Source organism: Choloepus didactylus, chromosome 9 (assembly GCF_015220235.1).
Source record: "Choloepus didactylus isolate mChoDid1 chromosome 9, mChoDid1.pri, whole genome shotgun sequence".
In the NCBI taxonomy this organism is placed as follows: Eukaryota; Metazoa; Chordata; class Mammalia; order Pilosa; family Megalonychidae; genus Choloepus; species Choloepus didactylus.
This window is the reverse complement of record NC_051315.1, coordinates 15,426,360-15,498,448: the sequence shown is the minus strand read 5'-3', so window position 1 is coordinate 15,498,448 and position 72,089 is coordinate 15,426,360.

Below are 72,089 nucleotides of genomic sequence, written 5' to 3'. Positions count from 1 at the left end.
CTGTGTACAAATATATCAGGCTGCCTGAAGCATTCACAGTTGAATACGTTGGGGTTCATTTTGAGATAAGTTTATTAGATTTGTACTTTGTATGAAAAGAATTGGTGAGGTACTAACATAACGTAATTGGTTAGGGTGACAAGGGCAGTTTCTGAGCACTGAGCCCTAAAATGCCATTCAGTGTTGATATAATACTTCCCAAACGGACCCCAAAAGAGGTCCACAGATTTCTGCTTTGAGCTACAGGACTCTACGAGGTTGGAGACTAGAAACCAGTTTTGCAAAGCACGCATTTAATTGTGCATTTGTTCCCCCACCACAGCCATCTTGGTTCCGGAGCTCTTTTGTTCCACCCACCAAAGGGAATGAAATAAATGGATTAAGGGATGAAAGAGAAAACGGGTCTGCAAAGGGAAAAGAGAGAGGGAGGTTGCGTAGGGCTGGCATGCCCTGCAGGAGCTGCCCATGGGAAAGGGTAGAGAGGAAGGGAGACAGGCACTGCTGGTCATGGGGGCCTTACTCTCCTCCTGCCTTCATTTATCAGGGAGATCCAGATGCTCCCCAGAATGGAAGAATCAAACTCTATAGCTTTTGCCTTGCCTACTGCTGGTCCCAAGAGTGCATGTGAGGTGCTCCCAGACCCCTTTAATGCTCATGTACAGGATTTGCTTTTCCTTGTCCTATTTAAAAAAAAAAAAAAATGCCACCTTTGTCTGTGACTGGGCAAGGGCTCTCACCGAGTTCAAACCCACTCATGAAATTGTGGGAGTGTTGGGCTGGCCGCAACACTGCCTTCTTAAACAGGGAGCTTTTTTTTTTTTCAATGAAAAAGCAAGATACATTGCCATAGAATTTGATTTGATTTAATTATTTTTATTTTATTTTTTATTTAATTTATTTTTTACTTTGCCTACTAGGGTTGAACACTTGGGTTAGGTTATCAAAGTGTTTTTTCATTATTGTTTTATAATGACTCAAGTCTCTGTTATGGGATGCTCTTAATCTGTGACAATGGTGCAAATGTGTCTAACCGTCTCCTAGTCAAAATATTCTTATATCTCACCAGTGCTTTTATTCCTCTCAGCCAGTCAAACCCTTTGCTGTTCTTAACTTACAAAATATTTAGCACTATGTCCTCTAGGTCTTAGAGGGGAGGAGTGGGAAGGTTTCATTTCACCCCAGTCTTGGAGAAGCAGATGAATAATTCATGGTGCCAACAGAGGTCTTCTCCGAGACTTCCTGAAACACGTCTGAGCGGGGCCGACAGACCAGGGAACTTACAGTCACAGGGTGCCGTGTCAAAGAACAGTCAATCAATCTCCGAAGCAATGTGAAGAGAACAGGTTTTTCATGCCTGTGCGTTGGGAAGAAGCCAAATGTGTGTTGCCGTTGGATGGTAAAATCAGTGTACACCTGTTCCCACCAGCTGTCAACTCAACCTGTGTCAGAGACACGTGTCACGCCCGCCGGATGCTCGCAGCGGGCCGTGTCTGCGTGACAGTCGGGACAGACAGCGCTAGGAACTTGGGGACTGGGGGAGGAGGGGCCTGCAGAGCCATTTCAGGGACACAGATGTGTGAGGAGTGTGATAAAAGAAGGAAACATCTAAGGGAATAAGCTCAAACAAAACAGCAAATGTCATTTGCATTATATAATTATGCCCAACCATCGAGCCCTTTGTAATAATGCTGGATAGGCCAATGTTAAATCTACAGTGGGTGATAAAAAGGCCTCAGCTTGAAAAAAGGTCAGCGTGAATTAGTATATATTTGCTGATTAATTCAGAGTGTGCCTTCATAAATTTTATAGTCCAGAGCCCCAGCCTAGCTTTGAGGCAGCCTTCTCTGAAATTCAAATGTGCTTCATTCAGCACAGATGAACACTCCAACCTGGCACTGCACTTTGTGGAAAAGTTTTATCAGGCAAATGTGTACCCACAAAGGTATGTGGCAGAGTATATAAATGCCTGGATTTGTGTATACACCGATTCTGAAGAACCCAATGCCGACAGCAGTGGCAAAGAGTACACTGTGCTTAGTCTCTGGTTACACAAAAAACAAGCCTTTGGAAGTTTATGCCACCTGACTGTGCAGGGCAGTGGGAAGATTCCTGGCTCCTTACAAAAACTCTGCAATCAGGGCTCCCGATTCCAAAGTTCATCTCCTATGGCACTGTTCAGTTGACGTTCAAAGGGAAAAATTACTGCGGGTGAAGATTTGGATAAGAATGCCTATAAGGAAGATGTTTGGCTTAAGAAAGTGTTGGCCTAAAACTGCCTTTAAGATCATAAACACAGATTCTGCTCTTAGGCAGAACTCCTATTTTAATGAGCAAGTTGATTTGTCAGCTTGAATTCTCACAACTGCTCTATGAGATACCATTTTATTATTATCTCCATTCAACAACACTCACAGGCTGGCGCTGTTAGCCAACGAAGCAGCCAGGATTTGACCACAAGTCTGTGTACCTCCCCAAACCCTTGTTTCCCACTTCACCTCATTGTCTCTCTTTGCAATTACTTGTTATGCATTTTTTATACCTATTTGCGAAATCTCTTGCCACATGCTCTGAGAAGCAGGGGAACTGCAGCCGGCAGCTCCACTCCCTCTGCATTGCTCCAGTTCTAGAATCTTCCCTCCTACCTCCAGACCCAGGATATCAATGAACTGCTCCCATCTTCTCTCTGGTCCTCAAACCTAAAAAGCACCAAGATCTTCTCCATCTCTTTCCTCCGCTCCCTGACTTTCACCAGCTCCCACAAGCCGGCTGTCTTTCACTCCTCTTTCAGGTCCCAGCTTTAATAATGAGTCCTCAGCACAGATGCCCGAAATCCCTGGGATGGGTAAAGTGCCCAGTTTGGATTCTCGTAGCTCCCTGTGGTTTTCCATTATGGCACTTAAGAGTAGTTTAATGTATTACCTGTGTGGTTATTTGATCAATGTCCACTTTATCCAAAAAGCCATATGGCAGAACTGCCTCTGGCTTGCCCACTGTATCTCCCAGCACCTGGCAGAGTCCCAGAATAAACTAAGTGCCCCATAGATGTTGGAGCTGAGCTGACTGAACTCAGGAGTGCCTGGAAGTGTGGGCACCTGTCTCCTCCTGCACAGTTCCCACACTTGGAACTGGTTTAGACACCAGTAGGTGCTTAAAAGTCCCTGTGGGTTGATCTTTTGGGAAGTGAGTGAAGACAGGGAGGTGGCAGAAAGAGGTGACTCTCAGCCATACCACAGTGTTCTGCAAGGTCAGTGCCAGCTGCAGAGGAGCTGAGCCCCAGGAGCCTGTGCTCTCTGGCATAGCATTTCCTGTGCGAGCTCTCTCAGCTACGGCCCATTCAGAGGCGGAGACCAAAATCAAAGCAGGGGTTCAGATCAGTTCCTTAAAAGCAAACCAATGGTCAAATAGTTTTGCCATTTACATTTTAGTTTCCAAGCAATCAGGGATTTTTCTAGAGTGTCATCTGAGCTGGTTTGTGCAAGATGGAACATAAAAGATTGCCTGAACTATTCCCATTTGTCATCCTGGTTGACCAGCAGTCCTGGTTTGCCCAGGACTGAGGAGTCACCCAAAATGCAGGATTTTCAGTGTTGAAATTGTGTGACTCCCAGGCCTACCTGTGAGAGACACCATGGGAAAACCTAAGACACAAACTAGATGGAGTAGCAGGTTTACCTTTGATCTTAGTTTGAAGCCCTCCAACAGCAAACTCCAAGAAAAGGACTTGGGTGCAGGCAGTTTGTTTGAGAGGTGATTATAGGGAATCACAAGTGGGGAAAACCAGGAACCCAGCTTTCCACTGTGGGCAACAGGAGCTGAGTCTCACTGAAGGCCCTCTGAGGAACCATGAGAGCCTTGGAAATGTCCTACAGGGTGATAGGGTTGGCTGGGAGCGCATTATCCACTAACTCCAAGACCTCATGGCTAAGCGTTTCTCCCTGAGGTGTTTGCTCCTTCACCCTCTGGATTACTTCCCAGTAAGCTTGCTGGGAGCCCCCTATTGCAGCTGCCAGGGAATTTAGGCAGGCTGAGGGGATATGGGGTGGGGTATCAACAGCACTTGCTATACATTAAGAAACTAGAAATAGATGAGCCTATGGGGTGAATTTGAGTTATGGTCAAAGCGGGAGCTGGGTGTCAGAGAAGCAGAATCAGGGGTAGATTCCAAGGGGAAGATTGAAGTCAAACTCTTTGGGACATAGGTCTTAATCAAGGGGAAGGGTGGCCGTGCATACCTGTCAGGATTCAGTGCAGAAAACGGGTACCCCTCAGGGTGTCTAGGGCAGAAAAGATTTAATACCTTGAAGTCGTTGCTTGCAAGATGTTGGGAAGGACTGGAAGATCAGATATCAACAGGCATCAGGAAACTACTGGTCTCAAGTCATGTCACCATCACTGGGGTCCAGATGTCAGAGAGTCAATGCTCTGTGGCTGCCACAGCTGCCACCACATCTGGCTTTCACTTCTATGGCACTTCAGGTGAGGCCCTGGGATACAGGACCAGACCACAGCACGTTCTTACCTCTGCCCAGCCTTCCCCACCAGCAACCATGGTGGCTACTGCCTCACTTCTTCCAAAGCTCCCACAAATGCATTCAATTAGAAGCTCCTAATTTGCATCCAGAATTCTGGCTGCAAAGGGCCTCTGGACAATATAGATTTTCATTTTCTAGCTTTTCCAAATAAAATGGAAGAGAAATAGAAGTTGAGAGAGCATTTAGTAGACTGTCTATGACCTGGGTGTGTGCTGCTGTCTTGAAGTAATTATGCTGTGCTTTGAGTGGAACTGAGAGAATTCCAAGAGAAACAGAATAAGGCCAAGTCTTCTTTCATCATTTTCTTCTAACTTGTGTTCTTGTATAGTCCAAAGGAAAAAAAAAAAAAAAAATGAACCATCAAGATGAATGAATGCTTGGTGACTGCAGAATCACATTTCATAAGGACCCCAACCCTCTCTCCCTCCAAACTGAGATTGACTCTGCCTTCAAGCTGTTTACAAACAATTAATAGTGGTCCCCCCCTGTGCTCCCAGGGAGCTCTGAGCTCACCTCATTCACTATTCATATTTTGACTTCACCCAGATGAGATCTCCTTGATGGCAGAGACTATTTCTAACTTGTCTTTGAATGCCTCGCACAAGCACTGGGTTCCTGGAACATACCAGCCATTCAGCAAGTGGGTGTGGAGTGAATGGATTTCCTGCCTTCACAGGTGTGCTGGTGGTTTTGTGGGAGTGCCATCATTCACCACCCCATCCTCACCTGATGCCAGCTGCACCCTCACTCCAGGCAGGGCTCAGGCCAGCCACAAAAAAGGGCTGTGGCACCTGATATAGGATGGCAACACCTGGAATCATGGCCTCTTAGTAGGCTCTATCCCACTGAGCTGACATGCCTCCAAATCCATGACCAGGCAGGTTTCCAAGGAAGCTTGCTCTGAAGCCATCCATCTCAGCTAGGAATCAGGGTACTCAAAGCATAGAATGTGGTTTTCTTTGGTACAAATCCAGTGCATTTGGGAACCAGGACTATCTATCATATCTGGAGAAACACCCAAATCCCTACCAGTTACTCCCTCTCCATCCTAACCGACTGTGATGTCTACCCACAAAACCCATGGAAGGATTCCCTTACCAACTTCATCCCTGTCTTTTTAGGAAGCTGACATTAGAAAAATAGAATTGTGCTTTTGTAGAGTTTCTTTCCAAATTACTGATCCAGTTTCATATCCATCAGTTTTAGCCAGAGAAAATAGAGCTACTGATTTAAAAGAATAGTAAAAAATAAAGTAAAAAATTTTACCTGGTTCCAAGCCACCATGCCCACTAACATGGGAAAATTCTCTTTCAACTTTACTTTCTTCTTCTCTTTCTCCTCCTCCTTCATCCTCTTCTCCCTCCTCCTCTTTTACCACCTCTTCCTCCACTTTCTTTTCAGAAAAATGAAAAATTAAAGGAGAATGATAAGAAATAGTGGGTGTTAAGTCATGTCTACACTGTGTATAAAGCTGAGCTATTAGCCTGTGATACTGACAAATCTGGAAAATACCATTTCACCATGCAAGGCAAGCCCCTGTTAATTATTTTTTGGCTTGGGTTGGGTCTGACTTTTTATGTAAAGGGCCTCTCCACTTCTGCAGAAGCCAAGAGCAGCACATATAAAGTTCTAACCAAACCACACAAAGTCCAGCCCTCAGTGATTTTCCTATCTGGCCTCATTCCTTGGCCTGGTTTCTGCCACTTTGAAAATGGCCATGACACCCAAAAAGTGGAGGCTGGTCAATCGGTGTCAAGAATCCAGGAGAGAGGAATTTTACCTATTTTGTGGACCCTACAAAAAAAGCCAACAGAAGATTCAGAAAATAAAACATCAGAAAGCCTGCATTGCCTTCTTGGGATACCTGGAATTGCACCATTCAAATTTATTCCTTAGGATCTCAAGATCTTCTTGGTCATTCTAATAAAGAAACCTTTATTAGAATGGGATTTTCCATTGAAAAGCAACCACTCTGAGTCCTTCTTAACAATTGATTAAAGAATAAGTTCTGGTACCTAGACAGGTAAGTTGTCCAGTAAACTAAAGGACAGGAAGGCAAAGATGGAAATCTCTAGAGGTGAGCTTTGCCCGCTTTACATCTTTGTTGAAAATCAGCACTGCCAGAAGAGAGTCCGCCTTGGGTCCACTGCATATGGTTGCTCAGGTTGTTCACTGCTCAAGGAAGCCCGGCCAAGGGCATAACTAGGACTAAAGTCCAACCCTGCACTTTTCTTGCCAAAGTCAATGTTTTGGTGGGAGGCTGCAACTGCACAGAGGAAAGTAATCTTTTTCCAGTTCTCTCAGAGGTGTCACGGGGGCAGTGGCACCCTGCACCCAGCCCAGGCTAAGATGTAAGAAACTCCTTTGGATGCTCTGGTTGACTATTGGTCCTTAACACTAATCCTCACTAAATGGCACCTGTGGGTTGGGAGTGAAGATTGGGAACAGTCATCAGAAATAGGTTCAAATATGTTTTGGCATGTGTGTGTAATAGAGAGAAAGAAAGAGAAAATTTTGCTTGGTTCTAGGGATGGTGGATTGTGGAATGGAATATGGAGCCAGTTTTGTGCAATGGGCAGAAGGAGATGAAGACAATGAAGACGGAGGAGTTGGTGAAGAGTAGACAGGACACCCACGTGTTGATGCAAAGGGATAGACAATATTACCTCAGCAGTACCTCCCAGAGGTGGGGTTCTGGTCTCCCCAGGGAGTACGCTGAGTCCACTTTCAATTGTTCTTGATGCCTGGTGGGGGCTTCACATCTTCTAAAATGTGCTGAAAGATCTATCCAAGTCTTCACACCCAGCTAAGGAAGAAACCAAGCTCTGGCCCACGAGTGGGCTTTCTTTAGAAGCACTGAAGTTTAAAAAAAAGGAAAACAAAAACACAGTTTTTCTATTAGAAATGGCTTCTTTAGCCTGAATGAGAAGAGATCCAGATAATAAAATATAATAATGATTTAATAGCCTTGAAGTCAATCAGCTGAATACAATAACATTAATTAGCCTTTTATGCCCAACTCACAGCTAATTCTGTTGTCGACTTATGTTTGTTCCATAAGGATTCCTAATGAAATATTTAATATTTCACCAGGTTTGGGATTCATTTCCACACTGGCTGGTAATTTTCCCTTATATAGCTTGAAATTGTGCTCTAGATAATTTCACCCCCAGAGTGTATCTACAACACAGGATCACTAACTGCAGGAGGAAAACCTGCCTGGTCTCTGACAACTGGATAATAGCTTCACTTTTAGCCAGTAGAGGAAGTCAAGAGCAAGAGAGTACAGATAATGTGAGCATAATTCATTATTCAAATCTGCAAGTGATGCACTGAAAACAAAGAGAGAAGAGGAATAATGGTGTCATTATTTTTATTACTCTTGTTTGGCAAACCTAGCGTGAACCATTAAAGGAGACCCGGGTGAGCTTCTGACTGTACGGTGACAAATTGACTTTCGGGGCAATATTGATAAGGGGAAAGTAGAGTAGACGGCTTTTCTGAAGAAGGTTTGCTTTCTTATTAGTGGCCCCATTAACTATGTTCTTGTTGCTGGATGCTTCTTAAAATTCCCATCGTTTCTTATCTTTTGGTGTCCACATAAGGAGGAGGGAGTGGAGGAGCGTGGATTCCTGGGCTCTTTTGAGTCAAGGCAGCCTTCAGAGTCCTGATTCTCAAAGACCAGGGGAGAGGGTGTGATGCACTTTCTTTCACACACAAAGGGACCTCAAATCCTAGAAGAGCATCCATACGGGAACAAGGCTTTTTGGAGACTCTAATGGACCTGGAGCATCATGGATTTGTTTTATCTCAGCCACACAACCATTCTTCTGGATATTTTGCTGTAATTATTTCTCTTTCTGGAGTTATATTCACATAGAAACACACTCAACAACAGCTGGGGCAGTCTTTACAAGTTTTGTAAGAAAGCTGGATGCCTGGATGAGCATTGGGGATCATCTTATGGGAAAGGATGACAGAGCCAGGAAAGGATGATGGAGCCAGGAAAGAGGAGAGCGCTTGGTAGGGGCTGCCATAAGCAGGACTGGACTTTTGTAAAAAGAGTGTGAGTTACCTGATGGCTGTGATTCCAGGGTCACTAGGAAGTCTTCCCAATCTCCTTCCCCCAAAATAGCTCATACACCAAGGTGCATGATGCCTGGAATTCAAGCATGACAGATTTATTCATTTGGGTCCTTCTCTACAGCGTGTGCCTTGAAAAGCAAATAACTCAGAAAATTTTGTGCTAAACTATTGCTCTCGTTAGCGGTCAGTCAAAACAATGTTTCGTCTCAACTATAAGAGCAAACAGATAAAGATCTCTATGATAGTGGTACTCCAGGGAACTGGAGGGAAAGAAAAATGCACAGAAAAGGGAGGAGAGGTGAGGAATGGAGATGCGGAAATGTGGAAAGATGTGTTCTGATACCCTTGACCATGAGAAAGATGGCAATTCTGAGGTTCATCCAGCCCCTCTAAGTTTGACCATCCAGATGATGCAGGGTCACAATAGCAGCAGAGACACAAATTAGCTTAATACCTGTCACATGAGATGACCGGATTTATTGTAGAGAGCCGACATCATTAAACCCTTGAGGAAACCAGCAGACTCTGGGTTCAAGCTAGCTTAATAGCTTATGTAAACTTGGGAAACCAACTTATATGTCTGATCCTCAGTTTTTCTCATCTACAAAATAGGCTTACAACATCAGTCCTCACATGAGCTCTTTCATTCATTCATTCATTCATTCATTTATCCAGCCAATATTCTTTTTTTATTGCCTTTGTTACATTTAATGGAAGCGTTTTACAATGTTATTGTTGACCATAGACTCCAGTTTGCTTTGATTATGTTTTTTCCCAAATACCATCCCTTTTTCAACACTCTGCATGGTTGACATTCATTTGCTCTCCCACATGCAAAAACATTTTTATATTTGTACATTTAGTAACAGTCATTGACCACCCCAGTTTTTGCCAAGTTATACAGTCCCAGTCTTTATCATCTGTCTTTACCTCTGGTATCATACATTCTCTTATCCCACCTCTTTCAGCTTTACTCACAGACTTCTTTGTTTGGTATACTTACAATACTGTGCTACCATCACACAGTATTATGCTATCCATTTCTGGATCTATACAGTCAATCCTGCTAAACATTCTGTAGTCCTTCATCATCAAATGCCCAATCTCTACCCTCTTTCTATCTCCTGGTAGCCTGTGTTGTCAGCTTTTAACTCTCAAAGTTTGTTTAATGTTTGTTCATATTAGTGAGACTATACAGTATCTGTCCATTTGTTTCTGGCTAACTTCACTCAACATAATGTCCTCAAGGTTCATCCACGTTATTATATGTTCCATGTCTTTGTTCCCAGCCAATATTCTTTAAGCATTTATTCTGTGACAAGCACTGTTATGGGAGCTGCAGATGCTAAATGAAAAACAAAATTCGGTTAAAATCCCTTGTCCTCATGACTTACTTTCTAGTGACAATGTATTTGAAAGGACCTTTTGAGTAGTTAGGCACCACTTTTATTTTATGGAGTCAAAAATCTTCTATCTTTAGATCCTAGTTTTGTGTTCTTGAACATGACAGAGCAAGTGTCAACTTCCTGCATCAAATCTTTCCCTTCAAATATCTGAAAATAACTCTTGGTTCTGCTCTGGCCATCCCCTCTTCATACTAAATCCTTCCGGTCTCTTCACCTGCTCTTCCTTTGGCTCCTTGCAGATTGTCCCTTCTGGTTACACTTGCCATGTCCCTTTGAGGGTGGGGCCCTGGTCAAAGCTCAGGTCCCCAGACCAGACCTTGGATGAGAGTGTGAATGTGACTGCCTCTAATCCAGATCCCAGAGGGGACTAAATGGGCTTATTTAGCAACCACTGTTTTCCCTCAACACAAGTACCCACAGGCACACAGATCATGCAGGCCAATTGAGAGAGGTGTCAGGTTTGAAAATGAGACTCCAAACACCTCTTTGAGCACAGAGGAGCAGAGCTGGCACATCAGCATGTATTGTGCAGTCTATGGCCTCCGTAATTTAATAGAGAAATAACATTTCCCTTCTCATCATCAGAAAATAACAACCATATGAATGCACTTTAGCTATTAATACTTATTCCTCGATGCATAAATAATCTCATTTAAAAATTCTAGCTCCCAAAGAGGCTTATCTTCTGCTGGGGGAGGCACGTAGGTAGAGGGAAGGTAAAGCAGGCATGATACTTCATGTGTAGCTGAAATCCCAGCCAAACTGATAGCCTTAAGAATAAAAAACAGTTAATGAGTATCATCATAGTCAGCGCCCCAAATAGTGAGATACAGAATTCCATGTACTCTATCACGCCATGACTGACATTTAATTACTCTCTCTTTTTTTTCTTTTTTTGGTGCTTATAATTTCATTCTTATCATTCATTGTAAATCTTTTGGAACTCCTAGGAAAAAAAAAGCGAGATAGAGTGACAAAACAGAGATAATGAAATCAGAGGCAGTAGAATAAAATTATAGCTTGTAGGTAAAGTGATGAGTCAGTATAGCAAGTTATTTCATAAGGTTGCAGAAGCTGGGACAGGGAATCAGAATTAAGGTAGCAGACTCTCAGGAGAGATGAGAAAGAATCCATGAGTAGGGGCACACAATATACAGGAGCGTAGGATATTGTGGAAAGAATGTTTGAGTAACCATTAAGACAACTGTACTTCAGTCTAGTCTAGTTGTGTGACCTTAAACATATCACTTACCCCTCTCTGGGTTTTTCACTTTCTTGCCTGTGAAGTGCCATCACTTACATCTTAGCGTTGCATAAAATCCAAAAAAGATGCACAATTGCTATAACAAATGTAAGAATTGACGTGATCTCATAATATTAGAGGTGAAGCTGGAAGATCTTGGGCAACATCAAATAGTTCAGTCAACTTTAGCCCAGGAGGGAGAGGAATTGTGGAGTGTCCTGCTCTCTTCCAGCATTACCCGGGGGACTCCAAGTGTCCTGGCCACAACACCGTCCCCACTCTTCCGGATGCGCCGGTAACCCTGGGGAGTGAAGTCAAGCTTCTGGCTTACCAGGTGGGCCAAGTAAAGTTGGAAGTAAAGTTGAGTCTGGTTGGAAGAGTTGCCACGGCGTCAAGTTGGAAGAAAAACTGATTCCCACATGTATGCAGCTCAAGCAAGCATGACAAGTTGAAAACTCACTCGTGTGGAGGTGCCAAGGCTGCTAAACCAAAGAGAGGAGTGTGAATGGGTTGTCGGCCAAGAAGGAGGGCCCCAGGCAAGTGGGGGGAGTTAAAGAATGAATGAAGATGCAAGAGTCAAGGGCAGAAAATGATGGGTCGATTAACCTGGGCAAGGATAGTTATTCGGATCTTGTGCTAGACTGGTTTGTAGGGACTCCAGTCAATGGGGTACATCATTAGGATTGCACCACTCAACAGTCCATGGCATCAGATGCCTGGCAGGAAAGGCTACCTTTCTTTCTCTTTGCTAAACTTCTCCCCCTTTAATCCACGTGCCTCTGCTCATCACGACAGGTTATAGCTCTCTGCTCACAGGTTTTACTCCTTGGAGATAGGTTATGATCCAGGCTCACCCTTCTAGAAGACTGCTCTTAACTCTGCTTGTGTGGAGGCCAGAAGAAGGCTCCTCTTCAATCTTTGACTTCAAAAAGCATAACTGACCCACAGCCCAGCTGCTGTGCTCCAAAATCCACCATCAGGTTTCTGCTGAGGCCACTCTTCCCCCGGCTCCTCCCAGACAATGACTGAATGTGGCAGGAACATTGAGGCAGGCTCATTCCTGGTGACTGTGGCTCAAGGTCTCCCTGACAGCCTTGCCAAACCTCCTCAGGGCTGCACTGGAGTTGGCAATGCTGCTTTCTTAGAGTTGTACTGCTGGCTACGATGCTTCAATCCTTCCTTCCTTCCTTCCCCCAGAGTCAGACTTGCAGCACAGTCTGATGGCTCCTCCAACCTCCCCTTCCCACTTCCTCTCACAGCCATTTCCCCTAAAACGTTTCTTGCATGTCTAATCCAGTCTCGATGTCTGCTTCTCAAAGGACAAATGAGCACAAGTCACTCCCAAAAAAGAAAGCTCCAAGAAAGAGTTTTGGCCTCATTCACAGCCTCAGAAACCTGCCCACATGAGCACCCTTGCCCATGTCCAGAGCCCCCCACCTGGCATCTCTTGTATGTCAAGGAAAAATCCCAGGGTCCCTTGAATCAGCGAACTCCCTACGATGATGCATTATCAAGTTCAAGATCGGGAAACAACGGAGGATCATTTTGCTCAAAGGAATTTACAAGAATATTGAAATGCTAGCTGATCTCTTCCTCTTCCTCCTTCTTCCCCTTCCACTTCTATTACCTCCTTCCCCTTCCTGAACAATTCAGCATCATAGCTTTAGATGGGGCCGAGCAAGTTAGGTGTCCTGGGAGGCAGGGGGCCAGGAGAGATGCAGTGGCTCAGAGAGGGAAGCAGGGCCTGAGCGGTGGCGTGAGGAGGGCACCAGCTGGGGACAGGCCTGGCATGGCCTTACGGAGCTGGGGGAGGCATGGCGGGTGAGTGTGGGGTGGGACAGCCCCATCTGGACAGCCCGCCCAGGGCCAGGAAACCCAAATGGGATTTGGAGGGCATCAGCAAGGGTGAAGGGGTGGTGGAGAAAATGGGAGCTTGGTTATATATAGGAAGATTGAACAAGTAAGTAAATATATTCAGGATAATGGGATCAAAAGTTCTGGGTGTCAGAAACGGAGTTAAAAAATATGGCAAAGGAGAAAGCCAAGCTGCCCTTGTTGTGTTGGATTGGAATTGGAGGTGTCATTGGGAATGCATTGTCTTCAACATGGATGGACAGATACAGAAATAAATCTAAAGGCAAATGTGTGCACGTATGTGAATGTGTGTGTGTAAATTTCGTTCTTCACTACAGGAAACCAGAGCTCCTTGGAAAAGTGGCTGAATCCAGGACTGAGACAGGGAAAGTATCAGATGAGCTAGAAACATCTCACTGGGCCAGAAAGCAAGACAGGGCTCAAAGAATGATGAAGACAGATCAAAGAGACACGGAAGTCAGTTTGGGCCACATCAGGGTAATCTGAGCACCAAAATAAATAATGATGGTAATCGAATATAACCTGTTGAGTAAAAAGAAAAACATTCTAAGAAATACAAATAAATGAATAAATTGAAAGTTATGTGGAACGGAGTATTTACATAGTTCCAAAATTCCTTCTGAAAAAAATTCTAATTAGCTACAGAGAGGAAAAGAGTAACTCTACAGGGAAGTAGCAGAGCAGAATGATCAAAGGGAATATCAGCAAAAATGGGACAAACTGAAGTGGTGTGCTGCCTGCTGGCAGAAAAGGAGGAGGACCCAACATCACAACGTGGTATTTTTGCCAGAGATGCATAATCTGAATTTAATCATGAGGAAATATTAGACAAACCTGAATTATAGGACATTCCACAAAATAAATGGCCTGTAATCCTCAGTCAAGGGAAACAAAATAGAAGACCAAAGAGACATGGCAGCTAAAACAGTTGACTCCAAATTGAATCCTTTTGCTATAACGAACATAGTTGGGACAATTGGCAAAAGTTGAAGAGGGTGTGGGAATCAGATATGGGTTCCATATCAATGTTACTTACCTGATTTTGAAAGTTGTGTTGTGGTTACATAGGAAAATATCCTTATTTGTAGGAAATGAACACTAATTATGCAGAGGTGATAAACTATTGGGTTGGTAAGTTAGTCTCAAATGATTTGGGAAAAAAACCAGTTCTTTGTACAGTAGTGCACTGACAACATTTCTGCATGTGATTATTTCAAAATAAAAAGATATTTTTTAATGTACTAGTTGGTGTAGTGTAGGTGGGAGTGAAAATTGACACAACCTCTTGGGAAGACAATTGGACGTTAACCATCAAAATTTTAAATGCACATCACCTTTGACTTTTTATTCTACTGAAATCCTTGCACTTGAGAACAAAGACATGCATTCAGGGATTTTTGTGTGTGTGTGTGTGTGGCTTTATTTGTAGTCATAAAAAGAGCAGAGACAATTGAAAAGTCCATTTTTGGAGGACTTCTAGATAAATTATGGTACATTCAAATAATGGAATACTAGTAAGCTTGGAACATAATGGTTCAATCTGTACTTCCTAGAATGGACCAAACTTCAAATAAATTGTTCAGTGAAAGTAGTGTATATGTTAGTGTGCATGTGTACTTAAAAAATCTCTCTGGAAGGATATTATGGCAACTATTAAGAATGGTTGCCTGTGGAGAGAGGAGAGGCTATATACCTTTTGTGCTATTTGTATTTTTTACCATTTTCATTATCTTTTTAAAAGGGAAGGTATGTTTTAACAAAGAAAGTAGGAGAGATTTTTTTTAGGAGAGATTTTTTTTTAATTTGCCTTTTTAAGATAGCCTTGACCTATTACCCAGGTGCTTATAGGCTTTGATTGACAAGTTCAGAAAATACTTCCCAGGTAGGAAAAGGAGTGATTATTGGATGTGTGATTAGGGCAATCCCTGAATTCCTAAACTACAGACAGACACTGAAAGAGAGATGGAATCTTAGTGTTTTATTTTATATATATCTTATTTCCAGCCATAGTTGCTCTCTTGGTTCAGAAGTTTGGACAAGCTTAGTCAAGGAGAAATAGGAGAGTATGCCTCTAAACTCTGCAGAGAGAAAAATGTGTCCATGTTTAAGAATTAATGTGTCCACCAAATTGACAGTTGTCCTGATCTGCTCAAACCTCTCCTTCCTCTGCCCCTTCCACCTTCCTGTATCACATGTGCCACCATTGCCCTCTCCTATACTCCCAGCAGACATGACTAATTGATCCCAGCACTTATCCCCCATTGAGTCCAGACACAGCGGGAGAATCCTCGGCACAGAGAGCCTGGCTACTACTACACCTTGGTCAGAGAGGAGAAAGCCTTCTCAATCAAGGCCTTCTTCTAGGGAGATATTCACAAAAGGTAATTCTTCAGAGGATGCTTCTCTCCTCCAGATACCTGTCTCAGTTTCTAGCCTCCAGCAAACAAAGCATTAAAGAACTGGACTGACCTGGCCATTCTCAGTCTAGCCCAGCCCTGCTCAAGGCTGCAACTCAGCTCATGGACTACAACATGGACTCAGAAATACCTCAGACCACCAAAGCCCTCTCCTCCCCCCACAACTAGACAAGCCAATGCCTTAGTTGTACTTTTCAACTTTGAAGTGCACCCTGTTAAAATGCATGTTCAGATGCAGATTCTAGGGCAGGGCTAGGATGTTGCATGTCTAACAAGCTCCCTAGTGATGCAGTGCTGTGTCTGGGACTGTGCTTTGAGCAGCATGGCCTTCAGTGGTTCTGAAATGTTTGCTGCAATCAGAATCCCCTGGAGGGTTTCTTAAAACACAGAAGGCAGGGCCCCAACCCCAGAGTTTTGGTAGGTTTGGGGCAGGGCCTGAGAATTTGCATTTCTAACAAGTTCTCAGGTGATGCTGATGCTGCCCCTGCTGGTCCTGGGGCCTTAGCAATCTGTCCTCATACAAATCCTCTAGCTGAGCTTACCATTTCTGCCCTCTCTGTAAGTTTGTAGCGCAAAATAAGTGACTTGGGGCTGTCATGGCCAAGTGGTTAAGGCTTGGACTCAAAATCAAAGGGGGTTTCCCTGCACAGGTTTGTATCCTGCTCACAGAGCCTAATAATAATAATAATAATAATAATAATGATAATAAGTGACTTGGCCTTGGACACATCTGATTTGAAGCCCACATCTATCTCACTTGGGAGGTTTCCTCAGGAAAGCCCTTAACCATTCTGAGCCTCAGTGTGATGGTCTGTAAAATGGGTCTAGGAAAACCTTACCTTGTGGAGTTGTGGTCTGGATTCAGGGAGGAAAAGCAGGTAAAGAACTTGGCACCATGCCTGGCACATTTTAGGTTCCTTTGCCTGGGGGCAAGCATCTGCCATTCCAAGGGTCTGGGAGAATGTGGGTAAGTCTTCTAAGTTACTGCAAAATCCCCAGGCAGTTACCAGATTTACTCACGCCCTGGGTGTTAAAGAAGGAACATCAGTCGAAGTTTTCACTGAAGAGTCTGCCCATAGCTTCAGCCCAGGGCTCATCTGTGAAGCAGTCTCCTGGCTTCCTTCCGGGCACTTTCCAAGAACGCTTCCTTGCTCTGACAGGTGGTTGGTTGTCTGTCCTGGAACCCAAACCAGTATTTCCTTGGCCTATTCAGAAGGCTTTCGGGCTCAGGCTCTGCTCCCTCCCCACCTTCACCACGGTCATGCCACCCTCAATCAAATCCACAACTTTTGTTGCAAGTTACTGACTGCAGCAAGGTGGTGGGGAAGAGAAGCAAGGAGATACTATTGTCTGGCATGAGGCTTCTGGGGTTTTCAGTAATGCTCTCTCTCTGTGCATCTTCCCAAATAGAGGTGGATGGAGAGCTTGGTAGCCTAGAAACCTCTGTCAAGATGGCTGGTCAATCTGGGCACGGTGTCCACCAAGGCTGAAAGGGAACTCTCACCCCCAGAGGTGTACCCCTAGAAGGAGAGCCATCCTCAGAGGGTCTACCATTTGGGGGGGGGGGGGTATTTAGATAAGAAGACTTCCCAGATAACTGAGTGTTAACCCTCTCAGAACTAAAGCTTGAGCCCCCCTCACCCCAAAAAGTCACCCTTTTTGTTTGAAAGCTCCCTGGAAAGATTACATACTTCCCTGCTTCCCTCAATAGAAGCTACGTAAGATAATTAACTTTTATCCTAATGGCTGAGGGTCATTACTTGACCATCAGTTAGTGTGTCTAACTGACACACTCGAACAATCTTCTCTCTGTTGGACCCCTGGGCTCCTGGTGAGCTTTTTACTTCAGGCTTTTCTTAGGTCAACTTTTCCTTTGGAGCCTTTGGATTTGAGAACTTGGCTTTTGGAAACAAATATTTGGCTTCTCCCTTGTTCTTCTTCCATTTTTGAACTGTCTTGGATTCCTCCAAATTTCATATGAGTTTACCTCCTGCTGGAGAAAAAGGTGGTTATAACCAGTGTGTATAAATGTTTGCCCCTATGCTCAACGATCCCTATCTTCAAGTGCTTTTAAGATTTTTGTACCAGCTCTTTCATGTGCTTCACCTTTGCTGCTTCTACTGGTTTAGTGTCACTTAGTGTTGCATCATGGGTGCCTGCCCCCAGCTGTCTCCTTCCTGCTGCAGGGTTTCCTGCTGCTATAACACCAAATCCCCAAGCATGTTTAGAACTGTGTCGAAACTAAGAATCTGTAAGCTCTGAGCAAGAGGTTGAGCAGCATCTTACGAGTAAAGTGTGTGTCTTTTGGTTTTGGTCTCTGCCTGACTTGGTCCCGAGGTCTGACACCTTGTAACTGGTCACAATCTGAAGGGCTGACATGATACAGGGCCTCGCTTTCTAAGTTATGAAGAATTTTCACAATGCATTTTATTTATATTCCTATAATCCCCATGTAATGGAGAAATAGAGACTAGTCACGGAAGGGACCCAGGTGTGCTGGTTTGAATGTATTATGTCCCCCAGAAAAAGCCATATTCTTTGATACAATCTTGTGGCGCAGACATATTAGTGGGCATTAAGTTGGAACGTTTGGATTAGGTTGTTTGCATGGAAATGCGCCCCACCCAACTGTAGGTGATAACTCTGATGAGACATTTCCATGGAGGCATGGCCCCACCCATTCAGGGTGGGCCTGGTTCAGTGGAGCCATATAAATGAGCTGACAAACAGTAGGAACTCAGTGCAGCTGCAGCTGTGAGTGAGGTTTTGAAGAGGAGCTACAGCCAAGAGGGACACTTTGAAGAAAGCACAGGAGCTGCAGATGAGAGACAGTTTGAAGACAGCTGTTGAAAGCAGACTCTTGCTCCAGAGAAGCTGAGAGGACAAAAACCCCAAGTGCAAACTAAGAGTGACATTTTTGAGGAACTGTAGCCTAGAGAGGAATGTCCTGGAAGAAAGCCATTTTGAAACCAGAACTTTGGAGCAGATGCCAGCCACATGCCTTCCCAGCTAACAGAGGTTTCCCAGATACCATTGGCCATCCTCCAGTGAAGGTACCCTATTGTTGACACCTTATCTTGGACACTTTATGGCCTTAAGACTGTAACTGTGTAACCAAATAAACCCTCTTTTATAAAAGCCAATCCGTTTCTGGTGTTTTGCATTCCGGCAGCATTAGCAAACTAGAACACCAGGTCATGTCTTCAAAACCACCATGTGACAAATGGAGAAGCAGAGGCTCAGTGAGGATAGCTTGCCAAAGATGTTACAAGTCAGGAAAGATCCTGGCATCTCTCGTACATCTCCTGATTCCCAATTTTTTATGCATCACAAGTAGCTTTTAGTCATTGTCTCATTCATTCAGTCCTTGTATATTTGTAACCGAAGCCCAATATGCATTCATACGATGGATTAAAGAACAGCTCAGACTGTTCTTACCCTAGAAGAGTGCCTAAGGTATCTAAAAAAAAAAAAAAAAAAAAAAAAAGGAGCTTTTAGGACCCAGTCTGAAAACCTATGTGCTATAAATAATCTGTACTATGCACTATGCAATCCCACTAGGCCTTAGGTAAACAAAGAATTTTATTCTTTATGTTTGGGAGATCACAAAACTGAACCCAAAGAGTTAAGGTGGTCTGTCCAAAGTCCAACAGAAGTTTTGGACCAGGACAGAGTATAGAATCTAGAGTCCTGACTCCCAGCCCTCTCTGCTTTCCGTACATCCTATGCTGCTCTTTCCGGAGCATCAACCCCTTCTTGGAGAAGGATTCTTGGAGAGAGGAGCCACTGAAGTGGAGGTGCCAGTCGAAAATGATGGGATCCCTAGAAGAGCCCCTGGAGAAAAGCAAGAGGGATCCCCCCAGTTTATTCACATCCTAGTAATCACCTACACACTTCCTCACTATCATTCAGCTCTCGGAGACCTGCTGAGCTCCAGAGAATGATTCAAAGTCACTGCTGTGGGATGCTTAGGAATGCAGACAGCTCCACTGATAGACAGTAAGAAGTTCATCTTCGCCCAATGCCAAAGCCAAAAAATGTGTAGAAGTTAAACTGTCTGTGAGGTCAGCAGCCACAAAATCAGGATAACTACTGTAGCCTCCTGGCTTGTCTCTCTCTCCTCTCTCTGTCTGCTCTAATTTATGCTCCACACTGTCACAAAAACAAGCTTTCTAAATCATAGACTCAAAACTTTCAATAACTGTGTTGCTTTCAGATAAAAAAAAAGGTCTAAACTCTTCATCAGGTACTGGAAAACAAACGCGCTTAACCTGTATACCTTTCCAAGTTCATTTCCCTGTCTCCCCCTTTGGGTGGCTTATTCCAAATGCAATAACTTAAAGTTTCCCAAATGCACTCCATTCTTTGTTGGCTAGGGCCTTTGCACAAGCCATTTTCTCTGCTGCAGTGCCTTTTCTGTTTACAGCTGGAGGTCCAAATCCTACTTCACTACCCAGAAGCAATCACTGCCTCCTCCAAATCCCTTCATATTTTATCTGAACCTCTCCAAAGGCATTTATCACACACTATTTTGTATCACTATTATTTATAGATATGTCAAATCTCAACTTTCAGATCATTTTTTAAAAACTAGGATCCTCTTCTGGTTTATTTTCACATCCTTCGCAAGAGGCAGCAGTATGCCCTGATCACAGGAGATTTATGGTGGCACAGGGAGAGCTGCATGGAATTTTTAGTCTCACAGACTTGGGTTCAAATCCTGACTCTGACACCTTCATGGAGAGTGACCTAAACGAAGATGTTTAACCCTCCTGAGCCTCAGTTTCCTCATCCAGAAGAACAAAATAATAAGACTTGCTTTGCAAGACTGTTGAGAGAATTTGTGATAACATGGGTAGATCTGGCATAGTTCTTGGCATAAATAAATAGGTAAATAAATGGGCACATTAATAAGTATTTTTGAAAAACATATGAATAATTTGGGGTGGGGTGGGGAGTGTGAGAGAAAGATGCAGCCAGATTGGAATTAACAAGTGGGAGAACTCTCGTGATGAAATTCAGAAAGCCTGAAGAATGGTCTTCTTACCAAAACAAAACAGCATTGCCAGATAGGAAATCTTCGTCTGCCTTGCTGCCCTCCTACCCACAGCTGATCCTTCACTTCTTCAAGCTTTGGGACAGTGCTTTCTAGAACCCCCAAGCTCCTCTCCTTGAACCCCTGGCTGCCGGCATTTAAATGTGGCTCCCAGATGGTGCTGAGACCAAGGGGACAGCCCCATCCTCCCCTCCCCATCCTGCCTGCCTCACCCAAAAGGCCCAATGAGAAACAGGTGATTGCAGAGTGCATGGGGAGAAGCTTTTGATCTGCCGGCTGCACAGAAGCCAGCTGAGCTATGAAGGAGCAGTGTCAGATTTATTGAGGCCCTGAGAAGTACAGATATTAGGTTGGCTGTAGCTCACTGACCTCTTCAGGCTTTCCATTTTGGTGCAAGATTTATTACCTCCTTGGCTTTTTAAATTCCCAGGGATCCGTGCCTTCAACATTTCTGCCCAAGCCCCCCAATTCACAAGGACTTCCTGTTTGCCAGGACCACAGATAAAGAAGACACAAACCACAGAACACCAACACTATGTAATTTTTTTGTTTCTGACTCCTTAATTTCTCAGCCATCCTAGGTGTTCTGTCAAGATGCAGTCTGAAAGTCTAGACCGAAAGATATCTATGATAGAAAATGTACATCAGTATTTCAAGTCCTCTGAATTTATTCTAGCCATTTGACAGTTGCTTGGAGATACAATCTCAATTTTTGCAATGGCCCCTTCAGTGAGATATTTATGGCAGATACAACTGTAATTATTTACCTGTAACAAAGTCCAGGTCTGTCTGCTTCAGGTGATTCAGGCAGCGGGTGCAGGGAGAAAAGATTCATCTTTTTCTTTTCCAAAAGTTGACCTTTTGCCCTCCCTTCCCCACTCATTATAAAGATCCTGATGCACTGGGTATAGGCTTTTTTCTATACCTCCTCTGGATATTGAAATGCATGGACAAAAAAATAGATACATGTCAGGTGTAAGGGTGGAGAGAGACATTTGGTGAACTCCTTGAGGGCAGGCAGGATTGTGTTTTTTTTTTTTTTTCCCTGTTCTCTCTAGTTCAGTGACTGACATGTGGTTGACTCTCCATCAATATTTAAAGGTTAGGTTTTTTTCTACACACTTATGCACATCAGTACATAGCAATGAGTATCGTCCTCTGCAGAGGCTGTGCAGTTACGCAAAAGGCAATCCACAAATGAAATGCTGCTGCCCAGCCTGGTTCCAAAGCATCTTCCTATGTCGACTCTTAGCCACACAGCACCATCATTCTCTGCTCTTCCCAGTCACACTCACTTTTAAATGAAAATATTTCCCAAAGCAACTGCCCAGCTCTAAAAAGACAGAGCTTACAAATGGCCTTTGGAAAATCAAAATCCATCTTGAAAAGGCAAAGATTTGGCAAGACTGACCAAATCCACAGACCCGTGCCGTGGAATCAGACAGCAACTGCCAAGAGGAGTTGAAGATTTTTCTGAGTTGTAATAGTAATGTGGGAACAAATGCATCGCCTGTCTTCATAATGTTTTTTTGCAGGACCAGCGTCTATTTGAAAAATATATAAATGCTTGTGTGTTTACAAAAGAAAAATCTCAAGTCACATGATTTTATATTTGCCCCTCGGGTATTCCATTTGGGCGGTGGTTATCTGTGCTCTCAGGCGAGGCTCTCAGCCCAAAAGGCATTTGTGTGAGTGCACGGTCCGCAGGGTGGGCTTGGGATTTCTGTCTTTTGGCTCTTCTCCTGGCATTTACATGGTTCAGAATCTTCTTGCCATCATGTTGAAATGATCAAGCTGCTGTGCAGTTTATACCTTCAGATGAAGCGCTCCAGCTTGCTTGCCTCAATATAATGGCAAGAAAATTCTGCTTTAAAAAAAAAAAAATTCTTTTCCATTTAAAAATAATCCACACACCCTATAGAACATTTGAAAATGCTTCCAAGTAGAAAGACAACAAGAAATGAGTCCCTGTTCTCACCACCCAGAGTCAAATGATTGATTGCCTTCTAGGGTTGTTTTTCCTGAGCTTAGAGTTTGCTTATTTACAATCAGGTAAATAGACAGTTTTATATCTACCAGAACTCTCCTCACACATCATTTTTAATAGTTGCTCCATGTCCCATTAAGCCGATATGCACTTACATTGCCTTATTGCTGCCCATCAGGCTCCCTCTGATTTTTCACATCCTTCATTAGAACTCCTAATGCAGGCGCAGCCCAGAGAATACAGGAGGGAATTTTGGGGTCTCCGTCCAAGCAGATGCTGCCTCCCCCCTTATCTGCTCTCCATAAAGCCAAGGTCTGAGCTCCTGCTCTGACCCTGTCACGTTAGCCACTCCTCTGGGACCCCTGAGCTCCCGTTCTGGAATGGCCCGCCTGACCCTCCCTACAATGCGGAGGTGATGGTTTCCCCTGAGCCCCCCGTGGGGAGCCAGAGGGGCTGATCCGATTCTTTCAGCCACAGAACCTTCCGAGTCCCACTCAGTGCTATCTCAGAACAACCTCTGAGCGCCTCAGTGGGCTCATCTCAGCCCCCTCCCCCTGCATCAGGGTCCCCAGCAACTGACTCAGGGAAAGCTTCTCTCTCCTGCCTTGCTACAGGAGACCCCAGCCCCCGGGCCAGCACTTACGAGGCCTCTGGCCCTTTCTGAGGGCAAAACCGAGCAGCAAACCACAGCTGTCCAGCACACTCGGGATATGAAGACGTTTTGTTACTTGGAGCATACCACTCTGAAATTGTCCGATGATGTGTGGGTGTTGAGTAATGTTATGGATGTACAGAAACATAGATAAGCCTAAGTGAAAGATATTAATATTGATTACTGTCATGGAGGAAGCCAGTCACTGTGCTAGAGGAGGCAGTGGACGTTCAACCTGGGGAACCAGCTCCCCAAGACCTCACAGCCAATGAGCTGCAGAGCTGGGCCTCAGTCCCCATCTGCGGGCTTGGCAGCTCAGGTGACTTCCTTTTCACCATTCTGTCAGCACCAGAAACCTCTGGAATTATCTCTTCTTGTGTTACAGATGAGGAGATCGAGATGTTGGGGAGGAAAGGGAGTGCCCCGTGGTCACACGGCTGTCTGAGTCTCCAGGCTCAGTCCCCAGCTGGCCACTTGGTAGCAACTGGTGCTGGAGCAGTCCCCCGGGGGTGCAAAAATGCCACCAAGAGCAGCCCCTGCTCTCCCAGGAGCACCGAGGGTTTGCCCCGGGTTACGAGTTCCCCTGAGCCCCTGCTTCCCCAGCCTGCACGCATGCCGGTCTGTTTGTAGGAGAACAACCCGTTCCCATGAACTCTGCAAAGCAGGAAAGCACTGCCAAGTTGCCCCAAACAGGCGTTTCAAGCTGGCCTGGGGACTGTCAGTGATGAGTTAGTGTCCCCAGAGCCTCCCCAAGATGCCAGGCTGGGACAGGTGGAGCTGGTTTCCAAGCTCGGGCAATGCTGTGGAGTGGGCTCTGGGAAGGGGGGAAGCTACCCCTAGGCCTCAAAGCCCCAACAAATACGTCTCCCAGCTGGGAGGGCACCAGACAGGCCGACACCTTCACCGAGCCAATTCGGCACACCCGCCAGCAGCTGATGGTGCCTTCAGAAGCTTCCAGGCCTCTGCCTTGCTGGGTGGCAGGGTGGGCACTTGGAGCTGAGAAATTTGCTACCCTATTTAAGCACTCAGGAAGAAAATAACATCAGGATGACTGCATCCTGCATGTATATCCCTTTTTTTCCCCCAAGTGCTTTCACATCCATTCTCTTCATCTGAGGCTCTGCTTACAAAAGCATCGCATGTATGTTTGAGAAGGGATTTGATCGATGCAGCTGGAGAGACCCAGAGGAGAAGGGACAGCATGCAGGTCATGCCACATGTGACCAGCCAAGTGGCCCCATCTGCCTTTCCTTTGGCAGCTGAGCTAACTCTTTCTGCCCTAGCAGCATGCCTCTCAGGGAAGCTTTCTCCTATGACCCTGAAAACAAGCTGATTAAAACCCTTCCGTGGCTCCCCATCACCTACAGGACTTGGCCCCCTCCTGTGTCCACTCTGAGCCTTGCATTCCCCTGAACAGACCAGTGAGCCTCATGCCTCTGTACCTTTGCATAGCTGTTCCCTCTTTTTGTTATACATTCCCTTTCCCTATCTACCTGGCAAACTCCTATTTATCCTTCAAAGCCCTACATAGGCATTAGTTCCTCTCTAGAGCTCCTCTGAGCCAGGCACACCCTAGACTTAATCATGCTTCCTCTGGATCACTTCAGAGCTTTATACATCTGTGAGTACAAACTTTATACACATGGGGGTCTCACTCCTACTCATTAGACTATAAGACCATTCTTATTGTAATATTTGGAGCCCAAAGCATAGTGGAGTGCCTGGCATTTAGCATAATCTCAATACAAGCTTACATCATTGGCCTGCAAAGAAGATTGCATTGATATATGTCTTCTGAGGAATTTGGGTCTAAGGACTGGCGAAGGGCAGGACTCCATCACACATCTCCACTTGCAGCCCAAGATGGCATCCTAGCTTAGGACAAGATGGACTAGGCAGAGCCTGGTTTCTGGTAACTTTGAGTGAGCTCTGAGATGACAAATGCCATCCCCTGTGACCATGTAGAGAAGGTGCAAGTTGGCTGCTGGTTGCAGAGCTGGATACCAGAGCCCATTTCCTAGTTCACAATTGACACTGTATGCTGCTCCAGCCACACATAGAAGCATGGCATCAACAGTGGATGACCGGCCTTTGCAGCATTAACTTTCCAACTGCCCTTCTTCATTCTCCCTCTAGAATCACTGTCCTTTTACTAGATTCCTTCTGTTCTGCCCACTGACTTCTTGTCCCACCCATTGGCACTCACTCCCAGCTTCTACCTTCAGTTTCCACTCTGGTTTTTCTTCCAAGTCTGTCTCTCTCCAGGCCACCAGCTAGCACACAGTTTGTGGCCTTCTTTAAAGCCATAGCCCCAGAATAGACCTTGCTTAGTAGCACAGCCCAGGCTAGCCCACCTCCTGGGCATGGTCCAAATTAGCAAAGGCTTGGAAATCCTGACCTAACCCTCTAAACTGAGGGACCCCTGGTTTTGGAGACTGACCCACAGCTCTGCCTTTCCAGGCTCTGACCTTGGTTTGCAGCACCCCTGGTGTAGCACACCCGGATCTGGAGATTAGCAAAGCAGAACACCCCATTTGGAGGCTGGGTGTCTCAGATGTTTCCTGCCTCCCAGGGAAGATTTCCAGCCTGGGCAAAGGTCCACCAAGCCTGAGAAATTTGTCTGAATCCATCAAAGTCATTGTGGGACATAAAACTCAAAACCCCTCTCCCCAGCGGGAAGGCTCCATTCTGCCAAGACGCCAGCATGCCCTGCCATCAGCAATAATTCCTGACAAGAATGGGAAGAAGAACCATGCAGGATTAAAAAGATTTTAAATTGTTCAGCCATCCAAACATTGTCTGTGGTCGTGACACGGGGTGTCAGAAGTTGAAGGTGGGGAAGGAGACCCGCCGCTCGGAAATTCACCTGCTCCCTGCATACACACACACCGCCTTAGCTCTGGGATTCTGGATCCCTGTTTCCCACCCCACCCAGTGCCTGGGCTGCTCCTTTCTCAGCCTGGTTAAAATTAACCCCTTCATGTCCTTGTCCAACCTGCAGGGTAGAAATATGAGATAGCCAGCAGGGCCCAAGAAGAAGGAAAAGGAAGAGAAGAACTGTTTATAGTTACCATTATATGGCTTCTGAGCTCCTGGGGAAAATATTCCCATATGCTGTAGGATTAACCTGAGTCATTCTAAATGGCTCAACATTCTGTTGTTGAAAGGCACCTCATCCTTTGACAAAATAGGAAGATGGAGAGCATGCATATTAAAATCAGTGGACCATGCCTGGTGAATAAATAGATCACCTGATAGACATTGTGAACCCTGACCCATGGGCCCCTGCACTGGGTGCCGAGAGGCAGGGCTGGGATGGAGGGAGGTAGACAAAATGAAGGGAAAGTAAAGGCCCATTTGAAAGCCCATCTGGGGAGACAAACAGGAATGTCTGAAAAACTCCCCAGTTGCACAGTATAAACAGGCATTTTAGGAGTTCTCTGTCAGCTCCTCCAGTTAGCCTGGAAATGACGGAGTCTTCTGGAAGGAGGGGGCCTAGAAATCTCAGCAGCATCTGGAAAGGAAGGGAAGGCCCCGGCACCAGCTATGGAATCAAGCCAATGGCCTGGGGTGGAGATGGCCAGTGAGGGCGAGAGGGCATGCATTGTGTTTTCAGGCCCAGTTATTCTGGTGTTTGCTTGGGTGTTTTTCATGGGCACTATTTTCCTCTTGCTAGGTTTACCCCTGAGCTTTAATCATTTATTAGTTTAGATGTGTGGGTTGAATTAATCAGTGAATAAATAAATAAGCAGAGTCTTGAAGGAGCAGTAGGAATTAGATGTTAGTGGGAGAAAAGATGCCCCTGATAGAGGGAGAACTCTGTGCAAAGGCCCAGGGGCAGGGGCACAGGGCCTGCCTGGGGGCTGCATGGTTTGTTGTAGCAGGAGGGTCAGGACTGGGTGGCTGGGTGGTTTGGGCCAGGAGAGCCTCACAGGCTTTGGAATATATTTACTCCATTCCAGGAAATTGAAAAACCTTCATTTTCTTTCCTGACCCCAGCACAGAGGTGGGATTTCCAAATTGCATTTGGCACTTGAGAGTGGTTTGGGAGGAGCAGGAACTAGAGAGAAATCCCTTCCCTGGATGTGAGTCCCAAGAAGCATCCAAGTTTTTGGAAGGGGTGGCATTGGTGTCTGCATCCACCTTTGCATGATTCTCCAGACACAGAGAGAATGAGCTCAGGAGGGCAAACAGCCAAGCTTGGAACTGGGCTTCCCACTCTCTGCTGAGCACTTACCAGTGTGACTTAGCTAGGGCTCAGTGGCCTGGGTTGGCAGCTGCTGGCTCCCTCCTGTTGGTCTTTCTTTGGAGGAGACGGGCCAGTGTGTCTGGGCCCAGAGCATCCCTTTGAACAGGGTGGCTCTTGGCCAGGCTCAGCCCCCAAATTCTCTCTACAATTCCCCAGGCAAAAGGCAGATGCCTGTTTGGGCTCCAGCTCCAGCTCGTGGGTTTGCTGTCGAGTTTGGCACTGATTTGCAATCTGCAAGTTGATAGATGCTTAGGCTGCTGGCAGCTGCATGAGTGAGAAGTGACTCTAAGATAAGAGAAGCCCCTCTGCAATATTTACAGCCGAGCTCTCAGAGCCCAGACAGGCTTCAAGGCCTCAGCCAGTCTGGAGGGGGCGGAGCCAGCAGTGGGTGGGTGGTCCAGGATCTGGGATGAGTGAGGACATCCAGCCAAAGGGGGGAAAGCACTTTCAATCCAGGAGCCCAGGGTTCTCTTCCTGGCTCTGCCCTAATTAGGTACAGGACTTGGGGAAAATGATTTCCTCTCTTTACGCATCTTATGCTATAAAGTAGATACAATAATTTCACCATCACTCTCAGCTTTGGCAATCAGAAGGATCAAATGAGATGGCATTTGTAAAAGAACTATGTAAGACTTTAAAGCTCTATGAAAATGCACTGTAGAGTAAAGCCCCATTGAAGAAGGACAGATAGGGGTGTGATGTGCTCAGCTGACAAGTTCCAACATGGCACTTTGGAAGCTTATGAGGATTTCAGGTCTTACCTATTGTGGGTTCAATTGGGTCCCCCTAAAAGATACGTTCAGGTCCTAACTGCCATCATGTGTGAATGTGACCTTATTTGGAAATAGGAAACACGCATGATCAAGTTAAGATGAGGTCTTCCTAGAAAGAGAGAAGAGATAGACATGGAGGGAAGACGGCCGTGTGTTGATGAAAGAAACATGGCCGGGCCAGAGCCAGACCTTCTGCAATGACTACGTCATTCAGTCTTCTTGATCCTATGATGTAGGTTTCATTGTGCCCATTTCTCAGATGAGGAAACTGAGGCTCTGAGAGGCAAAGGAACATTTCCAAGGTCACACAGGTGGCAAGTGCTGGGGCCAGCCCAATGCCTGCCTCTTCCTGCTCCTCAATGACTTGACTCAACAGTCTTGAAGAAGTAAGTAGCCTACCTGAGTTCACATGGGTGGGATTCCTGCCCAGGTCAGCCTAACTGCAGAGTCTGTGCTCTTCCCACCACACTTAATGACCACTTTCTCTTTGGTGGGCTTTTACCCAAGGGGCTTGGCAACAGGTATAGTCTTTTTTGTTCATAACGGACTTTGTGATCTTCACCCCAACCCTGGGAGGTGGTCAAGAGGACACCTATTCTATGACTTTACAGATATGGAGACAGAGATTCTGGAAAAGGAACCAAGGGAGTGAGAGAGAGGGGAAGGGAATGAGGGAAAGTGGGAGAGCAAACATTTATTCAAAGCTTTTTATGCATTTGAACCAATCAACCTATGGAATTTCTGGGATTATTATCCCCTTCTTGAGACAAACAAACAGAGGCACCATGGACTTCAATGATTTCCCACAAGTTCACACGGGGCAAACCTAGAGGTCCAATGCAGATCAGATAACTGCAGGGTCAGACCAAACTAACCAGTTTGTTTCTTTGGAGCTTTATTCATGTTGCTGGATTCCCCCTGGGAGAGAGGGGAGGGTATGGAAATTAAGAGCAGAACTGACACTTTTAATTTGTCTTTTTTGGGGGGTGGAGAGGACAAGCAAAACCCTCTGAAATAAAATTAGCTTCTGGGGAAATTGTTAACAGTGGGAAATTGTTTTAAACTGGAGATAGATTAGGGGAAACACCTCCCCATTTTGGTAGAGTCCCAAATAATGCTAAGGGGGGCATTTGTGAAAGGTAGTGTGCCAGCGGAGACAGCTGAGGCCAGAAGACTGGGCAAATTATGTGCATCCTGGCCTTATTACTCACAGCCTTATAACAGATTTACTAATCTCACCAAAAGGAGATTTTTAAAAATGTGATCATTTGATTAAAAATATCTATATTCTGGCAAAGGACTTAAATGAATATTTCTCCCAAGAAGATATACAAATGGCCAATAAGCACATGAAAAGATGCTCAATATCATTAGCCATTAGGGAAATGCAAATCAAAACCACAATGAGATACCACTTCCCACCCACTATGATGTCCATAATCAAAAAGATGGAAAATAATGAATGTCGACGAGGTTGTGGTAAAATCGGGACCCTCATATATTTCTGGTGGGAATATATGTAAAATGGTGTAGCCACTTGGAAAAGAGTTTGGGAGTTCCTCCAAAGGTTAAACAGAGAATTACTCCCATGACACAGCATATTCCACTCCTACCATATTCCATACCTACCATATTCCACTCCTAGGAAGATATCCAAAAGAGCAGAAAACAGATACTTACACACATGTGTTCATGGCAACCCTATTCACAATTGCCAAAAGGTAGAAACAGCCTAAATATCCATGAACTGATGAATGGATTGAATATTATTCTGTCATAAACAAGATGAAGTATAATACATTCTACAAACAGATGAACCTGCAAACATCATGAAGAAAAGCCACAAAACAGAAGTTCACATATTATAGGATTCCATTTATATGAAAAGTCCTTAGCAGGATATAGAATGAGGCTGGAGAATGGAGACTGGTTGCTTAATATGTGCAGAATTTTAACCAGGTTGAACTTAAATGTTTGGAAATTGATAGAGGTGATGGTAGCACGTTGTTATGAGAATAACTAACAGTGCTGAATTGTGGGTGAATGTGGTAGAAAGAGGAGTTTAGAGTCATGTATGTCACCAGAAGGAAAGTTGGAGGTTAAAACATGGGAATGTAAAGCACAGTGAATCTTGTGGTGGATGAGGACTATGATTAACTGTACAAATATAAAAAAACTTCTTTCATGAACTAGAATGATTATTGACCCAAATACTATGGGTCAATAATAGGGGCAGGATATTTTGGGTTTTATATTTATTTCTTTCTCTGGAGTAATAAAAATGTTCAAAAATTGATCATGGTGAAGAATACATAACTATGTGATTACACTGTGAATATACTGTGTATAGATCAGATGGTTTATATGGTGTGTGGATCTATCTCAATTAAATTTCATTTAAAAAAAGTCCAGACTAGGTAAATCAGTAGAGACAGAAGGCCGTCTGTTGGCTGCGAGGGGTTGGGGAGAAGGGGAAAATGGAGTGACTGAAAGTTTTCCTGTTAAAGCGATGAAAATGTTTTGGAACTAGATAGAGGTGGTGGTTGCACACATTGTGAATTTACTCAATGCCAGTGAATTGTATACTTTAAAATGGTTCATTTTAAGTTATGCAAATTTTACCTCAATAAAAAGAAGGAAAAAGGAATCCTAAAAGGAAATCAATATCCCCAGTTTTAGTTTTCTTCGTAGCTCTCATCACCACCGGATATATTATACAGTTAGTGTTTAACATCTCTTTCTGTTAACCTAAGTCATCTAAGAGCAGGGGCTTTGCTCTGTTGAAGCCTCAGCACCTGAGATTGGTAATAGGTACCCTGTAAACATTTGCTGAATGAAGGAATGAAGGAAGGAATGAATGAATGATTTCACTGTAGGCTTCTGCTCCCTTTCGTATCCAAAGCACCTAAGCAGAGAGCCATTCCATAGTAAGTTCTCCACAAATATTTGTTGAACATGTGAATGCAAGAATGTGAAAGCATTTTGTAAACAGGAAGGAACTACAGACAATAAAAAATAAAACATACTGTTATCCAAATAGGAATCCCAAAGGGGACACTGACGTTGTAGCTACAACTCAACCCACTTTGCTGCAACTTCTGACTTTAGTCAATCAACCGGTTATTTTGAAAGCAACCAGCAAGTAATCTCTTGGTAGTCATCGCTTCTAAGGATGAATCAGCTGATTGTTTCCAAATCGGTGTGCATGTGCAGACACAGACAGACTCCAAGCTGAAGGTGAAATTACAAAGGTGAGCCCAGTGCCCAAGGCCTGCCCAAGAGAGGAACCAGGAGGCGTCCATAAACCTTGAGGATTATCTCTGTGCTAAGAATCTAAGCTACCATTAGTGACTTAGGTGGATAATTTTTTAAAATGCTAGAATGCATATGATTTTTATCTTGATGTTATCCCTATAATCATTGGTCCTGATTAAAGACTTCTGCCCTAAAAGATGGATGGGCTCAAACACTTAAATATACGGTAATCGTTCACCTCTTAAAGACCGTTTCTCCCAAGACATTCTTCCTGGCTCTTCAATTTAAAGACCAGCAATTGTCTTTCTTCAACCATTTGAAAAATACTACCCAGATGGGTTGGAGGGGGATGGTAAAAAATTAATAATAATTCTGAAAACTTCCATTCTTCCTGACTAAGGAAGTTGACTGACTAAGCAGTTAAGAGGCTTGTTAGATTTTTTTTTTTCTTTTTGCAATCTAGAGTCAAATATTTGAAAACATACCAAAGCTTGTTAGCGCTTGTTTCTCCATAAATACACAGGGCCAGATAGTCATCAAGAAGGAAATGTGACAGAATCATCACTTGACTCTCATCCAACTAGTGCCAAGCAGACTGGGATTTCTAGGGCTGTCCCATGGCATCTGATTTCTCAAGACCCCCTCCCCACCATGACCCAGTTGTCACCTCACTCAAATGACCCTCCTCCAAGGTCTGAGATACTTTCAGATCCCTTTGGTACTGTTCTTATCTCAGGCTTGCATTTAAAAACACAATAACTGGGGCTCAACATATCCAGGGAGCAGAATGAATTCTCTATGATGGATGAAGGTGGGAAAGTTTTTTTTTTTCAACATGTCTAGTAATCAATCTTAAACTACAACAACAATCACCTTATCAGCAACATCTTAAAGACATGCAGCCAACATGACTATCTTCTTGTAAATCTAGATGTTTCTCTTCCAGGCTTACCTAAAGCAAGACACCTCTGACTTCGGGAAGTAAGGAAGCTTACTTTCTAGCTTGATATTCAAGGCCCCCCAGAGTCTAACGCCAAGGCTAGAATTTCAGGCTCGTAGCTGGTGTTTCTCCAGTAGAACCCACTTGCCAATCATGCCCACCTGCTCACTCTCCCCAGACACCCCATTGGAGCTCACGCCTCAGTGTGCTTGCTCATGCTGTCCCTGCCCCCTAGATCATCCTTCTTGCCCATCTTTATTTGACAAGACTTCGCATGTTCACTGAAGCCATGTTTAAAAGAGATCGTCCAGTCCTAGTCTTGGTGTCCTCAGCAATCCCGGTCGCAAGTAATCAGGCCCTCTTCTTTCTCTCCCAAATCAATGGGCCTTGTTTGAAAAGCATTTGGCCATGTGTCCATCTGTCCCCTCAGACTGGGAGCTGCAAGAGGCCAAGTGTTTTTAGTCCTGGTGTCCCCAACGCCTAGCATTGGCCACACAGCAGGGTTAACAAGTATTTGGTAACTGAAACTGAATTCCACTCCTAGGTCTTAATTCTGCCCTTGGAGCCTTATGGAGGAGGCATCTATTTTCTATTTCACCTAGAAGCCACTCTTTTCCCTGCTAATCTGTCCAGCTTCACTCCACTTCTCCTGGCACATCACTTCCTGTGGGGTAGGGAAATCTGATCCTGACTTCCTAGTGACTTACCAGTCACATAGCTTTGACAAGGCCTTAGCTGATCTATGAAATGATGGGAGAACCCCAGATGTATGCCTGGGAGACAAGTGGAGATGAGCAGATGGAAAGCCCCAGGCAGGGTGGCTGGGTAGACTCTTAACACGTGTGAGCTATCAGCCCTTTGCTTGTTCTCCTTATCCTTTTGGTGACTTCTGGTTGACCAATGAAGGAGCTTGTCCCCCGCAGTGTGGCCTGGGATTCACAGGCTTTCATCTTCCTTAGCAGATGAATTTCATTGTCAGCAGGTCCTTAAATTAGCTCAGGTAGAACTTGGGTTTTTAATTAAATAATGCCACTGAAAAGGGTTACAAGTAAAGTTCACCAATGCTCAGCTGTCATTAAGTGTCAACACTAGATGATACCCTTTGTATTAAGGTGCAGATAGTTATCATGAAATGCCAATATGAGTGGGCAGCACATATCTTATGGAATATCCCATACTCACGATAGCCGAGTGGTTACAGCTACTCACTCTAGTGACTGCCAGATGAGGGTGCAAATCCAGGCTCTGTAACTGATAAGCTGTGTGGCTCCCAATCAAGTGGTTTTGCCTCTGTGAGCTTCAACATTCTCATCTGTAAAATGGACATAGTAGGAGTCCCCACCTCATATAATTATTAATGATTAATACATACAAAACACTTAGTACAGTATCTGACATATAATAGGTGCTTGATAGATAGAAATAACAAATAAAGTGGTTGTGAGCATTAAATGAGATAAAGTCTGTAAGAAAAGTGCTTGAAAGGTATAACAGGCTCAGCCACTACCTCCTTCTGTGTTCAGGTACCAGTGATGCCATCACCCTCACTGAATGTCCCCACCAGACACATGGACTATTCCTGGCTTGTTTCTATCCCCCTCCACTGTCCCCTACAGCCAATGTTTTCTTGTCCTCTCAATTCTGTCTCCTTAAGATTTGTCTAGCCTGCTCCCTTCCCTCAACCCCACCACTGCCTTGGTTCAGAGATGGAGGCCTTTTTCCCGGAAAGTGTGCAGGGCTGGTCATGAGGGCCTCGTGCACAATTCATCACCCATCAAAGATCCACGTAAGCATTGCTTTCTCTGCGCAGCCTCCCAGGACCTTGTAACTTGCTCTCACAGCTCCTTTTCCTTCTCCGTTATCACAGTGTGTGGTTTTCTACTAATTTCTGTTGCTATCTCTTTCTTCTCCACAATTCCCTAACTTTCCAAGACTCAGGGATTCTTTGTTTTACTAGCCCTTGGGTAGCCCCAGTATTGGCACAGGGCCTGTTATATGGTAGGCACTGGATCAAGGTCTTTGGATGAATGAATGGATGATGGAGGAATGGGTGAGCGCTGTACTTAATCCTCTGTTCCCACTCCACCTGTAACCAGGTGATTTAAAAGAGAAAAATCTGATCATGTCACTCTCCTGTTAAAAATCGTCAGTGGTTTTCTATGGTGATTAAGATGATGTCCAGTGGGCTTAGCCCATCCCATGATGCCAGCCTGCCCAGGGTCAGCATTTGTCCCTTCCTCTCCCCTGTGCTTATGCAATGTGCTCACTACCCCAAACACCCACAGTCTCCCCCAGAACACACGAAGCCACCTTGCCAAGATCATTCTCATTCCCCACCCCGTGCCAACCCCACTTTGCCTGACTAACTGCCATTGTTCCTTCAAGATTCTCCTGCAGATCAGTCAGGGGACATCCTCTGAACCTACACAGCACCCCATGGTTGCCTCTATCTGAGTGCTTTGTCTGCTCATTGTCCATCTCCCACCACAAGCCCATTAGCCACCAAGGCAGGAGCTTTACTATTCCTACTAGTGCCTCAGTGTCCTCCCCTGGACTTGTCTCAGAAGAGGCAGGCAGTATTTTTGGGTGAGTGAATGAATGAGCAACTAAGCGAATGAAACCACCATTCCCCAGTAACTCTTTAGATAGGATTTTCCATCAGAGCCTGTCTTACCAAATAACGGTACATAAATGGAATGGATGGCAGAGCAGCATTGCTGAGGGCAGGACATCAGGGCAGCATTTGCAGAGCACCAGGTCTGCGTGGGGCAGTGAAGTAGGGTTTCTTGGGCAGCCAGGGGACTGCACCAGCTCATTAATCATTCTGTGCTGGGTGCTGAGGCTACACTGGAGAGCAGGAGATATGATGCATGCGTCCCAGAACTTGCTTCTCCTGGGAGAGAGAGACACACAAACAGCAGACAGAGAAACAGGCCAAATGGAGAAATGTAAGATGATTATGAATCATGATAAGAGTTTAGAAGGAAACAAACAAGGGAATCTGAACTCTGTGGTCAGGGAAGACTTCTCTAGTAGTGATATTTAGGATAGAAAGATGAGAAGGAGCCCATAGAAAGTGGGAGGAGGAGCATAATGAGCAGAAGAAACAGCACGTGCAAAGGCCCTAGAGCCTGCCTCATTTAAGGGACCAAAAATAACCCACAGTGTTGTTACAGCATACTGTGATATCAGAGCTCTGTGTGTGTGTGTGTGTGTGTGTGTGTATGTGTGTGTGTGTGTGTGTGTGTGTACTCCAGAGTTCAAATCTTTGGACTTCCATCTTGTCTCAGTTTTCTTACCTATAAATGGCAAATGTGAAGACTAAATAAAATACATTTCCTATGGGAACCCTGATATAAACCTATAGTTAAGGTTAGGCCATGCCCTACCTGGTCTGGGGGTGGAGGCAGTTCACAGAGTAAGCTAACAGTGATGCAAAGGACCAACCCAGTGGCTTCACTGATTTGCTAAGACTGCCTTTCACGTTCCCTCCTTCCATATGCAAATACGCTTTTTTCTGGTGTATAGATTCATTCAGACATGTACATACCAACACAAACACACCCATGCACACAATCTACATATGAATACATGAGGGAATGGAGCACATGGGATCAAATAAATGAATATACAAATGTACAGATGCCTGTAAATTCAAGTAGATGATTTTAAGCATTTATTTAATTTTTCTCATTTTTTTTTAGAGACCCATTCAATAATGACCACCACATAGGTGAAAAGTTTTACTCCACAGCGTTCTTTAAGGCAAATGCACAGACTAAGTTCCAACAGGTTTTTCCTTTGGAAAGGCCCCCTAGTTTTGGAAAATGAGAGTCCCAGAGGTTTTCCTCAGGAGGCCCAGATTCTGTTGCCTCCACATTGATCCTTAAGAACCAAAAGGCAGTTGCTATCTTGGCACTAGATAGCACATCCTCATCAGTGACTGCTCAAATGAGAAGTAAGGGCATAGAGTGACTGCCTTGATTATTTTGCTCACAAATGAGGCCAGAAGCCATGTTTCAATAAATAATTGGAAAAGTGTGGGATGCTCTCCCCACTTCTTCATAAAAGGCAACTGTTAGCTAGTGTCTAGCATCCCCAAACTCCCAGATATCCTAATTTTAGGATCCAGAGAATTCCGGATGAGAAACACCCCACTCAACTGTTTTCTCAATGTTCGTGGACACCATGAAAAATGTGCTTTTCCTTGTCCAAACCACCAACAGAATAATCTCACTCTGCATTTTGCTGATTAGCCTACAAACATAATCTTCAGTGGCAAAAATTTTGAAGAGCTGCCTTGAGATTTGAGCATTCAATCTGTCTTAAGAATTTTTTTGGAAAAAGTATTTAGGTTTGGTCAGAAGTCATTGGGCTGCAGTTAGATCCATTTCTCTAAAGGTGGTGTGCCAGTTTGGGTGTATTATGTCCCCCAAAATGCCATTATCTTTGATGCAGTCTTGTGTGGGCAGACATATTAGTGTTGATTGGATTGTGATTCTTTGATTGAGTGTTTCCATAGAGATATGCCCCACCCAACTGTAGGTGGTAACTCTGATTGGATAATTTCCATGGAGGTGTGGCCCTGCCCATTCAGCATGGGCCTTGATTGGTTTGCTGGAGCCCTATATAAGCTCAGACAGAAGGAGCAAGTTTGCCATAGCCAAAAGGGACACTTTGAGGAATGCACAGGAGCTGAGAGAGGAGCTGCAACTTAGAGAGACATTTTGGAGATGGCCTCTGAAAGCAGACTTGTGCTCTGGAGAAGCTAAGAGAGGACAAATTCCCCAAGAGCAACTGAGAGTGACATTTTGAAGAGAAGCTGCAACCTAGAGAGGAAAGTCCTGGAAGAAAGCAATTTTGAAACCAGAACTCTGGAGCAGTGTCACCAGCCACATGCCTTCCCAGCTAACAGAGGTTTTCTGGATGCCAATGGCCTTTCTCCAGTGAAAGTACCTTTTGTTGATAGACACTTTATAGCCTTAAGACTGTAACTGTGTGACAAAATAAACCCCCTTTTATAAAAGCTGATCCATTTTTGGTGTTTTGCGAAAAGGCAGCATTAGCAAACTGGAACAGGTGGATATGCTTCTGGTGTTCTTAAATACCACCAGCACTGGAGTTGGTCCTGGAGCCTGTTTGAGGTAATTATGATCATGTGATTTTGAAAAGGGGTTATAGGAAATGGTCTTAAATAGCCTGAAGAACAGAAGGCTGAGGAGCACTTAGTTTCTGTCTCCAAGTTCAGCCGTGTATGTGGCTCTGTCTGCTCACCTCTATCCCAGCACAGGACCTGTATTTCCCTCTCCACCATTAGCCTGGAAACTCATAGAAAGCACTGGAATGTTCTTTTACCTCCACACCCCTAACGTGCCTGCATGGAGGTGATGTTCAAATGACATGTGCCAACTTCTGAATTCACGAACAAAGAGGAGAAATTATTCCCTTTTTTTCATCAAACATGAAACAAGACGGCACGTGCTCCTGTTAAAGAGCAATTTCTGGTGTATATTTGAAAGAACTCCCTGATTAGCCAAGTAATACTAAATAAAGATGAAAAATGTAAGTGGGATTCCTGCAAAAGCAGAAGAAGCTCTCTTCTTGAAAATACTTTAGAATTCCTAAACACTAATGCTGGATTCTTAACTTTATATATAGGAGGCTGGATATGTCAAGATCTCTTAAAGCTTTAGTCTCCAATAAGCGTAATATTAAATGGACCCCATGATTGTATGAATCTCTACTTGTAGATTATTTTAGTCTTTAACTCTGCCTGGAACATTGCTAAAGACTGAACACAGTACAGACTTTTGGCATGTTGGTGGGTGCTTTGGACACTGTTGAGCCTAGAGGCAGCAACCTTCAGCATGTGAACCTGCACTATCTCAGTGCCAACAGCAGACACGACTATGCAGTCATGAGCCACTCAGTGAGCTCAGGTCAGCCTCAAAGCCCTGCTCAACCAGCAGCCCAAGAAGCCTCTTCCAAATAATCCGTGTTACAATACAAGAAGGAACCTGTACTCTTGAAGTCAGTCTGTGAACAAATATTTCCCAGGTGTCTGCTATGTCAGGTACTGTGGCCAGCATGGAGGTCAGCATGTCTCGGACAAGCAAAGGTTCCTGTCCTCAAGGAGCTTCCATTCTTCAATGTGAGGCACATAGTAAGCATGTATACCAATAAATATATATTGTAATTTCAGACCCTTATAAGTAATATGAATAAACGGTTTCGTTTCCTAGGCTGCTCAAAGCAAATAATATGAAATGGGTCAGGTTAAATGATGGGAATTTACTGGCTCACAGTTTTGAGGCTGGGAAAGTGTCCAAATAAAGGTGTTATCAAAGGCAATGCTTTCTTCCCAGAGACTGACTGCCGGTGATCCTTGGCTCCTTTGTCACATGGTGTGCCAGTTTGAATATATTGTGTCCCCCAAACACCATTATCTTTGATGTAATCTTGTGTGGGCAGAGGTTATCAGTGTTGATTAGAATGTAATTCTTTGAGTGTTTCTTTGGAATGCGCCCCACCCAGCTGTGGGTGATGACCCTGACTGGATGATTTCCATGGAGGTGTTGCTCCGCCCATTCAGGGTGGGCCTAAGTTGATCAGTGGAGACATATAAATGAGGTGACGTAACAGAGGGAACTCAGTGCAGCTGTGAGTGACGTTTTGAAGAGGAGCAACAGTAAGAGGGACACTTTGAAGAAAGCACAGGAGCTACAGATGAGAGACAGTTTGAAGACGGCAGCTGAAAGCAGACTCTTGCTCCAGAGAAGCTGAGAGAGGACAAATATCCCAAATGCAACTAAGAGTAACATTTTGAGGAACTGCAGCCTAGAGAGGAACGTCCTGGGAGGAAGCCATTAAGAAACCAGAACTTCGGAGCAGACGCCAGCCACATGACTTCCCAGCTAACAGACGTTTTCCAGACACCGTTGGCCACCCTCCAGTGAAGGTACCTGACTTCTGTTGTGTTACCTTGGACACTTTATGGCCTTAAGACCGTAACTGTGTAAGCAAATAAACCCCCTTTTGTAAAAGCCAATCCATCTCTGGTGTTTTGCATTCCAGCAGCATTAGCAAACTAGAACAGATTTTGGTACCAGAAGTGGGGTGCTTTTGCTGCTGAGTTTGCAAATACCAAACATGTTGGAATGACTTTTTAAATGGATAAGGGGAAGACTCTGGAAGAATTGTGAGGAGCTTGATAGAAAAGGCCTAAACTGCTTTCAAGAGACTGTTTGTGGAAATATGGACTCTAAAGATACTTCTGATGAGGACTTGAACAGAAATGATGAATGTGTTGTTGCGAACTGGAAGAAAGACAATCCTTGTTTTAAAATGTCAGAGAATTTGGCAAAATTGAGTCCTGTTGTTGGATAGAAGGAAGAATTTGAAAGCAACAACCTGGAATACTTAGCTGAGGAGATCTCCAGACTACATGTGGAGGATGTACCCTGGCTTCTCCTTGCAGCTTATAGTAAAATGTGAGCAGAGAGAGAGAAACTTAGAACTGAACTCTTGGGTTCAAAGAGACCAGAAGCTGATCACTTGGAAAATTACGAGCTTCCAGGGGGTGGAATCCCTGAAGCTACAGCCCAAAGTGAAGATGTAACCAAACATGGGACCCAGCCACCATTTCAGTACAAGCCAAGATTGGAAAAGGAGTTAAGCAGAAAGGATTTGTGGAAAGTCCTATTGTCTGACGGCTTTGACCCCTGTGTGCTTCATGCAAAGCCAACAGACTTTTTGCAAGATCTTTATAGACAGAGCTGTTGCCAGTCTGGACTGGAGGAGACAAACAAGGAATAAATTGAAGGAAAAATTTCTTCAAAGACAGAGCCATGGAGGTTGAGGTCTGGAGTCAAGAGGTCTCGGGCTGGGAGAGCGGAGCAGCCCACATGCATGGAAAGGGTGAGTTTGCCCTGGAGGTCAAGGGTTGGCCTTCTGCCTCAATGCTCAGGAAATGTCCTGCCACCCCAAGCCCCAGAGGGTGGAGCACATTCCCAGGGAATTGGGGAGGGCCTGGCTGCCACCACACTGTTCTGAAGGGGTTGAGTGTGTGTCCCGGAGATGGAAGGTAATCTGGGAGCTGCCCTGATGTTTGAGGAGGGTGGGGCCAAGAAGGTGGTCTCCCCAATGTGTGGATATGTTGGAGCACCCACCAAAGCATTTGGAGAGAAAAGGGCTGCCGAAAAGGCCCTTAGAAGGGTTAGACTCCCACTCTCTCAAGCCCCAAGGATGCAACGTTGTTCTGTAAATGACTCTCAGACTTTGAAATCTCATGGAGTTTATCCTGTGGGTTTTAGGACATGTTTTGGTCCTGTTAATCCTGTTTTCCTTACTCTTTCTCCTTATGGCAATGAGAATATTTATCCTATGAATATCCCTCCTTTGTATATTGGAAGCACATAACTTGTTCTAAGTTCACAGATCCACAGCTACAGGAGAATTATGCCTTAGGACTGACCACGTCTATAATTGATTTTGATAGAATTTTGTACTTAAGTATTGTTACTGAAATGATTTAAGTTTCTGCGATGTTGTGTGGGATGAGTGTATTTTGTATATGGAAAGATAATGTCATTTTGGGGTCCAGGGGGTGGAATGTGCCAGTATGAATGTATTGTGTCCCCCAAACACCATTATCTTTGATGTAATCTTGTGTGGGCAGAGGTTATCAGTGTTGATTAGATTGTAATTCTTTGAGTGTTTCTTTAGAATGCGCCCCCCACCCAGCTGTGGGTGATGACTCTGACTGGATAATTTCCTTGGAGGTGTTGCTCCATCCATTCAAGGTGGGTCTAAGTTGATCAGTGGAGCCATATAAATGAGCTGACATAACAGAAGGAACTCAGTGCAGCTGTGAGTGATGTTTTGAAGAGGAGCTATAGTAAGAGGGACACTTTGAAGAAAGCACAGGAGCTACAGATGAGAGACAGTTTGAAGACGGCAGCTGAAAGCAGACTCTTGCTCCGGAGAAGCTGAGAGAGGACAAATATCCCAAGTGCAACTAAGAGTGACATTTTTGAGGAACTGCAGCCTAGAGAGGAACATCCTGGGAGAAAGCCATTTTGAAATCAGAACTTTGGAGCAGATGCCAGCCATGTGCCTTCCCAGCTAACAGAGGTTTTCCAGACACCATTGGCCATCCTCCAGTGAAGGTACCTGACTTCTGATGTGTTACCTTGGACACTTTATGGCCTTAAGACTGTAACTGTGTAAGCAAATAAACCCCCTTTTATAAAAGCCAATCCATCTCTGGTGTTTTGCATTCCAGCAGCATTAGCAAACTAAAACACATGGCAAGGCACATGGCTTCGTCTTCTTGTCTCTCCCTTCTCTTCCAGTTTCATTGATTGCAGCTTCTTCCTTCTGTGGCTTTCTCTCTGTCTGAATTTCATTCTCTTATGAAGGAGTCCAGTAACAAGATTAAGACCCATCCTTAATGAAGTGGGTCACACCCTAACTGTAGTAGCCTCATCAAAAGGTCCTACTTAAATAGGTTCACACCCCCAGGAATGGTTTAATTTTAAGAATGTGTTTTTCTAGGGTATGCACAGCTTCAAACCACCACAAAAATAAAGTAGGGCTAAGTGATATAAAATAGGGGAAAGGGAGAGGGCAGATTGTTACTTTAGTTAAGATGTTGTCGTAGTGTGCCAAGTTGCTATGACATATATCACAAGAGGTTGCCTTAACCAACAAAAATGTATTCACACAGCTACAATTTCAAAATGAAGCCATTGGCAAGGCAATGTTTTCTCCCCAAAGTCTGTAGCATTCCGATGCTGCTTTACTGCAATCTTTGGGGTTCTTTGGCTTGCATCTCTATCTCCTGTCATATGGTGATCTCTCTCTTTCTCTGTCTGCTCTTCTGGTTTCTGCTGACTTCCTACTTCCGACTATGTGGTTTTCTCTGACTTTTGGCTTCTTGTTTCGCCTCTTTACAAGGCCTCCAGTAATGTGAACTTACAACCCCCACCCCCATTCAGTTGGCCACATCTTAACTAATAATAACATCTTCAAATGGTCCTATTTACAAATAATTTCACACCCAAAGAAATGCAGATTAAGATGAAGAACATGTCTTTTGAGGGGTTGCATAACTCATTCTACCACAGCCTGAAGAAAAGTCCCACTGATAAAATGACAATTGGAATGTTTGAAGGGACAACAGAGAGTGAGGTAGCTGAATTAGAGTGAATGTTAGGTAGAATAGATGGACGTGAGGTCAAAGAGATGGGTTAGGGTCAGATCAGGTGGGCCTGTGAACCTATATGTAAATTTTATTCTGGTTGCTGTTGTAGGGTTCTCAACAAAGACAGTGTGATATAATTTGCATTTTGCTGCTGTGTGGAAGGTGGACTATGGGACTATGGGGGAATGAAAAAGGAAGGCAGCTGTTGCTGTGGTCTGAGCAGGAAATGACAGTGACTTGGGCTGAATTGTGGCACTGAAGATAGTGAAAAAGTGGTCAGATCTAGGATATATTTTGGAGAGGAATTGGCTACTATTATTAATAGATTTGATGTGAGGGGTGATGGAAGAAGTGATGAGGGCTCCTCCTGGGATTTTGGCCTAAACACTTGGTGGGTGGGGGAGTCATTATGGAAATGGGGAAGGAATCTGGGGCACAGTTTGGGACAAGTTAGCTTGAGATACCTCCTAGGTTTAGGACACCCAAAAAATCTCACATTTGCCATACCTACACGTTCCCAAGGGATACAAGTTCCCTTTCCTCTGCCACTTGGGCTTCTCCAGAGGAAACATTGGACAAGCACTTGTTTTTAACTGAGACATAACAGACAGCTCCCACTTTTATGGACAGTCCATTTTTTTTTTTTTTTTTTAGGATAATTGTTAGGAAGTTATTCCTTAGGTTCAGTGGAAATTGACCTCTTTGTAAATTCCATCCTTTAGACTTCACGTGACCACTGGACACATAAAACGAATCTATTCTCTTATTTAATGGCTTTCAGTAATCACAGAGTTGGTAATTAGGACCAATCATCCCACTGAAAACAAAGTAGAAGGGCTGAACAAAATATTTTTCACATCTATTCAGGTAATAAAGAAGTTCCAAGTGAAGATCCAGGTGAATTCCTACATGATTTTTCTGTAAATCTATAGCTTCTCTAATAAAAAAAAAAAATCCAAAAGAAATGGAAATCTGGAGAGGTGAGTTTGGTAGGGCCTGCTTTTCCCCAGGGAGCACACGTTGCTAGTAGAAGAGGGATAGAGAAGCTAAGCAGCACTTTTTTTTAGCCTCATGGGGCTAAAGAGACTAAAGTTGGATTCCAGAGCCAACCAAGGAGAGAGGGTCTAGCAAACTGCCCATATTTTAGGTTGGGAGCCTGAGAGACTATACCCTAGAAATAAAGGCAAATCATAAATAAATGAGTCCTGGTATGAACAGCTTCAAGTCTCCTGTATGGGCCTTAAAATCTCAAACCCTAAAGATGGATTAAGGTGATCCCTAATTGCTAGTTTCCCTGGTGTCTGGTAAAATAACTAAAGTCTTTTCTGGGAGAAGATAACATCATCTTTAGTCCCAGCATTTTTCCCACAAACAATTTTTTTAATACAATCTTTAGCACGCTGAGAAAAACAGGTACACAAGGATGTAAGACAAAATGATCAGGAACCAACAGAGGCACTCGATGATAGAGTCAGATTCATAGGGTGCCCAGTTATCGATGTCATAGACACAGACTTTTAAATAACTATGTTTTCTGTGTTTGAGAAGATAAAAGACAGGATTGAACATTTAATCAGGGAATTGAAAATTTAAAAAAGAACAGAATCAAATATATATATATATTTATTTTAACTGCAAAAATGCACAATAAAAACCAAATGGATCGATTTAATAGAAAAATAATCAGGTATTTGGAGTCCAAGAAGGAGAGAAGAGTGAAAGAGGCAAAATCAACATTTAAAGACCCAAAGGGCCAAGAGTTTTTCAAAACTGGTTAAAAAACATCAAGTCATAGATATAAGAAACAAAAAAATTCAAAGACAGACATCATCTTCTCTATAAGTTTTCTCTCCTCCATGCACAAATACCTCCCATAAATAACACTACATCCAGATTCTTCATCACCAACTACTAGTGCATCTTCATTCTTCCTTGCATGGGGTATCCACAGCAAAATCCACTCCTTCAGATGCAATTTGACACCAAGTATGAGATGGCCAATCCACGCCTAATAGGAACTATAAACATTTATTAACACTGTCTAAGGTTGAAGTTGTTTTGTTTCCTAGTACCATGTCTTGCATCTAGACTTTCCTTAACTTTCAAATTAGCTAACATTTTACATTTTCTCTCTTATATACTAGGACATCACAAAACATTCTACCCAATGCTTTGCTGAAATTAGAATGCTCTATCTTTCTGAAGATGGACCATCCTAGTTAACTTAGATGAAAAGGAAATGACATTAGTTTGGTCTGCTGTGTTCCTAGTGGGCCTTTGCTGATGACTAGAAGTCACCATGTGATTTTTCAAAATGCCAGCAAACCGCTTATTTAACAGTAATCTCTGGCATTAACCAAGAGTCAACACACGTTTACTAGTGTGAAGTTTTTTGAAACCTTTCGTTCCCCATTTAATAAAAATAAGTATAGAATGTCCATGCCAAGTGTTCTTGAAACTTTTCAAGCGTTATTGACGGTGAGATAAATCCTATCTTCAAGTTCTTTTCACATGTTGGATGTAATTCATCTAAATCCAGACACACAATATCACCTAAAGGGGCTAGAAGCACTCTTACTAACTCATCAAATATCTGTGTCCACATTTCCTTTTCATGCTTGATCTAACTTCGCGAGCAGCCACAATGAGTAAGAGAAAGTTCCAATGAGTGGGTCATTCTTACAATTCCTTTGGAACAAGGCAAAATCTGCTTCCTTGGCCTGACATTCCCTCTTCCCCTGACCCTAAGCCCCAACTTGTCCTGGAAAATTCACAGTCACTTCCAGATGCAGTAAACATGCCCCATCATCTGTCTGAGAAGCTTCTTCCACTCTGCAGCCTAGGGCAGGATGTTCTCTCTGGAGTCCCACAGCACCGTTTCTGCCCTAGATCACTGCATTTACCAGATTGTACTGCAATCATCCTTTTCTTGTTTGTATTTTCAAATGAACTGCATGCAATTTGAGGGCAGGGCCCAGCTCTTCTATACTGTGGTTTACACACTAGGGTATCACATTATGTCTGGCATATGTGACAATTAGGAAATTGGTTTCTGAATTAAAGTGGAAATATTAGCAGCTGGGTGGCAGTTGAAATTGAGTATGGAGGAGAAATAATCATTGGTCTGAAAGAGAAGGTTTGAAATTTCAGGAAGAAAACAAATATCTGAGGTTTGTTTTCATTGACTGCAGGCTCCGAAAAGAATCTACAAATCAACTTGCTTTAAAAGACCCAGGAAAGAATCATGGATGTGCCTAAAGATTTGGTCACAAGGATACTAACTTCATTATTATCCTGGATACTAATAAATGTTTATTTAGTGTGCATTTCACCAATTATAAAATTATCATGTTTATTATATTATTATATAATGATTATTTAATTAGTAATACATAAAATAATTGAAGTAATCATTTTCAGTAATGAACTTAAAAAATTATTTAAATACCCAACACTAGGGAAGTGGGTACATAAATCAAAGTACATCAGTGCAATAGAATAGCATGTATATGTGGTCATTAAAAAAGATTATGCAATTGTGTATCTATTGATATGCAGATATTTTCATAATTAATTATAAGAATAAAAAAGCAATATGTTACAAGTTGCAAAACAGTACGTATAAACAAAACATAAAATGGTTTATGAAATTGGAAGGATACACTGCTTTAGAATAGATGACATGTGATTGAAATTTTCTCCTTAACACTCACCTGTATTCTCCAGATTTTGTTCTTTATAAACTTGCATTATTTTGCAAAAATCAAAAAAGATAGAAGTACAATTTTATTTAAAAGGCTTAGGGTTGGGGCAGACCATATCTTCCTGACTACTTTGCCAAGTTATTGTGAGACTCAAATGAGACAATATGCCTGAAAGTGCTTTGCAAAATGAAGAATGTTTTCAAAGTATGGTTATCATAACTGTTAATATGACCAGCAATATTTTTGGTGATTTGGTTGCAGCAGCAGAGAACAAACTCTATAGCATAAAGGTTGTTATGTCAGAAGTGGGGAGGGGTTCCTGGATGCACGGCAAAAAACAACAATCCAGCCACTGTGTGAATTCCAATTTATGCCCCCTCAGCCTGCTGCCCTTAGCCAGCCAAGCCTGGGGTGGTGGAGAGGATTGAATCATGCACCCCAGTTTGGACATGTTCTTAGCTTGGTGGGTGTGAACCCAATGTAGATAAGATCTCTTGAAGATGTGACCTCAGTTATGGTGTGGCCCCACTGAATCAGGTGGGGTATAACTGTATGTCACTGGAGTCCTTTATAAACTGAGAGACAGATGGAGAGAGAAGCCTTGGGGAGCAGTCAGAAGCCAGAAGTCAACCAAACCAGAAGAAAAAAGAAGACACCACCATGTACATTGCCATGTGACAGAAAAGCCAAGGAACCCCAGAGATTGTGGCCCAGCCAGAAGATACCAATCTCAGGAGGAAGCAAACCTTCTGGCTAATAAAACCAAACCATGAATTAATAATTTCCTGTTGTTAAGTCAACCCACTGTATTTGTTTTAGCAGCCAGACAGCTTTGGACTCTGCTCTTGAGGGCAGCTTTGGACCCTATTCCTAGCCAGGCTGCAGATACAGCCCTTTGTGATTCCACAGACACCTCTCTTCTGTGTCAACTCCAAGCCTTCATCTTCAAAGGCCAAGTCCTTGGATTTGTTCAGAGATGGATCCCTTTTAAGGCCTGAGCCAGTGTTAGTGAAAGCCTCCTTCGCTGGGTCGACTCACCCACATCTCATTTACGCCAGAGGAAATCTACTCATCTCTTCTCACCAGCTCACCTAGGTCCTTGCTAATTCCCTCATCATATTGAATTATTTGGAGTTTCCTGTGTCACCTTCCGATTCCCTCACTTCATTACTCCTTGGCCAAACTGTCTTTGGGAGGCTCCCGTGGCAGATTTATATTCTGAGCAACAGACAGGAATGCGTTTCTCTGCTTTTCCTTTGCCTGAACCACATAAACATGTCCCCCGGACACTCCCTGGGTGGAAGCTGTGGGTCAGACCCCGTTCACAGGGGGGACTGACTCCCCAAGAGGAATCTTCTCAAAGAGGAGGTTGCCTCCTTGTGACCTCAGTGAGAGATCCCCCAAAAATGGCGTTATCGACCAAGGCCCTGGTTGCAGAGAGATGTCTTTAAATTTCAACACGCCTGCTGTTATCCCCAAATATTGGTTTTGTACACATCTATTACTTAAATGCATCTATAGAAATTATTGATGTCTAAAAGAAGCTATTTCGGCTTTTGGATTTCAAAATATTTCATTTCATATATAGGCACACACACTTGAGCTAAATTTATCACACAGAGAATGCTCATCATTGATTAACAGTTTAGTAGAAATATGTCTGTGTTGAAAGTTTTCTAGGACAGCCTTTTAAATTCCTCTAGCTATCAAATACATATATAGTCATATGCCACTATTTTTTCCTTACCATTGCAAACTCTTTCTCTTTAATTGTAAGAGCTCTAAGAGCTATAATTATATAAAATATATTATTGATGTTGATGTTTTATGGTGGTTATTATTGCTTTCTCACTCCAAACTTTGGAACAAGACAAGGCTCACACACTTAGGTGTTATAGACTACTAGGACAAAGGGATATATTAGCAAATATGTTATAATAGTCTATGACACATAATCATAGAAGTATATATAAAGCATTATGAAGACACAGAAAAAGCAGTAATTAAACTTGATAACACTGGAAAGACTGTCTCCTGGATAGGAAACACTTTTGATCCATCTTGAAGTATAAGTGGAGTTATCCCAGCAGAGAAGAGTTGGTGAAGGCAGCCCAGAAGGAGGACAAGTAATGAGGAAAGGCTTGGAAGCTGAAAGGGGTAGGATTTCCTTGAGAGACATTGAGAGGCTCAGCTCACTAGGGAAACAGTCAGTGGTAGCTTTTGCAAAGTAGAATAATGTGACCAGATTCCTCTTCTAGATCAATAGCTCTGGCAGTCATGTGAAGGGTGTAGTGTAATTAAAATAGAGACCGGGGAATGGATGAACAATTAGGAAAATGGTTCAGGAGAGACACAATAAGGAATTAAGGCCCAACAGTGGGCATGGAGAAGAGGGTCAGACTCAAGCGAAGTTGAAGAGATTGACCAGCTGAACTTGGAGCCAACTAGGAACAGAGGGTGAGCAAGGGACAGAGGAGTCTATGGTGGTTTAGACAGTAGGGGAGACAGGGAAGGAAGGACATAAATATTGGCCACGTACTATGTCATAGGCACTGGGACTGGACCCAAGTTACAGGAGAAGGAGACTGTTTGGAGTCAAGGCAATGTGTAAAATTATAATCAGGTTGACAAGCTGTCCTCACTTTGTGTAGTAGTGCAGGACCATAAAAATGACCATGCAAGCTGAAGTCATATAAAGCAATCTTAATGGTCAGTGGGTATAAAAAAAACTACATTTCAAACAAAACCCAAACAGAGGAATAAGAAAAATTAGCAAACCATAACTGAACAAAGAAATAAGAAAAACAAACTTTCTTTTCTTTGTTCAGTTATGGTTTGTTAAGTTTTCTTAGTCCTCTTTTGGTTTTGTTTTGAAATGCGGTTTTTTTTAATTATTATTGTTTTTTTTTAATTTTTGATAAATAAAGTTTAAAAAAAGTCAATGGGAAAAAATTACAATCATCCCATAAGCTATAGAAAATTTTCTCAACACATTAAGAATTCTCTTAATGTGTATAAGAGACTCTTATGTGTATAAGGAAATGAATAAATTGTAAAACTAATACTTACTTGGTACACAGAAACTTCAAACACTTGAAACATTGAGAATAAATATTTTATTTCATTGTGCAAAAACTTATTATGAGTGCTTGCCTTCTTTCAGCCATAAATTTGATAAGAGCAAGCATTTTTTTCTATGCTTTGGTGAATTTGGCGTACTTCTCTCTAAGTTTACATCAGCTTCCACACTTTATTTCAATGTCATGAAATATCTACAAGAGGTTCCCTTAATGAAAAGCTTCTTGCCGCATCACTTCCTCTGGGATAACTTCATCCTTTTCATCACATTTCTGACTTCCTCTTTTTATGTCGATAAATTTGCCTTCATTAAGTTTCTCTGCTATCCAAGTCCTTGTAAAGCAGTGATGTCAACATTCCCAATGTCAGCTATTTCTTCTACAACTCCATTTACATACAATTGGAATTTCACTTCTAGTCTGTATTAGTCGGGTTGTCTAGGGAAACAGAACGACAGGAAATATCGTAACATGAGATTTTATAAAAGTGTCTCATGCAACTGTGGGGATTGCAGGAGTCCAAATTCCATAGGGCAGGCAGTGAGCTGGCAACTCCAATGAAGGTCTTTGATGAACTCCCAAGGAGAGGCTGGCTGGCTGAAGAAGAAGTGAAGGTTCTCTCAACTGATTGGGTTAAATCCAGCTGATTGAATTATCTCATTGCAGAAGGCACACTCTTTGTAGATGTAATCAGCCAGAGATGCAATCAATTGATTCATGATTTAATAAACGCAGCCTTCTGTTTATTAAACAGCCACAAATGTCCTTGCAGTATCGGTTAGGCCAGTGTTTGTCTGACCAGACACCTGGACACCATAACCTGGCCAAGTTGACACATGAACCTATCATCACATAGTCCTATTGCATTTGTTTGTAGCTTGCTACACTTTCATCTTTGTTGGCATTTCTCCCTCTTTTGATTATCTATTTTTGTAAAGGGTCAAGTAGGTTTCCCACTGGGAGACAAGAAGGCAGCACGACTCCTCGTTTTATGGAGTGTGCATGAACCGAATGACGGCGCAGTTTCTGAGTGTGATGTGCATCTGTTATTTACATAGTGAGCTAGGGTCTGAAGATCTAGCAGAAAAGTTTAGCGATTATTAGTTTATGGTTTATAGTTTATTCAGTTAATGTACCGTGGTTACCGAAATTTGAACCATGTTATTGGGGGCTAGTATTATTTAACTAAACTGTGGTAACTAAAATATGATTATGTTGGAGCCATACAAAGTGAGGACTGTTTCAGTCACCCAGGTGTTTCAGGAGTGAGTAGGTCTTTCGGAGCCAAGAAAGAGTCCTAGGAGGTATGGGGTCACCACCAGCTTCTAATACTGACTCCAGGTCTGGAAATCAGTCCTTTGCTTTGGCCACTGATCTTTGGTCATTGGGGATCTTAGTGACCAAGTGGTTAGGCAAAGATCCAATTGCAGGAGGTTGACGAGAGAATGACCATTGAGAAACAATGGAAATCAGCTATTTTTAAGAAGTTTGGCCATAAAAGAATGGGGGTGTTAATATAGAAGGATGAGGGAGAGATATTTAACATTTTGGTATAATAACTTCCCCAAAATCTGGAAAGCACATAACTAAGCAGGTATGATTATGATAGACTTTGCCAATGCCTTGCTTAGACAGCTTGTCTGCAATAGTCCCCATTTGTATAAATTCCTACCAGTTTGGCAACTCAAATCCACAGAAAGGAAAGGGGACCGATCTGGCATTTCTCCTTGTCCATACCACTGGTCCCTTTTTTTTTTTTTTTTTTCAGTAATTATATTATTTATCAAATAAATAAGAACTCATAGTCTCATATTTTGCCAACTCTAAGGTCAGCACGGGTCAAAGGGAAGTATGGCTATAATTAACTTGATGCTTGAGCAGGACAAAATTAAATTTTGTGTAGCAAAGTGTAGAGGCTGGACTGGCAATAGGGCAATAGCATCCTGTCTCAAGATCTTTCTAGGTGAGGCATTAGGCAACTTTCTGGAATCTGGCAACTGAGAAAGCCAGAAATCAATGGAAAGACATACAATGGTACAGTGATGACAAAATATATATCATCAAACCAGAAATAATGGCAGATAGAAAACTTATTTCTCAGTGTCATCGCTTCAAACCTCAAATTTGTGATGATTTTATTGAGAGGGAAACAAGGGCTTTAGAATTTGAGTATCAACTTTATCACTTAGTAACTGCATAATTCAGGACAAATTATTGAATATTCTTCAATTATAAAGTCAGATACTAACATCTACCTAATAGGATTGGAGGTGAGGGTTAGATGAGATTAAGCAAGAAAATACCTTGATCATTGATTTGGATTAGCTTGGAAGACAACCAAAAAATGTCACTTCCCTCCCCATCAATGAAGAATAACAAGCTAGAGACTTGAGCCTGGCTCTTAAAGCAAGACTCTGGATGCTATAGACCTGCATGAGAATATGACCAAAACATGAATGATTGTAATGCCAGGGAAGTAGAAGCACTTTGCACACCCCCAGATTGTCTCAATGAAATGCTATCCCAATGGATTCCACATCAAAACTGGCTCAGACATCTTATTTGTGCCTGTTCTTCCTTGCTTTGGAAAGAGAGTAGAGTGACTTAAATCAAGTTCATTTCTGCCCACCAGGAATCAAACGGATTTCCTCAGCTCTTCTCTGAGGACAACAGGGCAGCACCATTGTCATGGATTCAACCGTGTCTTCCACAAAGATACATTCAAGTCCTAATGCCTGGTCCCATGGATGTAAATTCATTTGTAAGTAAAATCTTCAAAGATCCTATTAGTTAAGGTGAAGCCAAACTGAATTGGAGTGGGCCTTAATCTAGTCTTTCTGGAGTCCTTATAAGCAGAGGAAATTTGGACACACAGTAGCAGGAGGAAACTGATGGGAAGAGGGACAACCATGTGACCGAGGCAGAGATGGAGTTATGGATGGCCACAGCCACCACCAGTACACTACAGACAGCCGAGGAAGCATGGTCCTGCCAACACCTTGATTTTAGATCTCCAGTCTCCAAAGTGGAGTGAGACAATAACTTCCTGTTGTTTAAGCCAAGGAGTCTGTGGTATTTGTTACAGCAGCTCTGGCAAACTTAGCCAATAGTCCATTGGCCCAGCTGTGCTACAAATCTGTTCTGAAACCCTCTAGAGCTGCAACCTTATTATGTCCTCACCACAACCACGTGGTCCATTTGTTCACTCATCATCTATCTTCTTCCTCCGGAAGATGAGCTCGTGCAAGCAAGGACTGTGTGGTGCTCCTTGCTCTATCCCCGATGCTGATCTCAGGGTCCTTGTGTGGAGCGAGTGAATGAATACGCAACTTTGTAGAGAACATAGAAATGGTTTAATGTCTTCCCCATGGGAGAAGTCAGGAAAAAGAAGCAGAGAGGATCCATAAATTACCTAAAGATTAGGCCCAAGAGACTTGACTACTAGCCCTTTCAAGAGCCCTAGACACGCTTCTACTGGCCCAGCGTTGAGTGGCACCGGTGGACAGGATCTGCCTGCCAGGCCACCAAATGGAATGTAGGCTGCTTCAGGGATACTGCCTCTAGGTTGAGGACAATGCCAAGCTGCTCTGGAGAGCTTGCACTACCACCGGAGACTAACCCCCACCCACCCTCACACGCACACCAAGAATGTGCTGGAAGCCTGGGGTGGTTTCTCCCACCATGGAAAGGAAGGTCAGAGGCTTAGGATGAGGCATAGAGAGATTAAATTTCCAAAGGCGTAACAGGGGGCTTTCTGCCCCCACCCCCATGAAGCATTGCAGATGGCCTCGTCAGCTTGGTATTTGAAAGAAATGGGTCAGGCAAATGGGGCTGGATAAATCATGGCAATCTGAAGTGTCAATTTGATCTTGTATGTGTTTGAATTTCTTCCACGTTACAATAGATCTTCTTTCCTTGCCCAGCTAAATTGAATCCCTCTTTCTCTATTGTTGGAGGAGCTTGGGGTAAAGTTTCTGGTACACTAATATTTGGATCTTTCCCAAAAGCCTTCTCTCCCCACACCTCTCAGCAGTGTCCCCCCTGTCTTGCCAATCACAAGAAAAGGCCTCTGAGTTGTTACCCGTTTGTAAAACATCTGCTTTTACTGTTTGGCATAGTGTGGGGTTGGGTGACAAGGGATTTGATTGGCCTCGCAGGACTTATTATATTTGATGCATTGTGTGTCAGATGTAGAGACCCCTCCCCTTACTCTTTCCCATGCTCCAAATTCAACCCTGCAGCTGGTTTCTGGTCATCTTTCTTTTTCCAAAGCCCAGGTCTAGAGTTAGCTGCCCTTTTTCTGCCAATGTGTCCCAGTCCCTCCCTTCTCACACTCTCTGCCTCTTAGTAAGTATGAGAAGCTGTTGGCTTCTTTGTTCTTGGTCATCTTCGGAGCTTGAGGGGAAGAAGTTGCCCACAACAGAGACTCCTGACTTACAGGCCATCTTCTCCTGCTCAGCCAGGGCCAGATTTCCTCAGTGTGGTGTCCACACGTGTGCTTGGCTGGTCACATGCCCATCCAGACTGCAGGGACAGAAGCTCTATCATCCAGCAAGAGCAGCTGCCCTGTGATCTGGAATGCTCTCCTCCTTCCCCTCTGCCCATCTGTGTCTTTCCTGAATTTCCCTGTGCAGCTCCACCTTCATGTCGCCCAGGATGCCTTTCCTGACCCCTCATCCCCATCCACCGTTTCCTCCCATTACAGCAAATCTCCAAGCACATCACTTGCCTGCCTCGGGGCTGGCTGCTGCCCACATCATCAGCTGATCTGGTACAGAGAAGGGGCCTGCCAGGGCTTTAGAATTAATCGTCCCTGGGTCCGAGTCCCTGAATCCCACCTCTAGTTAGGGTAGGGGTTTGTGACCTGAGGTTAATGTTATCTCATCTGTACAATGAAGTTAATAATCCTTCCTAGGATTTTGAAGATTAAACAAAATCCTGTATGTCAAGAGCCTGGCACTGAATAAGCTCTGGGAAGACTAGATCCTTTCCCACTACCCACCGTCCCACCTCAACCTCCCTCCTCTTGGAGAGCAGAGGCTGTGCCTCACTTACGTCAATCAATCAACAGATACTTGTGGTCTGCATTTTAATGCAAATCGATCGAGTACTTCATTGGCATTTGGGTGTCTCTCTCTGCTCTAGGAATCTGTATCTGGTCCAACTGAAAGATGATAGACGGGCAGCATGGTATAGGGAGGGCAGGGGCTAGAGTGGCTTTGGTGCCAGCTCTGGAGTTGGACATTGGACAAGTTACTTTGGGTTTTGGGAAAGTTACTAAATCTCCCTCTGCCTTAGTTTCTCCTCTATGAAAGAGGGCTAAGAGCAATGTACACTGGCAGGATAGTTGCATGGGTTAAATGAGGGAACCCTGAAAGGTGGCTGGCACACAGCAAGTCCTCTGTGAATATAGCTGCCACTGTTTTTACTGTCAGGACATGTTTAGCATGGTCCATGAGTAGCTGAGCTGGCCAATTTGCTCATTCAATGTGCAAGAATGACTTAAATATGAATCAAATAAAACAAGGAACTTAGATAACATTTTTCTCCTACAGGCAGGGTGCTTGAGTGAAATTCGCAGCCACCTATGCATCATCCTACAAAATCCCAATGTGCTGCTCCTTCCAGGACCAAATGTGGCCAAATGGCCCTACCTCAGCCTCTCATTTTGGTTGGAGCCACCAAGTCTTTTGAGAGCCCAGTGTAATAATGAGGATCATTTTATAGGAAAGAGGGAAGAAAGAGAGTCACAGAAGGAGATTAAACACAGAATCTGCGGTCAGAGGGAGAAGAGGGAAAGATACTATGCTGCCAGCTTTGGGGATGGAGAAAGGGGCCACAAGCCAAAGAATGGAGGAGCCTCTAGAAGCTGAAAAAGGCAAAGAAACAGATTCCTCCTAAAGCCTCCAGAAGGAACACAGCCCGGCTGACCTCTAGATTTTAGGACTTCTGTAAGATAATATACTTGTGTTGTTTTAAGCCACCAAGTTTGAAATTTGTTACAGCAGTTACAGGAAGCATCAGCTGTGGGGAGGTAGGAAGTGAGTGACCCATGCAGGACTGTTTCCTACTTCCTGTTGTCCGAAGGGGTATGCAAATGGATAAAACAAGGCAGATTATTAGGGGTGCTTAATCCAGAATTTATAGACTGCAGATAAGATTTGAGGGATCTTCATACCCCAGGAGATTGTGAAATTTTGTGTGGCCTTTTTTATGAACAAGATGGTCCAGGGATCTGTGACCCCCTAAATAATTAAGAACCGCTATCTTAAGAGAAGAGAAAATCCAAGCTGAAGAGGGATTCCAAAGCCATGCAGAGAAGCAATATCAGGTGTCAGATGAAAGAATATGGAACGCTACCCTGCAGGAACAAGATGGAGGGAGATACTGATGGTGGGTGGGTCTTAGGCTGGGTTTGGTAGGAGAGTGATCTGTTCCTCGCTGGAGTTGACTATACAATCCTGGTTTAACAGAGCTGCATAAAGAGAACAGAAACTCAGATTCAGTCATTCTTGAAAAGGGAAATTTCATTAACGCACCCTACCATATGCAACATAGGAGACACGCCAGCATTTTCTGGAAACATAAGGAAGAAGCTTACAGTCTTTGGTTGGCTGTCACTCTTGTCCTGAAGCAAGTGTCTGAGTTGGATCCAGGGAGGCAGGACATTTGTATCGAGACAGCATCCAGAGGAGCCCTTGCCAGTCACGGTTCCCCCATTCCCACCAGGAGCAGGCCTTAGGAGAAGTGGACCAGGAGTCGGTGTAGGGTACGTCACCATTGTAGGAAATGGAGGCTTCCGGAAGTTCCTGAAAGGGAAGGGGAGAGACAGGATGGTTCTCCTGTTTGCCCCTAATTGCTAAATTATTATTTCCTGATCTAAGTTTAAAGAAATCAAAACCATATGTTTCTTTTTAATCCAAATGCACATAGTGTTCTAAATTACAGGAAACCATGCCTGAAAATAGAGTGATACGAAATCTGTGTGGGCTGTGAAAAATCTCTAGGGATACATGCAGTGGGAGAGGGGGGACATTAGGCCACTTCAGCAAGCGTCTGTGTCTTTAGATCACACCCAGGCAGTCTTGGAAAGGGGAAATCCTTAAGATCGTTCAGCAAAGGTGATCACCTTAGGAAGCTTCTTTAGTTTAGAGACCTGAGGACCCCCAGAAAAGTGTGTGTTGGGAGAATGAAGTGTGTCACTGGCATTATCCAGCCCAGATCACACGAGCCCTTGCAACCCTGAACCCACAGTTGCGCTAAGCAAACACAAAACGTTGCATAGCATGACTCTAAAATAAAGATACTGAAGTGTGTTTAAATGTGTGTGTGCTTGGGTGTTTGTGTGCAGTAGGGAGAAATGAATGGACGTTTGTTGGGGGAGAGGGCTGGTCTCAGCTAGCAGAGAGAAAATATGTTTCCTCCGCCACATAATAGTTTTTCCATAAAGTCAGAAAATGTTCACTTGAAAATCGAGTCCAATTGATTCACCTAATGGTGACGACTCTGCAGTGCAAAGAGATGGAAGGATCTCTCAAATCACAGGGGAATTGACTGACACTTATCTGAACAAGGAAATCAGGTCAGGATTTAATGGCCCAGTAATAGGTTTCTCTTCTCACCCCAGGGCCTTTGCACAGCTGCTTCTTCTGCCTCAACTCTCTTCTCCAGATATCCTCATGGCTCATTCTCTCATTTCAGTCTTGTCTCTGCTCACATGTTGACTTATCAGAGAGACTCTCCCTGACCACCACATCTAACACACACATGCACACCACCATCAGCCCTTGACAAATTCTATTTCCTTACCAAAATGGAAATTCGTTACGGGGCCTTATCTGTCTTATCCCTGCTGTTCCTCAAGAGTGGCAATGAGCGCCTTGCAGACAGCAGGCCCTGAATGGGTATCTTTTGAAAGTTGTCGAATGGCTGGCTAATGATGCTGCACTCTGGCACCCTCTCTGCTAACAGCTTCTTGGTGCTTGAGAACTCGAGCATCTTCATTTGATATCACTATGCGATAAATCCACAGGACGTAAGGGGCCAAACAACTCTGGCCTGTACTCAAGCAGCTCATTACCTAGTTGATGCAAAGATTGCACAAATGAAACTAATATTCAGCACAGCCCCACCCACTAAACAATTAAGATCCTGAAGGGGAGATAGAAGACAACGTAATTATGGAAGAGTTGGTGAGATGGAAAGTTCTGCGGCATGTTCAGAAGCAGGAGAGACCAGTGTCGGTAAGGAATGTCTTTGCCATGTGAGGGGACACTTGACCAGAAAAAAAAAAAAACTCACGTCAGTCACGTGGATACCTAAGCCAGGTGGTGGGCCCTGTTCATGGCACCCATTTAGAAAGAACTCTAAACCATCATGGAAGAAATTGGAACTCGGTGCTGGTTAACTTGCAATTCCTTACATAAGTGGCAAAACGTACTTTTGTCTCAGCTCATTTTCAGTAACTAATAAAACCCTGCTTTTAATTTGAACATGTACAGGAAAAAATTTATTTAGAGCCCTCCTCTGCTTTCTAAAATACTTGGAGGAAAATTGGTTTCCTCAGTCAGTCGCTCAGTCAATTAATAAGCATTTATTAAGTACCTTTTCTGCACTCTATTTTTTTCTAGGTTCTGGAGGTCTAGCCAGGAGCAAGGGACCCAGAGGCCCCCTTTCGGGCTAAGATACCAGAGACTGGTCCACAGGGAGCACAGGGCTCTCTAAGGGCTCTAGCGTCTGCGTTTGGGAACACGCTTCTCAGGAACCTAATCTTTGCCTTGGAGGGCACTCACAAGTGTTGCACTTTGCTGTATGCATACTACACTTTAATTAAATATTTACATAAAAAATAGAATATAAAAAAAGTTAATGGTCCCCAAACAGGAATTGGATGTAGATCTGCCAGGGGGTGCTCCAGGTGATAATCAATGGAAAAAGACTTTTGCTGGAAGTTAGCGTTAGGGGAAGCTGGGTAAATGGGAACTTTTTGCACTATGTTTGCAACTTTGCTGTACATCTGAAATTATTCCAAAAGAAAAAGTTTACTATAAAAATTGGCTGAATGACTCATAAAAGAAAATATAATTTGCAAGTGAATTTATCTACTTAGGAGAAGACATTCTTTCAAAGGACTTAATAAACATTTAAAAAATTTATTTATTCATGCATTTGCATTTGAACAAGTAATATTCTAATTAGAAACATTCAAATAAAGCCACAGTATTGAAAAATGCAGGAAGAGAATGTTAGCACTACTCACATTTATTTTTATTTCTTTTTTATGTATATTTCATGATATGCATCTGTATGATATATGTATATGCATAATTAGACATATATATTTCATAACATGCACACACATGTGCACAATTATATAAATATATAATTTATATATATATTATTTATATGTAAACACATACACACAAATTGGGGGGAGGGGTACATGACCCAACTATTTATTTTTTGATAGAGGTACACAATCAAAATAATTTGAAGACCATTGAAAAAATGTACATTGATCGCATTGTATCCTAAGAATTTGTCTTCAGATCTATCTTCTCACTTGTTCTTAAAGGAAGGGATCACAGCTTTTCATAGAAGTATGCACATAGTAACTCATATTTGTGGGATGCCTGGATTCTGTGTTCCTCCTGACCAACTCTTTGCTTTGAGAGCAAAGGAAGAACAGTTAACCTGGGGATCAGTTACAGAAACCACCTCATCCCTGGTACTTGGAAAGCGTGTCTCCGCCTTTCATAATTGCTTTCTGTTGTCTTTTTTCCTTTTTTAAAATTTAAATTGCCATGCTTTGTGTTTCCTGCTTTAAGCTGCCTCAATCATTTTTTTGGAGGAGGCAGAGCATAAATCATAAATAATAATGGTAATAATCCAGGAATAAAGCATTCAGTCAACAACTTAGAAAGGATAAATGCCATTGCAAGAGGGTTGCTTAACCTATTCGGGAGAAGCTTTCCTTTCAAACACTTTTATAAGCAAACATTTACATTTAAACAATTAATGTTCTAATTACCCACATTCTATTCAAATAAAACCAATTCCTCTTGGCAATGCTTTGTTAGCCTAATGCATAACCATTTCTGTTGGAACTGAATGCAATGGCAAGTCTTTTCAAAACAAAAATTGATGGCCTAGACTGGCTCCAGTGTATTCCTTTGCTTCCATTGTAGGGCCCAAAACACTGTAGGGCCCAGGATTGGTGCCTAAAAATATTCCAAATAATAAAACATGAGATGTGGAAGGGACATTATAGATGCTTTATTCAAAACCCTACCTTTTTTAGATGAGGAAGCTTATACACAAAGGGAAGAAGAGTCTCACCTAAAGTCACCCAGTGAATTGATGGCAAAGTTTGGGTTAAAACCAGAGTCTTCAGCTTTTCTAGGGCACTGTTGACAGCATCAAACTCTCTCCCAGTTGTTGACTGGATTTAATTTAATTTAGCCCTTTCAGTAATTCTTGCTGTCCTTCAAGGTAATTGGCCTAAATTACCAAGGCTTTAGAAGATTAATGATGATTTTATCTTTGCCCATTATTTGGGGGCAATGACTGCCTATCCATGAGGAAAAAGTGCCCATTCTCCCTTTCGCCACAGTTACCTGACATTTGGAATGAGGTGGACTGATGAAAATCTCACTTCCACTGTGGGAAACTCTGTGGCCAAGCGATGTGAATGAGAAAATCAAGCATTGTCATGGGAGTCGATGTCCTCATTCAATAGTCTGTGAAGAAATCAACAACTATTGTCTTTCTGAGACCCATCAAGCTATTGTCACCCCACAAGACACACTCTATGATGGGGAAAGCCCAGGTGACAACTGGTAATGCAACAATGGACATTCGCTGCATCAAGGATGTCTCCTGGAAAAATAATTGCAAGCAGGGATGCTCTCCAAAACTCACAGATGGCTCTACCAGCTCTTTCCCCAGAGCTCAAGACAGATCTGACAAACACCATCAGCCTCAAGGATATCAAAAATGGAGAGAATAGGGGAAAAGGGGTGTGTGGGGGGGAGATGAAGACATCTCTAGCTGGACCAAAAGAGATTCCAAGGCAGTGAGCAGTGGGAGGGGATTCTTGAGTGAAACAACATCACAGCTGACTTCACCCAGGCGGGTTGAATAGAGAAACAGCTGAGCTAGCAAAACAAGCTCCCGGCTGGCTCTAGAGACAGAGCCACAGCACAAGATAATCCTGCAGTAATCATTCTCTGCAGCACAGAAAAATCCAGCAAAGCAGAGGTGGGATACCGGTTAGATAAAGGGTTCCTTAAAGCAAAGCAGTATCGAGACATTTGTTCTCATCTCTGGTTTAGATGAATCCTATCCTTACCCAAAATGATCTGGGAACAGTAAATAGTAGTCAACCAAGACCAGGCGCCCTGCGTTCTGATCCTTCCATTGACTATTTATCTAAAGGTTGAGCAGCTCACTCTTTGTTTCTAGGGAAGTTACTGTTAAAGGAAGAGTTGTATTAGAGCTGTGGTTTTCAAATTTTGTTTTAAGTATGGGGATTGTTTAAATTACAAGTATGAAATTTAACATGGAAGCTCAAAATGAAGAACAGATCATTGGGGAGACTTCAGGTGGAAGTAGAAGTGGAAGGTACAGAGCTCAGCTTATGTAACCCACCCATCACCCCCAGGCCCTCCTTAGACCCTAATACTTGGAGGTGGGGGGTGGGAGTAAAATTGCTCTCAGACTCTATGGCGCCATGATCCTGCAAGCCTGGAATTTGGAAGAAGGTAACTTTGAGTTACATGAGGTGGACTTTGAAGAACGGATCATGTTGGAACAAGGGCATGAGAAGCAAGAAGCTGTTGTAGGCAAGGAACAGAAACAGCAGGATCTGGAATAAAGAGTTGAGATAGACACTGTAGACTCTACTGGGACCAGTGCTTCTCAGGAGTGTTGGAGTAGGGCCCTGTTTTCATTCTACCCTCCCCAATCAATGGGAAATGCTCTCTTATAAAATTACAGGGAGCAGATAGGGGTGAAGGAAACTTAAGGGAGCCTGGCAGACAGCAAGATAGCTCATCCTACCTCACCATTCATGGAAGGCAAATCCTGTCCAACCTCTCAGTGCTTATCATCTGTCGGAGATGTGGGGCAATTATGAAGGGTCTGGTTCCTTTGCACAACCACAGCTCTTGTAACAAGGGCATACAAATAGTTGTTCCCATTTAGATCTGTGACAGCTTCCTGAGAAACCAACATGTGCCTAATGTTGTGTGACTCAAATAGAACTTGTGACTCCTTTCCTTGGGGAGCTTCCAGGTGTCTAGAGAAAGCATACATTTTAGGGAAGAGAGAAATGAAAAGTGAAATATATAATGAAGTCCAAAATATGTGGTAGAGTTAGCAGATGAAGCAGGTGTGTCAGCAGGAACTTGGCAGAACAATGAGAGATGAAGGGAGCAAAAGTAAACTTTGAGGGGACAGGGGCACACCTGTCTTCCTAGTGTTTTCATGGTAATGCAAGAGAAGAAACACATTAGAAAACAGAAACTTGAAAAGAAGGAAATAAATACCGAGATTATACCCCAGGAGCTCATTGCTCTGACTGTTATGTTGGGGGTTAGCCTTAACACTGATGGGTCGTCCTGTACTTTGTCTCCAAAGATAGTCTCCAAAGATGGCCAGCTACAATCCTACATCCTATATGTGCACTGAGATCCTCCCATCAAGAAGTAAACTTTATTACCTCTCCCTTCGAGTCTGGGCTGGCTCTCTGACTTGTCTTGACCAACAGAATAAGGCAGAAGTGACAATGTGCCAGTTCTGGTTCTCACTCTTAAGAGGGCTGGAGGCTTCCAGTTTCTCTCTCAGAAGCCAGCTGCTCAGGCTAAACTACTGACTCATGAAAGACCACATGGAGAAAGAGGCCATCCTCATGGAAAAGAACTAACATTCCCCAGTTGATCATCGATACCAAGACCCCAGACATGTGGATGAGATCATCTTGGACATCCCAGTCCCAGCAGAGTTTCTGGATGAGCTTCCACTTGAATCCAACCATCTGAATGACCCCAGCCAACAACACGTGGGGCAGAAGAAGCACCCAAAGGGGCCCAACCAACACACGGAATTGTGAGAAATGATAAACTGCTGTTGTTCGAAGTCATTAAGGGTTGGGGTAGTTTGGTTTACAGCGATAGATAATTAATACACTTGGACTACATGGTATGAGGTTGTGTTTAAGGAAGAGAAGATATGGCCCCTACCTTCCAAGGCAGAGGTGCTGAAACTGAAGATCCCTGGGATTTTAGGGTGTCTAAGGATGGACTTTAGCCAGTCCACAACCCTCCCTGAAACTGCATTCAAAATTGTGAGTAGGCTCCTGGGCATATGTGCATTCTTCTAAGGAACGAGGTCACAAGTGCAACAGATTGTCTCACCTCAGGAGTTCTCAAGCTTGTTGAGCTAAGCAAGGAGTAGAGAAGACTTAGATCTCCTTGTTGTGACTGAGATGCTGTTACATCTGGTCTAGCATATTCAAACTCTTTTTTCAAGTATAGAAAAAGTTTTTCAAAGGAACCAAACCCCACTGTATAAAAAAGACAGAGATGAAGCTGTTCTGAATGAAATGGAAGTTTAGAAAGCCTCCAAAAGTTATTTCACCCTTATCCCCCATGGAAGCTCCCAGGACACTCCTGGGATTGAAAACCACTTTCCCTGGGGCTGATTTTTCCCGAAAGTTTTGCCTTTTCCAAAATGCCATATAAATGGAGTCATATGGGGTGTAGCCTTTTGAGCCTGGCTTCTTTCACTTAACATGATGCTATTGAGATTCATCCAGTTGTTTCATCTATCCATAGTTTCTTCCCTATTATTGCTGATACTATTCCAATATATAGATGCTACAGATCTTTATCCATTCACCCATAAATGGACATGAGGGTGGTTTCCTCATACATTTTGAATATTGAAAGAAATTTCCAAGAAACTTGATAGCTTCCTTTCCTGAGCTTCAAAACCTGATTGGGTTCTTTGTGAGGGTGACTGAGGCAGGGGAGCACCCACAGTGATCTGGAAATCAACAATCTAGTTTTGTGCTGATCGTTTCTGCAAGCTGTTGGTTCAGAGGATGGGGGAGTTCTTCGCCGCCAGGGGCAGTGGGGAAAAGCTGGCCTGACTACTCCCTCCCTGTGTCCACCCGCTTTGGGGGTAGGTTGGCACTGCTGCACACACGAAGACGCCGATGAATTCCCAGACGGTTGTGTAACGGCATCCCTGTAACAGATAGGCAGGTGTCACAAAGCACGGGCGCCCCAAAACAAACCAGCTTTATCACATTTCACAGGGTTTCAAGCCTCCCCTGCTCAGCCTCTGCTCCATGCAGGACCCTGAAACTGATATAGGCACTGGAGAGCCCAGGAGGGCTCTCATCCAAAACAGCCTCTGCAGGATATGCCTTAGTCCCGCTGCCTGAAACAAGGTCTCCCAGATGCCTAGAAACTTGGGAGACAATTGCCATTGCGGGGCATTCCTCTTTGCTTCTGGCGCCAGTAGTTTCACGGACAGATTTTCCCACTTGGCGGTCCCCAGGAAGCAGAGATAATGTGGCCTGTGTACTCTGCTCTTGGAATTGTGAAATATGGCCAGTCACTTCTAATGGGGCAAGGAAAAGCGTTACACCAAAAACAGTGTTCTCTTGGCTGGCACTGGAAAGGAGACTCTCTCACCGGAGAAGGTGGGCCTGGAATTGGGAATTCACCTTTCCCTGTTCTCCCTTCTTGCCTGTCCCTGCTGCCATTGTTGTCAGTTAGCCCAGAGTGGAAAAACAACAGTCCTCCTAATAGCTTGCAAAGACCAGGATGGGACCCCGTGAAGATCTGTGAAGAAGCAGAGCTAGAAGGTCTGAGCTGCAATGGATGCCTCCCTGATCTCCCCCAGAAACCACCTTAACCACATCATCCAAGAGGATGTCTATAGATTGCTTGATTCTTGGGGTCTCTACCAAGAGCCAGAAGCTGAGCTTGTTCACCCTACCTGCTGTGATCTACAGCCTTCGTTGTCGAGGATATTATCTATGAATTTGCCTCAACAAGCAAGGCCACTTTAGTTATGGGAGAACCTACCTCTGACTCACAGGGGATGGTTTAACCATAGCATTCCTCAAAGAAAACCAAAGTACAAATCACACACCATGCTTAGTCATGGGGTAGGGTGGTGTTGGGGATTGAATCATGTACCCCACAAAAAGGCATGTTCAATCTGCATGCCTGCAGGTGTGAGCCCATTTGTAAATAGGACCTTGAAGATGTTATTGTTAGTTAAGGGGTGGACTAATTTGTGAGCAGGAACTTTGAAGATCCTATTTGGATGAGGCCCAGTTGAATCAGGGTGGACCTCAAGCCATATGACTGGAGTCCTTATAAGCAAATGAAATTTGGATGCAGGAAGTTAGTAGAAGTCAGGGAAAGCCAGAGGAGGACACCAAGGAGATAGATCATCATGGGATGGAGGCAGAGATGCAGGCCAAGTAGCCCCAACAATTGCAGCAAGCCAGCACCAGTATACCAGAACCAGGCTCCAGAAGAAATCATGGTTTGTTGAGACCTTGATTTTCACACTTTTAACCTCTGAAACTGGGAGACAATAAATTCCAGCAGTTTAAGCCAATCCATTGTGTTCTAATTGTCATGGCAGCCCTGGCAAACTGGGGCAGGGAGGGAGGTCAACAGAGCACAGAGGCTAGAGCACAGCCTGTGGAGTCAGTCTGACTAGCCCTTCCACCTGCCAACCGTGACACCATGGGCAAGTCGCTCAATGTACTTGAGCCATAGTTTCCAAATCTGTAAAATGGGCTAATAATCCTGACTATCTCACCAGGCTGCATTGAGTAATAAATGTATAAATAAAGCATGTATCTCAGTGCCTGGAGCAAAATAGGTATCCAGTAAATAAAATACGTTGTTCTTACAAATCCCTACTGGGGAAAAGTTCCCAGTTGAGTGCAAACCTCCCACTAAGGGGGCTCTCCTAGCTATACAGCACCCCTACACTTTCAGGCTGGGTACTGAGGTTCTGAGTGCAGACTCTGATCTGGGATGGGTCAGAGTCACAGGGGGTCATTTGCCTGAGGCCACTAGTGGTTGGTGCCATGGGCAGCACCTTTCAGCAAGTAGACAGAGGTGGTATCCAAGCCGGCCAGGCCAGCTCACTTGGGTGGCAATCCCATGATACTGGGTAGAGAGGGCACCCAAGCAGGAAGCTAAGAAATGGAACCAGCCACCATGGAGGAGAGCTGGAGCAGTGGGGAGAAAAATAGAACTCACAGCCCTTCCTCATGTGTCCCCCTGCATCCCACCTGTTCTGGTTTGCTAATGCTGCCATTATGCAAAATACCAAAAATGGACTGGCTTTTATAAAGAGGGTTCATTTGGTTACAAAGTTACAGTCTTAAGGTCATAAAAGTGTCCAAGGTATGGCGTCAACAAGTATACTTTCACCAAAGGAAAACCAATGGCGTCCAGAAAACATCTATTAGCTGGGAAGGCACGTGGCTGGCATCTCCTGATCCCAGGTTGTGTTCTAGCTCCCCTCTCAGTTCCTGTGCATTCTTCAAAGTGTCCCTTTCAATGGCCATCTTCAAAATGTGTCTCTTAGCTGCAGCTCTTCTCCAAAATGTCACTCTCAGTTGCTCCCAGCTGCTCTGTGTCTGGGCCTGTGTGGCTCTTTTTAAAGTACTCCAGTGATCCAATAAAGACCCACCCTGAATGGGTGGGGCAACACCTCCATAGACATAATCCAATGAAGGGTCTCACCCACAGTCGATTGTGTCACATCTCCACGGAAACACTGAACCAATAGGTTACAACATAGTCAACACTAATACATCGGCCCCCACAAGATTGCATCAAAGATAATGGCATTCTGGGGGACATAATACATCCAAACCAGCACACCATCCTACCTCAGCCCTTCACACTCACGTTTCCCTCTCTGCAGTGCCCTTCCCTGCACTTCACTCAGCACTGGCCCACGTGGCACTGCCTGAGAGCCACCTCTCTAGGATCCCTCCATTACACTTGGGCTGCTTGAGTTTTTATTTTGATAGCGCTGCTCACAATTTTTAATTATACACTTATTTGAAAGTTTATTTGTTTGCCGTCTGTCTCTCACACTCTGTCGTTAAGTACCATATCTTCTTGGTTTGTTGCTCAGCACCAAGTAGAACACTCACTTAATAAGCTTGTGGAATGACTGATGGAATGAATGAATGAATGAACCCCAGGGTGCTGCTTTAGGTTGGACCCCTGGAATTGCTGAAACTTGACCAGTTCTGGTCTACAAAAACAGCAATATCATAATAGAGCCTGAGCTCATGTTTGCCAGATGGGTAGTTTGCCTTCATTTATTTCTAATAGATTTATAAAGGGCATAGGAAGCCCCCATTATTGAGGGCTCCCAGCCCTGAGTGTGATGCCATCCTGTATCACCGGCAACACCACAACACACAAAGTAAGTGTTGCTCACCCTGATTCATAGACAAGGAAACTGAGCAGAGCAGTTACATGCCTTGCCCAAGGTCACTTCTGCTCGCTTTGTGTAGAAGATACGTGCATGTCTGTCTACAAATAACCTGCCATTTTTAAAGCCCACATTCAAGGGCAAAAAAAAAGAAAAAAAAAAAGCTTTGCAAATTAACCTGCCTAAGGTTACAGAGAAATGTAAGGGAGACGACAAAACAATGGAGGGGAACATATATTGTTGAATTTAAAACAACACAGTTAATAAAATGCATTCACTGTTTTTGAACTTAATGGCAAGTGGGGTTTTTATTGATTTAATTCTTTATGCTCACCATTAACTCAATAAAATTGCTCTTTAAATTAACTCAAGTGCCTTCAGCTCACAATTTTTTAACTCAATAAAAGTCATTTTAAAATTCTCTTTATTGCTTCACACGTTCTGAATTAAGCATCTCTTGGAACTTGGACAAAGCCCGCCTGCAAACAAACGTGTTTCTTTAATTGTGTTCATAGCTATGCCCGGTACTCTCTGAGGTCACTGAAATCTGAAAGAAATCAGTGGGTGCCATCACCAGTCAAATTCTACATTAGTCAGAAAGTCGTGACAGATATCAAAGCTTTGTAAAAATAGATGCTATGTGATTATTAAATTCTGACAGGTATTCTAACTTTTGTTGTGACAGCAATTGCATTGTAAGTTATGCAACTTTAATCAACAATGTTTAAATTTTTAATTGACACATAAAATGGTGGCAGATACACAGATTGGCTAGTCATTGTTTTGGACTTTATTTGCAGCAGTGGGTCTCCTCACTCGCCCTTCTAAAGTCCCCAGCTAGCAGCAACACACTGTAGTTAGTTCTGACAAACACTGCTGCCCATGTGTGCTTGAGGAGACTTCACCTCTTTTTCCTGAAAAGCTTAGATTTGAGATCACATTGCAGGTACTAAAAGTGCTTGATTACCACTTAACAACTTTATTAGGAGCTTTACAGTCTTAAGCCCTTTTTATCTGTCTGATTTTTCATATATTTTCTAATTTTTTTAATGAGGTAAAATTCATAAAACATAAAATTAACCTTTTTAAAGTGTACAACTCAGTGGTATTTTAGTATATTCGCACTGTGGTACAACCACTACCTCCGTCTAGTTTCAAACCATTTTCATCATCCCAAGAGAAAACCTGGGCTCCATTAAAACAGTCATTCCTCACTCCCTCCCTGGCAGCCACCGACTGCTTTCAGTCTCTACAGATTTACCTATTCTGAATATTTCAAATGAATGGAATCATACACTATAAGACCTTTTGTATCTGGCTTCTTTGACTTAGCATAATGTTTTCGATGTTCTCCACATTGTAGCTCGTATCAGGAGGACATTGTTCCTTTTGATGGATGAATAATATTCCATTGAATGGATATACCACATTTTGCTTATCCATTCCTCCATGGATGGATGTTTAGGTTGTTTCTAGCTTTGGGATATCGTGAATAATGTTAATACCTTTTTAATACTACGAATTCGTCAATATTGACATTCCTATAACAATGGCAAAAACGCTCCAGAAGTCCACTAAATGCAAACCTATTTTCCATGTGCTCCTCATCTCCCCACCCCAGGACTCAGTGGCTTTACTTCCATCATAGGAAAAAAATGCAAAATTTTACAAAGAAGAACATTTCATGGTTTCTTGGGCTCCCATGAAAATACCACAGCATGTTAATTTTCTGAAATCATTGCCTAATAATGCATCTACCTTCTCCCAAGGTGTTTATGTTGGAGTGATATTTTGTATGAGACAAAATGGTTCTGCAGTGATGCTTTATGTGATTAAGCTATGGATGGGGCTTAACCTATAGCTACAGAAGCTCAAGAGCCTCTAAGCCCAGCTTCAGTTTACTCCAGGCACCTGTTCCATTGGCACTGGGTAAGAAGTGTCTCCCTAAGGGCAGAGAAGAAGATGCAGGCAAATAGTGAGGGTGCTAGTAAGGCAGGCAGCTCCCCTCTGCCCTTCCTCTGGAAGAGAAGAAAATGAAAATGTGAAAGAATATATTGAAGAAAGCAACAGACCAAATGATACAAAAAGCAGAAGACGGGGAACACAAAGAGACTTCGGGGTCCATATGTCCCCGTTGCAAGGCAGGGGGAAGGGGAGATTATCCTAAAAGCAGGCATGATGGGTTGGAGGACGTTTTTGTCCTGGAAGAATGGCAGAGCCATGAAATAGCAGGCAGACACCCCCAAGAGGGGCCCGAGAGTGGCTAGCCCTAGCGTGGGGAGCAACTGCCATTAGCAACAGTACCCAACCTTCTTTTTAAAAAAAAACACTCTGTTGCTCAATCTGTGAGAATGGAAAGCAGCTAACCCTTTTGCCCAGACCTCATCTTCATTACAGATCCCCAAGTCCAGGCACCAGCTCTGCACACACCAACAACCTTGCACTTCCAAGAGGCAGGTGTGCAGCCCCCAGTGGACATCCAGAAATGGTCCACAGATGAGCAGCTTCTTCACAGACCTGCAGATTAGGGGTTCAGGAGTTGAACCTGTGGCTGCCACCCCTCCATGCACTCTTAACCTCCATGGTTTAAAGCAGGGTCTTCCTAACCCATGAGTAAGAGCCAGTACATCCTCACCACTTATTCTCCTCCTTGGATCCTGGTCAGCCCTGTGTTGAAAACTCACTTTAGCCAGACTGCCATGTCCATCACTTTATGCCTATGTGATATTGAGCAAATTGCTTAAACCTTTCTGTGCCTCCCCTTCTTTACCTGTAACATGTGAATAATGATAATAGAAGCCTAACTCATGGGTTGTTGCAAAAATTAAATGAGATTTGCATTTAAGATGCTTGGAACATCACCTGGCACATAATAAGCCCTCAATGAACATGCGCTAATTTTACTATTACAGGATCTATTCCCTTTGGCCAGGACTGCTGAGAGTCCAGCCTACTTCAGACCAAGACCACCTGAGTTTTCAGAAGATGGGGCAAAAAAAGTTGCTAATTCCCTTTATTCAAACTCTGGTTTTCCCTTTTCACTCTCCAATTGTTTAACTTTTTCTCTGACTGGACCATAATTTTCTTGACCCTTATTTTCCCTTTGCTGTGGCTGCCTTACTTACCATCAACAGCCTGCACACATCAAGTGACTTCATGCTACATCCCCATCAAACGGTCTTTCACAATGAAACGGGACTTGCTTTTCTTTGCTTGATAATCGGTAATGGTAAATATGGGCTTTCCAGCAGATTTAGTTCTGGAGGAAGGGCATTGGTGACTTAGTATGTTAGCCCTGGGGACAGAATGGGGGAAGAAACTTGTGACTGATCAAATCCCCTCATCCACAGGGGTGCCAGGCTTGGCCCTGGCTGGGCACTGCCCATTTTGTTTGGGCGTACAGGGCTGGAGCAGAGAGACACCTGCTGAGACAGCATGAGGAGCTGAGGGTAGGGGGATAGTGAAGCCAGTTCCCAGCATCAGGGACCACAGAGAAGATCAGCATTGAATGCAAGAAATAAAGTCCACCTTGGAGCCAAAAATTTGCAGCCTGAATGGGGAAACTAAGATCCATTAAAATCTAGTTTGTCAGACAGGTGGGAGAAAGAAGTTAGAATTGGGTGGTCAAGGGGGAGGTCCGGAGCAATTGCCTAAAACAGCAGTAGGAGTGCTTGTCCTGAATTCATGGACGAGCTGGGGTTCAATGGATAGGCCATCTGGCTTATAACCCTTTTATTTAGCCCTGTGTTTTGACACCACCTTCTTCCAAAGAGTCTTCAAGGGGGCTCAAGCTTGTATGGCAAACACCACCAAAGAACATCGTACATTTGATTTAATCCATCTCCTTCAAAATCACCAGTCACATCCATCTCACCAACTCTGATAAATTCAGAGGGATGATCAGTCCAAATTAGAGGCTGATCTAAAAGAAAGAAAAATCACTTGGTGGTGAGTTCTTTGACATTGCTTGAAGTCAGAGCTAGATGAGTATTAGGTAGGGCATGAAAACAGCAATTTGAACAGGTTGAAGTAGGGGAAGGGAAGGGAATAATTGACTTATATGGTCTTTTCCTTCCGAGATTCTGAGATTCTGCTGAGATTCCGATTCTGAGTGCCAATTAGAGCACAGAAATGTTTAAATCTACAAATCTACAAATCTACAAATAATCTAGATGAATAATTAGGCTCATTTTGTGTGGCCCACAGCTAAAAGTAAGGAAAACAATTCTGGTTCCACCAAGGGAGTAGTTTCTGCCAGAGCTCACCAGATAGAGTGGGTTGCCTCGTCCCTTTGTAAGGTGGCAAGCATCCATCAGTAGAACATTCAGGATAGGACTTGGAAGGGATATGATAGAGGGGCTGACATGGGAGTGGCCACACTTGGTATCCTTAAAGAGTCCATGATTCTGGAAAATAACACATAAATAACTATTACACTGGTGAAGAGCTTGAAAGCAGTGGAACCTTCATAAACTCAATTACACTATTAATTTGCCGAGCCAATCCTTCTGAATATAAGTAGAACTCATCCTCAATCAAAATTGCCCTGACTTCAAAATTAGTGGCATTTTAACTCGTGAGGTTTTTAACCACACTGCCAAATAATCTCCTTGCAATTCAGTTTGCAGCCAAGCCTCATCCCCACCAGAGAAAAATAAAATAAAAGTGGGAGGAGGCAAGTTGCTAATACAACTTGTCTAATACAGTGGAGCTGGATCTAAATTATTAACTGACTTACAGCTGTTTGAAAAATCATGTCATTTGGGGAAGAGCTGTACCTTTATAAGGGGCCGAAATGAGCCTAGTAATTATAGAAGTGATTGAACCGTCTGTGGCGGCGTGGACACTGCTCCCATCCTACTGGCGACTGTGCCACACTCATCTTCATCCCAGCAAGCGGTCCTGATTACCTGGCTGATTATTTTTCCGGTGTCTTCCACCACTAATGCTGACTGCAGCAGGATCAATATTTACCCAATAGCAACTGTGTGTTATATTGGGAAACAGAAAAAATAACTCCGAACAAGCAGGCAACTCAATTCGAAGAGCTGTGAAATCCCCTCCTTGAGGCTATTATCTTTCTCTGCAAGCAAAGGGGAAAATATTCTGCTCCTACCTATATCACTGGCTCCCTAGCCCT